Source organism: Hevea brasiliensis, chromosome 11 (assembly GCF_030052815.1).
Source record: "Hevea brasiliensis isolate MT/VB/25A 57/8 chromosome 11, ASM3005281v1, whole genome shotgun sequence".
Taxonomy (NCBI): Eukaryota; Viridiplantae; Streptophyta; class Magnoliopsida; order Malpighiales; family Euphorbiaceae; genus Hevea; species Hevea brasiliensis.
In genome coordinates, this window is record NC_079503.1 from 8,310,630 (window position 1) to 8,382,718 (window position 72,089).

General features: G+C 33.5%; 2 protein-coding genes across 3 annotated transcripts; both read right to left on the reverse strand.

Moving 5' to 3' along the window:
* Nucleotides 1-31,840: 31,840 nt before the first annotated feature.
* Nucleotides 31,841-35,527, reverse strand: LOC110636552 (probable flavin-containing monooxygenase 1). Its single transcript, XM_021786306.2, has 5 exons — nt 35,066-35,527; nt 34,556-34,796; nt 33,062-33,240; nt 32,621-32,970; nt 31,841-32,328 (listed from the first exon to the last, which is right to left on the reverse strand). Exons 1-5 carry the CDS (start codon nt 35,519-35,521, stop codon nt 31,980-31,982), a joined length of 1,575 nt encoding a protein of 524 aa, XP_021641998.2. The 5' UTR covers nt 35,522-35,527; the 3' UTR covers nt 31,841-31,979.
* Nucleotides 35,528-44,392: 8,865 nt separating this feature from the next.
* LOC110636555 (3-ketoacyl-CoA synthase 10) lies at nt 44,393-48,998 on the reverse strand. 2 transcript variants are annotated; one of them, XM_021786311.2, is made up of 4 exons: nt 48,549-48,998; nt 46,534-47,159; nt 45,563-46,128; nt 44,393-44,727 (listed from the first exon to the last, which is right to left on the reverse strand). In XM_021786311.2, exons 1-4 carry the CDS (start codon nt 48,957-48,959, stop codon nt 44,717-44,719), a joined length of 1,614 nt encoding a protein of 537 aa, XP_021642003.2. In that variant the 5' UTR covers nt 48,960-48,998; the 3' UTR covers nt 44,393-44,716. The 2 variants fall into 2 exon arrangements, with proteins under 2 accessions (XP_021642003.2, XP_021642002.2); XM_021786310.2 differs by lacking the exon at nt 44,393-44,727 and adding an exon at nt 45,144-45,378.
* Between the last annotated feature and the right edge of the window lie 23,091 nt (nt 48,999-72,089).

A 72,089-nucleotide genomic window follows, 5' to 3' on the forward strand; every position in this document is an offset into this window, starting at 1 on the left:
TCGGTCCGAGAGTATACCAAAATGTCATCTATGAATACGATGATAAAACGGTCCAAAAATGGCTTCAACACCCTGTTCATCAAGTCCATGAAGGCTGCTGGTACATTAGTGAGTCCAAAAGATATCACCAAGAACTCATAATGACCATATCTTGTCCTGAATGCCGTTTTGAACACATCCTCATTCCTGATTCTCAACTGATGGTATCCTGATCGCAGGTCTATCTTGGAAAAGAATCTAGCTCCTTGGAGCTGATCAAACAGATCATCGATCCGAGGAAGTGGATACTTATTCTTCACAGTCACCTTGTTCAGCTGTCTATAGTCAATACACAACCTCAATGACCCATCCTTCTTTCTCACAAATAGAACAGGAGCACCCCAGGGTGAAGTGCTCGGACGTATGAAACCCTTGTCCAAAAGCTCATGTAGTTGCTCCTTTAGCTCTTTCAATTCAGCTGGTGCCATCTTGTAAGGTGGCATTGATATGGGGTTTATACCTGGCACAACATCAATGCAAAACTCTATTTCCCTTCCTGGTAGCAACCTTGGAAGCTCCTTAGGGAAGACATCCATGAATTCTCTAACAACAGGAACATTTTCCATATTGACACCTTCTACAGATGTATCTCTTACCAATGCCAAATACCCTTGACATCCAGGCCTCAACATTTTTCTAACACTAATTGCTGACACCAAATTATATGGAGCCACGCTCCTGTCACCATCAAAGCTAAACTCTTCCACACCAGGTATGTGAAAATACACCTTTTTGTTCCTACAGTCTAAAGTGGCATAATGAGTTACCAACCAATCCATTCTCAAGATTACATCGAAATCCATTACTGGTAGAGGAACCAAGTCTGCTGGGAGGATCTTTCCATCCACTACTACTGGGCTACTTGGAAAAACCATATTTACATCTATGTTGTCACTAAGTAGCTACAGATAAAGGACATTCTAAAGTTGTAGGGTTCCTACCTAATCTCATGGCAAATACAGGGGAGAGAAATGAGTGCGTAGCACTCGGATCTATCAAAACACGAGCCTCATAGTAATAGACTAGAAGAATACCTGCCACAATTGCATTGGAAGCCTGAGCATCCTGGTGGGTCAGGGTGAAAACCCGAGCTTGACCCCTACCCTGAGTGGCAAACCTCCTGATCTGCCTCCAAATCCACGTCCCCTTGTCCTCGGCCCTGTTGGCCACTGAACTGATTGCCTGCCATGCTGGAAGTACCAGGATACAACTGACGAGGAACATTTGCAACAGAACCCTGTGACCCCATCTGTGACTCACTGAACACGGGGCATTCCCTAGCAAAGTGACCTGGTTGGCCACATTTGAAGCATACTCCTAAACCAATCATACAAGGTCCTGAATGTCCTCTTCCACACTGTGCATAAGGTGCCAAGGAAGATCCTGACCCAGACCCAGAACTGCTGTACCCCGAACTATGACCACTGCTGGATCTGTACCCTAGTCTGAACCCTCAAGATTTGTGTCTAAAACCACTCTTCTTATTCCTACTTCTTCCTCTGTAATTACTCTGGCCACCACTATCTGGAGTACCCATGTGGGGAACACCTGAAGAACCCTCTACTCTATTTTTCTTTGCCCTTCCACTGTCATCCACAGCATAGCTAATCTCAATCTGTCTGGCTTGATCAACCACCACATCAAAAGACTGATCAGACATCATGGCCAGGTTTGCATACCTCCTGTCAAGCCCCTTTAAGAACCTCTTCACCTTCATAGTTTCTGTAGCTACTGCTGTAGGGGCATACCTACTCAATTCCAGAAATTCTATAGCATATTCATCTACAGACCTGCCATTCTGTCTTAAGGCCTCAAAGGCCCACTACTTTTGATCTCTGAAACTTTCTGGTACAAAACGGTTGATGAACAGTTCCACAAACTGAGTCCACGATAAACCCTCCATCCGAGGTAATATGTAGTCATTCATCCATTGTCCAGGCATAGGCCCCATGACATGCTGTATACACTCTATAAGTCTTCTATCAGTCAACTGCAACTCTGTTCTTGCCTGTCTGCAGGAATCCAAAAACCGATATGCATCGTCTGACACATCATAAGTACTAGGCACCAACTTCTTGAAATTGATGATCTGTTTGTAAGGTTCCCCTCTTTGTGCGGTGGACTGCTGCTGCTGTGGAGGGTGAACCATATACTACGTCATCATATTGATGGTTCTCTGCAAACCAGCTAGAGTTGCTGCCATTGGGTCCATGGGACCCTGTGCCATAAAAGACTGATCCTGAACTGGTGGCAGCTGCTCTTCTACTTGAGCAGCTCTAGGCCTCTTACCCCGCCTCCTCGGGGCAGGGGCCTCATCTTGTGCTGACACCTCGTCAGGCACATCTGGTTCTGGTGCAGTGGCAGCTCTCCTGCTTCTACACATTTTCCTGAAATTCAGCAGCATTAGCCCACAAAATTCAAAACTGCACATTACACAGCTCTATAGACTCATATTTACACACAATATATGAAGCAGAGACTAGAAGCAAAGATGACAATACAAGACGAATGTGGACCCTATTTTCTGCATGTGACTCCTATTAAACTCTTCTCAACACTTTAGACAATTTTTCCCTATGAATCTGGAGCCTAAGCTCTAATACCACATTTGTCACGACTCAACCTATGGGCCGGACCGGCACTAGGACCTAGGCCAGCCTAAAGCCCCCGAGGCCCGTAGTAAGCCTAACTATTCCTCAACCCAACTCAAAGGCCCATTTGGGCCCAATTTCAAGAAATCAACCGGACAGAGTCCGGCCATAAAATGGACCTTTCAACGGGGAGTTTTTGACTCACCGGACCTGTAAACACAATAAATAATCAATTGGGGAGCTCAGCTCACCCTCCACATACTCAAATGTCATAAAAATAAATGGGAGCTCAGCTCCCTCATCCAACCCATCAAACATGCATATAATAATAAGTTTACAGGTCCAACATGATAATTATATTACAGACCCAAATCAAATAAATATTTCATGCGAACAAACATTAATAAACAACCTGCGAAGGAGAAAAGCAGGTTAACCACAACAAAAATCCTCCTGTAGCCTGAAAAATAATGAACAGGAGTGAGCGTTCGACTCAAAGAGTAAAATATCAATTTTAACCATAATCTCTATAACTATCTAAAGCTAATGCACCCTGTAGAGTGAAATGCAACATCAGCAATAATTTCACATCATAACAGCAAAAAGGTAATTTGGAGCACTCACACACCCAGTAATATCAATCATAATATATGGGAGCTGATCGCCTATACAGCTCTCTTAAATCCAACCTGTGCCAGCGAAGAACTCAAGCCCGACTTTCGCTTAATAAACCAAATCGGGGTCCCAGCGAAGAACTCAAGCCGTGTCTACCCCGAAGGACCGGGTCCCAGCCAAGATCTCAAGCCGTGTCTACCCGTCCTATCCATAGTCAACACCAAATTACACGCACGCCAACGCACGCACACTGCTCCAAATTACCACAACAACATTCATGGCACTTTAACAGTTATGAATGCAACATGAAACGTGCCTAGAGTTTAACTATATAGATACATACATATAAGTGATGCATGGGCATGCTTAAACATATAATAATATCGAAATTACAATTAAAATTAATATTTTACTCACAGACTTGATGGCGGTCACTGTGGCGGCTGGGCAGAGGAAGAAGGCTGTCCCGGCTCAACTGACAATTTTATTACAATCATTTAATAAATTTGACTCAATACAAGCTAAGAAAAACCCAAATACGTCCTAAGTCGTGCTGAAAACCCGGCAGAGTCTCCCCTATACCTAGGACCTACCCAACCTGCAAAAGGGCTCAAAACGCACTTCTATATTCACAAATCATACACTCACAACTCAATTACATCACACAGCCCCTCCTGGGCCCATCCAAACAATCCTCAATCGCAATATGTAAATTTACAGTTTAGTCCTTATAATTGATCATTTTTGCAAAAACTGCCCAAATAAGCTCTAAAAATTCTAAAACTTTGCCATGCAGTCCTTAGCAATATTACTAGGCTATTGCAAAAAGAATTATAATTTTATGAGCTACCACGAATATTTTATAGATTTTTAATCCCATTTAAGCACTAGAAAATTACGATAAAGTAAGGTTCGGGTTTACCTATGCCGATTCCGACTTCAGGGATGCGCTCGGGACATCTGACAATGGTTGGGTAGCCAAAATCTCGATCCAATTCGGAGACTTTTTCGATAGTCGGTCTGTCTGGCTGGAAATTCACAGACCCGGACAACTGTCGAATTTCCACGAATTGAAGATACCTACACGAAGCCCACAACACGGGGGTTAGTACATAAATTTTATGAAATTTTCTAAGCTCATTTAATGCTCGAAAAAATACTGCGAAGTTCCGTGAGACTCACCGAAAAACGGTGTTGAAAAATTTTGAAATTTATATTGCCGTGAAGCTCTCGACGAGTGAAGCGCTCTGGTACTCTTGGTTTTCTCGTGAGTTCACGGTTTGTGAGAAATCTAGCCCAAAAGTCAAAATGGGCTAAAACTTCCCGGACAAAAATTGGACAAACCGCTCGATGGATTTCGATGTTTTTGGTGTCTATGGAAAGCTCTCGACGAGTAGATGGGTTTAGACACAAGGCCCGCCCCAATCGGTGGCCGGATCGGCCGGATTTCTGTCGGGAAGACGAAGGGTCGCTCGTTGCGCATGGCGTCGCTCCGTGAGACGCTTGCCGGCGTTTCAGGCGGCGGCCGGCGAGCTGGGGAGGCTGGGGAGGTGTGCCGGCGAGCTGGGGTGGCTAGGGAGGCGGCTGGCCGGCAAGGGGAGGTGGGAGGAGAGAGAAAACGGGAGAGAGAGAGAGGAAGGAGAATGCGCGCGGGAGAGGAGAAGAAGAAGAAAAAAGGAGCCAGCCCGATTCGGTAGGTCCGATCCGGTCCGGTTCGATTCGATCGGTTTGATTCAGGATACAAAATTTTAAATTTTTTACTCTGCCTCGGGACTGAAAAAGAGGTCCAAAAATTTCGAAAAAATTCCAGAAAACTCAGAAAAATTCGTAGACTCCAAATATATTTTTAGTTTTTTCACATGGTCTTTAAATTAATTTTTAAAAATCATCAAAATTTATATTTTCGGAAAATCGAACCCAATTTCTAAAATCCGAAAAATTTCTAATAATTTTCTAAAATTCAAATAAAATAAAATATCAATATTTACCCAAAAATAATAAATTTAAAAATTAGGGGTGTTACAATTATTATATTGTCATGTGAAGTATCATAGCAACGCGCAAACATGGATTAATGTTATGATTTAAAAAACCCTGAATTGGTTGCTTATTTAGGTTAACTATAATTATAAATTTGTTGATTAATTAGATAAATTGAGAAAGCATAAGCAGGAGGAAATGGGGATTAAGCCTTTGAAGCGTATTATGATATTAATAGTTTACTAACCAAAGACTCATCAGGTGCGAAAGAATCCTTCCTGTTCAACCATCATCATTGCACTATGGTCAGAAACTAATCCATATCAGAAGTAGACGACCTTTCGAAGATCATGAATCCACCAATCATTGTCCATAGAAAGAAAATTATATATATATATGGATTACTTTTTTAATTTATTTCAAAGCAGCTCAAGTAATTAAGTTTTTTTATGTTGCTCACATTAATTTGAAATAAAGTATTTGTGTTATATATAAAATTTGGATAAATCACTACTTCTCGAACTAGTTTTGGGATGAAATTAAGCTCAATTCATGTTCTTTATGTAGTTTCAGAGCCTACTTTATTTTGATATTGGGTTACCTACATATGTGTTTGGGATGAAATTAAACTCAATTCATATTTTTTATATGGTATCAGAGCCTACTCTACTTTGGTATTGGGTTACTTACATATGTGTTTGCTCTAATGTTTGAGCAAATCTCTTGCATTAAATTAATTTTTAGAGTGAAATTAGATCCAATCCATTTTCTCTACATTTTCTCAAATTATCCAACATTTAAACGTCGGACCTTTTTTTTTTCCTTCAATTTCCAGCAGACTTTTTTTTTTTAATTTTACCAAGTTTCAATAAAATTCAAGTAATGTCGTTTTAGGAATCAATTTCTAGGGAGATAAAGTTTCGTTAATTAATTAATTAGATTTTTAATGCTGATTACTAATTTTATATGGGTTTTAATCAGTTTAATTTGGTTATTTTTCTAAAAAATATGTTAGCAAGAAATTCAATTTAAAATTTTTGCTCTAATGTTTGAGCAAATCTCTTGCATTAAATTAACTTTTAGAGTGAAATTAGATCCAATCCATTTTCTCTACACTTTCTCAAATTATCCAACATTTAGACGTCGGGCCTTTTTTTTTCCTTCAATTTCCAGCAGACTTTTTTTTTTTTAATTTTACTAAGTTTCAATAAAATTCAAATAAGGTCTTTTTAGGAATCAATTTCTAGGGAGATAAAGTTTCGTTAATTAATTAATTAGATTGTTAATGCTGATTAGTAATTTTATATGGGTTTTAATCAGTTTAATTTGGTTATTTTTCTAAAAAATATGTTAGCAAGAAATTCAATTTAAAATTTTTATTTCGTGAAGAAAATTTATGATGATAATTTTTTTTAGTAAATATTCATTTTGAATATATTTACATTTAGTTGGCTTCAATCAACTATTAAAATTAATATAAATATTAAAATTAATGAATAATTTAGTAAAATTATAATAATTTGCTAAAATTACAGGCGAAATGATTTAAATTATTTTTTAAATTGGAATTTTAGTTATTTTTAATAGAATTTATTATTAAAATCAAAATTAATGTGAAAATTTAAGAATTAAATTAATAAAATTATAAGTTTTAATTAAAACTTTAATAATTAGCACAAAACTTGGATTATTTATGCCACGACTCGATCCCACGGGCCGGACCGGCACTAGGACCTGAGCCGGTGTAAAGCCCTCGAGACCCGTAGTAAGCCTTACTAATATCAAATCCATAGTCAAGGCCTAAAATTGAGGCCTAACATGCAAATAAAATAAAATAAAATATTATATTTTTATCTTGGTCATCCTAATCTGATAACTATCAAATACTAAAGTTAGGAGAGCTCAGCTCAACCCTAATACCATTATTTATAAATTATTTAAATATCATAAAAATCTTGATTTATTAATATCAAGAACGTAAATTAACACAGTTCCTAACAAGGTCCATACTATTACTAGCACATGCAGAGTTCTAGATTATAAATTTATAAAATAATAATATAATAAATAACTGTGAATAAACCTGCGAGGAAGGAAGCAGATTATTTTGAAAAAGAACTCCTCCTGTAGCTTGGACAAATAGGGTGAACAGGAGTGAACGCTCGACTCATAGAGTAAGATATTGATTTTAAATACAATTTCTATAACTATCTAGTACTAATGCATCCCTAAGGATGAAATGCAACAAAGATCAATAATTTCACCAAAATCAAATAATATTCGCACAAAAATTAATTTGGAGCACTTACACACCCATGTATCACATCAGTATAAATATAATATAGGAGTTGATCCCCTATATAGCTCTCTTGATCTAAGGCCTGCCAGCGAGATAAACTTTAGCCGAACTTTCTCTTAATAATTCAAATACGGGGGGTCAGCGAGATCAACTCAAAGTCATACTCACCCCAACTTTCTCAAAAAGGATTGAGCCCTAAGCGAAACTAGCTCAAGCCAATTTACCCATCCTACCCATATCCATCACACCACACCACACCACACGCACGCCGACACACGCATACCGCTCTAAATTACCCTAAAGCAACATCCACATCCATTTTTCAAATGAGAAAATAAAACATAAAGTGTGCCTAGTATTTAACTACATACATATATTTATATGTGATGTATGAGCATGCCTTGAATATATAATAATATTGAAATTATAAATAAAATTAATATATACTCACTGATTATCAAAGATTAATGTGGCGGCTGAGTGGGAAGAATGGCTGACCCTAATCACCTAAATAATTATATTATAAATTTATTAGTACTATTTCAAAATAAGACTCAAAAGAGACAAAAGACAGCTTAATTTATGCCAAAAAATTGACAGAGTTTCTCTTATATCTAGGACCTACCCAGCCTGCAAAATGGTTCAAGTAACACTTCTAGAATCACATATCTCAACCCATATCTCATCAACATTATATGGCCCCTCCTGGACCCTCTAAATCAGGCAATAGTCACAAACTTGAAAAATTACATTTTAGCCCCTAAAATAGACATTCTGCAAAAATCACTCAAATAAGCTCTAAAAATTCTAAAATTTTGTCCCGCGATCCTTAACAATATTATAAAACTATTGCAAAAGGAATTATAATTTTCTAATAACCCCTGAATATTTTATGGATTTTTATTCAAGAATATTACTCAATTCCATAAGTTTCTGATCGCTAGCATATTCTTAATTCAACCCATAAGTTTCTGCGTGGAGCTTACATGGAGCTAAACGGGAGTAAGCTAGGGATATCATTGTCATATTAGAAGAGAATACCCTTTTTTAAGGGTAGTTTGCCCCAATGGCAACTGCAATTACTAACAAGTAAGTAATCCTAAATTCCTGGAATAACCATTGGCATAAAATTATAGTAATAATAGGATTTTTATTTGGTAAATTAAAATTAACTTTATTTTTAATTTAACTGATTTTTGCATGTTATTAATTTAAATAAACACTTTGTAAATTAAAACTAATCTTGTTTATAAATTAAACTAACCTTGGCATATAAAATAAATTTAATTTAATACTTGGTAATTATAAAATAAATTTGCATGTTAGAAATCTTTATTAGGTTGTGATTGTTTGGGCCTTATGTGATATTAGAATAAATTACACATGTACATAATTAATTTAGTTTTATTATCCTTAGGGTAACTTGGTAAAAAATTAATTAATTAGATTAAATAGAAACTTAGGGTTATTTGAAATTGAATTTGTTTGTAAATTAAATTCTCAATAATAAATTAATTTTAGTCATTTCATAAATATTATTTAAATAATTAGCAACCCCATAGATAAGAATTACTTGTGTATGAAAATTATTTGTAAACAATAATCCCTTTGTGAATTACTTGCGTGTGTAGGATTAAATTGCATTTTTAGGATAAAGTTTAATAAAGGAATAACAAACAAGACTTGTAGAAACATTAGTAGAAAACTGATACTCGAATTAACGAGGTTAGACCTGGCATAAGGGGTGCCTAACACCACCCCCTTATGTACCCACTATCCTGAACCTAGACATTGGACTATGGTAATAACGGTTGTAGAAACTCTGCAAGGAGTAAGTTGCCATCTATGACCCTCGAAAGAAACACTGAATATATCCTGGTTATTACCAGAGTGGCAACTCCTGTCTATCTATAACTTCGTGGCATAAATCCTTAGTACCGTAGTAGTGTTATGAGAAGACGGTACTTACTAGTGGTTTGATTCTATTAGGATTATATAAAGTGCAAGTTTAGAAAATGTTGTCTAAGGAGGTGGTACTTAAGTGAGACCATTATAACTCCACCATCTTTCCTAGGCATTATCTGGTGTATTTTATATAATTCTAGTAGATGATATTTCGCCTCCCCTCCCCCCCCAACCCTCCCTCCACCCACCTTCTACAATTTGACAACTCTACTGGGGACTAAATGGATAGTTACTCTAACATGTTTCTATTAGTCTAATATTATTCATTTGTTAAACTTTTTGCATTCCACTACACTATCACACGGATCACCCTTACCCTTTTTAGCCCCACTAGTACTAGCCAAGGAGACCATAGTTTCACTCGAGCTATGACGAATTGGTAAATGCTAGCACCCCATGCCCGTACCTTCGAGTATATAAAAGAGCCACAGCTCTGGCCGTTGTGCTTAATGGACAAGCTCTCGCATGGGTGACCCTTTCCCTGCCCAATGAAGCCCATGAGCCATAGATTTTAGCCCTAGGTACCTCATAGATTTTTGCTGTGCTAGATTTATAACCTTACTGTTCAAACCATAAGTTGTAGTGGTAGTTGAGATGAACCTACGCCTATGCATAAACCCAATGTGTGTATATGCCCAAGTCCATTTCAAAACCCATGTTAAGCAAGAGGATGCTTACTTATGGTTAAACTTTAAGGATATAAATCCTTTATTTATGAGGGAAGGATCGTTCTTGACCACCCCCTGTTGGTGTGTCCAATGTACTGTAGCCAAGGATAGAATTTTTTCCTACCCTGCACATGAGAGTTGAAGGTATAAGGGGGCGAAGATTTAGTTCTAGAGATGTTCTTTTTGGTTTTGATTTAGTCTTTGATCCGATTTTAGTTTAGTTTATATGCTTTGGTTTTGGTTCAGTTTTGGTTCTATTGGTATGGTTCGGTTTTGATTTTATAATAGTAAAGGCAAAAAAAAAAAAAAAGAGAAAAATAGTCCATTCATGCATTGTATTCATGTATATAGCATACTTAGGTTAACCCTTAAATCCTATTTTTTAGAGCAAACATAATCTCGAAACACACCAAAGAGACTTTCGATTAGGTCACTTGGGTTAGGGAAGGGAAGAGACTAGTAAGGATTTCACCTGCACTACTTAAGATGAAAGAAACTATGGCCATGCTTAATGAAACCTTGAATGCCAAGATGTTTGAGTTGGAAGAGAAAATTATAGTCAACTTTGGGAAGAGGCCTTGAGGTAGGTCAATTGAGTGGCATTAAAGTTATTGAGGTTCAAATTGTGTCTTGCACCTTAAGGAGATTTTCCTAATTCAACCAAACCTTATCCACAGTTTTTGAGTGTCTCAAAGCTCAAGACCTCCTGCAGCTCTTAGCACCCAAACCACCACCAAATCCACTCCCACCTAGCTATAATATCAACCAATATTGCAGTTCCACCAAACCCATGGTCATGACATCGACTGATGCTTCCAACTTAAGCATGATATCTAAGACCTAATTGATGCTAAAAGATAACCGACCCAGAAAATTGAACAAATACCCACACCAGCCCTATGCCTGACCAAAATTTTCACTTCCATCAGGTCTCTACATGATCTCTACTACCCTAAATAACCCTGACAGAATTATTGACTTTATCCATCCAAAAGCCCAATGAACCTCAGTCTATAATAGCTATTGACATTCGTGATAATTCTAGCTATGATGAGGGTCCTTTGGATGTCTGGACTGATTCTGATGAAGAGGTAGTTGTATTACAACTAGATGGTTTAGTTCCACTAGTGTTTGGTTTTCAAGTTGCTGGGATCTATGAAAACTAGATGGATCCAAAAGTGGCCACTATAAAGAAAGGAATGAAGTTTTTTCTGGCATGGGCATAGGAAAACATGTAGATGGCCTGGTAACTTTTCCTGAGATCAAAAGGCAGATCACGAGGTATGGCTTGGGCTATGAGCCAACTGAAGAGGAAGAGGAGCCAAAGCCTCCTAAGTTTTTGAAAGAGAGGGCAATTACCTTAACATATGATTAAGGGTTATCACATATGAAAGAGCTAGAGCAGAAAATTAGCACCATTAATCTAAAGACTGCATGGAAACCAAGCACCTAAAGCTACACTCCTAAGTTTGAATTTGTCTTTTATAATGCTCATAGTAGTGATACTGATATTTCCATTTCTAACATACTTGATGCCAATTTTGAGGTGAAGATCAGTAATATAACCAGTCCTTTTACTTACTTGTTTGGTGTTGATTCTAATGGGCATATGCATGGCATTCATAATCAATACAATCTATTTTTGTTAATGAATTAAAATCGATCTCAATTAATTTGGGTACACCAGATAATCCTAAAGACATTAAGTTGGCTAATGACTTAACCAAAGAAGAAAGAGATAAATTTATAGCCTTATTGACAAAGTACCAAAAAGTATTTGCCTGGTCTTATAAAGATATGTTAGGAATTGACTGAGATATAGTACAATACAAGATCCCTACAGATCTAAATATGAGGCTTGCATCTGTGGCCTAGAAATATTGATAGTTGTTAGGGCAAAGAAAGAAGAGATAATTAGAGATTCGATGCTAGTGGTCTTTTATATTAAAGTTGAATGGGAATTGCAGGAAGGAAAATTGAGGCTATACTTGGAATATATAAAGAAACTATTAGCTAGTTTTTGATAAGGTAACCATGATGAATATGCCTTAAGCTTAGAATCAAATGGCCAATTCCCAAGCCACACTGGTGTCCCTATAGGAAAAGGGTGATCAAAAGTTGACTTAGCTAGTTATCCTAATGGGGGATAAAATTTCGTGCTATGAAGGATTAGTAGTAGCACATGTGGACCTAGGAGGAGAAGGAAAATGGTATGAAAACATAAGGAGGTCTTTGGAAGTGAGAGAATACTCACAATCAGCCAACAAAAGAGATAGAGCAATAATTCATAGATTAGCCACTCAACTTATTTTAATTGGGGGCCAATTCTACAAACTTTTATGTATGATAGAAAAATAGGCTGAGCAAATAATGAAAGAAGTACATGTAGAAATGTGCGGTCTTTATATAAATGGAAAGGTTCTAGTTGGAAAAAAAATGTTGGAAACATATAAGGATTGACTTGAAAAACTCTCTTATGTTCTATAAGGTTATCATAGTACTGCAAGGACATCCACAGGGGCAACCCTATTCTCTTTAGTATATGGGACTAAAGCAGTGCTATCCATTAAACAAAAGGTCAAATCCTTAAGAGTGATGCTAAAAGTTAAGATCCTAGAAAATGAGTGGGCTTAGAAGAGATATGAAGAACTAGTTTTGATTGATGAAAAGAGGATGTGAGCCTTGTATCATATGCAGGCTTATCAGAGGAAGATAGCTAAGGCCTTTAATAAGAAGGTGAAGCTAAGAAAGATCAAAGAGGGAGACATGGTTTTGAAATAAGCCAAGCCCATCCCTTTTGATCCAAGAGGAAAGTTTAACCTAAACTAGGATGGTCCATACATAGTCAAAAAGATCTTGCCATGAGATGTTGTAAGAATATCAGACCTGGATGGGAATGAATTTCACGAACCAATCAATTTAGACAAGCTCAAATGGTACTTTGTGTGAGATAGACCCGCTAGGCTGAAAACCTACAAAAGGAGGTCTAGGCAAAAGTAAGGGTCAAAAAAAAAAAAAGGAAAAAAATGCTAAATTGAAAACCTGCAAAAGGTGGTCTGGGCAAAAGGAGAGATGAGAAAAGATCTAGATGGAAAACCTGAAAAGGCCATTTGGCAGGTTATAAACCTTATTTCTAACTTTGAAAGGTTAGAAATTTGGTAAAACTAAATGTAAGATGGAGTAATAGTGCACCTGTGTCACACCTTACCCCTCTGTAAGGCATAACATGATCCTGTAGAATAACTAATGAACTACCGAACTTCACCTACCTATAACTCATTAAGTATCCTACAAGGAATTTTAAAACAATTTTCTTACTTTTTGGAAGTGGTGAGCATTTTCTTACATTTAATATAAGTTTAAAAACTAGTTTAAATTTTTGTCCATTTTATTTTCATGCAAATTTTTAAAAAAATTTCAGCAGAGCGCCTTCTGTATTTTAAGAAAATAGTTCTTCAAAAACCTATAAAAACACTTCCAATATCTCATTTCATCAAATCAAACACTACCACCACAAAATCAACATCAATTTTTCCCAACTCCAAAATTCAAAATAATTCTCATTTCAATTGTCTTCAAAATATAACACTAAATAACTTCATTCATTTTTCATTAAAGTAAAATCAAATCACATTCATTATCCAAAATATACATGAGAAAATCCAAACTAATATTATTATAAAATCTATATAACTGCTCATGACCAGTTTATATATGTACATACATTTACATACACCAAAATAAATATTACAATCATGGTATAAAATATACCCGAGAAAATTTCAGGGATGTGGCTCTAAGATCCTCAGCAGCTCACTCTGCTGCTCCTCTAGTCTCTATATCTGCGACAGCAATAACAACCATCGCTGAGTACTGTGACTCAGTGGTACATAACATACTAAATAATATTTATGTATAATTCAAATCACATTTATTCAAATACAGTACTGAAAATGAAAGACAAATACAAACATGATTTATAAACTTTTAATCCAAACAATTTCATTTAGGAAATCTCAAAATGAATTTCATAAAAACACACAGTTATATCATGCCATTCAGAATAATATTCATCTCAATAGCCGAAGGCTTATGAGAAATCACAAGGCTAGCTAGCTCAAACTATGGGTACCCATTCAAATTTCTTCCTCTACTGGCACACACCTCAATACTTCAGCAGAGAGGGAATCAAAATTCAAAACTAATTCCTCCCACTAGTCATGCTAGTGAGGCATTCAAATATATGGTCATGACACTATGGTTTCAAAACTATCTTAACAATTTATCAAACATTTACTGACAATTAAATCACATATCATCAAATTTCCAACAATTTAGATCAAAAGCATAGTGTACATTTCAATCATCATTTTGCAATATAAGTAAACCACAAATCATTTCATGCACTTTGCAAAGAAATTTTAAAGGATGTTTATATTGTGCACAAACCTTATGCGAGTTGCCTCTTGGCCTTGACTCGATACTTCAGGTTCTTTCTCGATATTCTTTTCAACTGAAACACACAGTTTCATAGTGTTTCAGTATCATAATTCTAAAAATAAATTCAAATCTATTTATATCTAACTTTATTATGCTTAACTTAACATTCTTTATAATTTGTATTTCGGGGTTACTATTCACGATACTATTCAAGTCAATTTATTGACTTTCTAATGCCTAATAGATATAGGGATTTCAATTTCATCTACATACCACATTTTAGTCACCTAATTTGTTGATTTTGGTTGTTTTCTCAAACTTTAAGTCTCCTAGGTGAAATTTCCAAATTTTAGATTTAGTATCCTGTTTTGCACTATTCTATTGGTCATGTTGCTGTGGTAATTTGGCTCAGTTTTCTTCATAGAAGTTGTTCCTTATTGTCTTAACTTTATTTTCCTTTTTGAATCACTCCATTTGGAGTTTTGTAGCCCTAGTTATGGCCATTTGAACATGACTGGCCGGATTTGGTGTTACCCAGAATTCTGAGCATTTTCTGGATTTTGGCTATTTTTGTGTGTTGACTGCAGGTAAGTTTCTGGATAGCTTATGGTCAAATTTTGAGTTTGTTTTCTTCATGAAAGTTGTAGTGCTGTGTCTCAGCTTTCTATCAGTATAAAATTGAGGTCATCCTAGACCAAGTTATAGTCATTTACATAACTACTGTTCATTTGGTCATTTTTATACAGGTCAGTGTGTCCAATTCCGGATTTGGCCTAATTGTTCACTAAGTTATGATCACTTTCTGGGCATGATTCCAGAATGAAAAATGTGTTATTTTGTGTCTAGTTTCATTCTCAATTGGCCTCATACCAATTGGGTTAGTAAATTTTTATTTTTGGTCCCTGAAAGGGACCTAGGTCAAGCTGCCTGTAGATTGACCCTAACCTATCCGAATTGAAACTTGTTTTCAATAATTTATACACACCACAAATGGTCACAATTGACCATTTCTCAACTCAAATAAGGTCAACTATATCAATTGACCAATTCTCAAATTTATTTCTAATTTTTCACATGCTCAAAACCCTAAATTACATAAAGTTCAATCTAATGCATTCCAAAGTGTACATTCATGATCTATACACCTCATTCACCTCAAATAACTATTCAAACACTTCAAACTCATTCATTTCAAACCCTAACTCTAGCTGGCCAAAATTTCTATTTGATCCCTCAACAATTTTTTTTGTTTAATTTTACACAATTTCTAAGTCAAGTGAGCTACAAACACAACAAATAAACTAAGATTTTCAAATTCAATTACTTACCTCCACTTGAACTTCAATTTTTCAATTTCTTCCCTTTTCCTCTTTTCCTTTCTTCTTCAATCACTTTCTCAAATCAGGTTATCAAGTTCTAATGGAGAATTTTGGGGGCAAGGGAAGGTTTAATGGGTGGAATCAAGCTTTGTCCAAGCTTTAATGGAGGTTTCTTCAATGGTGAAGTGAGGGAGAGGAGCCGGCTGGTTTGAGGAAGATGAGAGTGAATTCTTTTTTTTATGTTATTTTTGTCTTTAATTATCTATTTGACTTAGTCCAAATTTGTAGGAAAACTAAATCAATTTTTGACATCATCCATGATGTCATCCAAGTGATGTAATAACACTTTTTCCTTTTTTTTTTCTATTAGTTCTTTAATTTAATTCTTGATCCCGAAATTTTTTTTCTCTAATTTTATTAGACAGTTAGGTCAGGAGTTAGCTCTAGGGGTGAATTGACCAAATTGCCCCTCGCTGGTTCAATTCGATTTGCAAGTTATTCGATATTTCTTTCGGATCCCTAACATAATTATTTGACCTACTTAACAATTCTTTTTTATGATTTTCTCTTGTCCAATGTGTTTACAATAGTCCTAAGGACCACAGTGTCATATTTTACGGTTTGAAATTTGAGTTTAGACTGACCTCGCAGTCATTCCCGAGAAGGTCACCCATCGCTGTGACTCCCGACTCATTTAACTTCTTGTGTTCTATTTTTTTTATTTATACTTAACTATTTGGCAATTACTAATTATTTGCATTCAGGGCTTATCTAAGTGTCTCAGATGTGGTTCTAATTCTCTTAATTGTCCAGACCGACACTGGTCACTGGAACAGTAAAATATACCAGGCTATACCAATAGGGGTGTTACAATTCTCCCCTCCCCCCCCCCCCCCTTAAAATAAATTTTGTCTCTAAATTTTACCTGGTATCAGTCTCTGAACAGTTGTGGATGCTGTCTTCTCATGTTCTCCTCTCGTTCCCAAGTAGCCTCCTAGCCTAAATGATGGTTCACAACACTTTTACCTATGGTATCTGCTTGTTCCGTAGCTGCTTCACCTCATAAGCCAGAATCTCTATGAGTTCTTCCTTATATGTGAGGTCTGGATTCACTTCAATTTCTTCCACTGATAGTACATGAGATGGGTCTAATTGATACCTCCTCAACATGGACACATGAAAGACATTATGTATCTTCTCCAACTCTGGAGGTAGTGCCAAATGGTATGCCAAAGGACCCACTCTCTCCAGAACCTCATATGGCCCAATGAAACGAGGACTAAGTTTTCCCTTTCTGTCGAATCTCATAATTTTCTTCCAAAGGGAAACCTTGAAGAATACTTTGTCACCCACTGCATACTCAATATCCCTTTTCTTCATATCAATATAGGACTTATGATGGTCTGATGCAGCCTTGAGTTGGTCTCTAACCAATATGATTTTCTCTTCTGTCTACTGAACAATTTCTGGCTCAATCATCTTCCCTTCACCTACCTCATCCCAACACAATGGGGTTCTACATTTTCTGCCATACAAAGCTTCATATGGAGGCATCCCAATGCTTGATTGGTAGCTGTTATTATAAGTAAACTCAATCAAAGGCAAGTGTGTATCCCAATTGCCCTCAAACTCAATCACACAAGCCCGTAGCATGTCCTCTAAGATCTGAATTGCCCTCTTAGATTGGCCATCTGTCTGTGGGTGGAATGTCGTGCTAAAGTTCAATCTAATTCCTAGGGCTCTCTGAAGACTACCCTAGAATCTACAAGTGAACCTAGGATCTCTATCTGATACGATAGATACTAGCACTCCGTGCAGTCTTACTATCTTATCAATGTACAACTTGGCCAATCTTTCTAAACTATAGTCCATCCGGACAGGCCGAAAATGAGCAAACTTAGTCAGTTTGTCAACTATAACCGATACTGCATCATGACTCTTCTGTGTCCTCGGAAGTCCTATCACAAAATCTATAGTTATTCTCTCCCATTTTCATTTCGGTACTAGTAATGGATGTAACAAACCAGCTGGTACTTGATGCTCTGCCTTTACTTGTTGTCAAGTTAGGTATTTGGAAATAAATTTTGCTATATCTCTTTTCATACCCATCCACCAGTAGTGCTCTTTTAGCCCTCTATACATTTTTGTGCCATCAGGGTGCATAGCAAAGGAGACTCATGTGCTTCCTTCAAAATGATCTGTCACAAGTCAACATCATTAGGAACGCACATTCTGCCCTGGTGTAGTAATGGACTGTCATCTCTCATTGAGAACTCGGGTTTCTTGTCCTGTCTGACTTCTTCTAACAACTTCTAATACTTCTTATCATTCTGAGTAGCCATTCTGATCTGATTAATCAATACTGGCTGTACATGCCATGCAACTGTTGTTTGCCCCTCATCATTAATCTTTAAGCTAGTATTCAATACTCTCAACTCATGTACCATAGATAAAGGAGTAACCTGTAGACTTGCCATAGTCTTGCGACTTAAAGCGTCAGCCACCACATTAGCTTTCCCTGGCTGATAGTCTATCAGACAATCATAGTCTTTTATCAACTCTAACCATCTCCTCTGTCTCAAATTCAACTCCTTCTGAGTGTTCAGATACTTTAAACTCTTATGATCTGTATAGATGTAGCACTTCTCCCCATACAAATAGTGTCTCCAGATCTTAAGAGCAAACACAATAGCTGCAAGCTCCAAGTCATGTGTCAGATAGTTCCTCTCATGCGGTTTTAGCTGGCGTGATGCATAGGCAATGATATTCCGTTCTTGCATCAGTACACAGCCTAACCCATTGTGAGAAGCATCACTATAAACTGTATATTCTTTACCCGGGGTAGGTAAAGTCAGGACTGGAGCTTCAGTCAAACACCTCTTTAACTCATCAAAGTTCTGTTGACATCGATCCGTCCACTAAAATTTCACATCTTTCCTAAGCAGCTTGGTCAGTGGAGAAGCCAACATATAAAACCCCTTCACAAATCGACGATAGTATCTAGCTAAACTCAGAAAACTGCGAATTTCAGTGATATTTCTAGGTGGCCTCCAATTAAGGACAGCTTCTATCTTACTTGGATCTACCTTGATGCCCTCTACTGATACTACATGCCCCAAGAAGGATATTTCCTTCAGCCAAAACTCACATTTCGATAATTTGGCGTATAATTGTTTCTCTCTCAAAGTCTGCAGTATAATCCGCATATGTCTATCATGCTCCTCTGCACTCCTCGAATAAACCAATATATCATCTATGAATACCACAACAAACTGGTCGAGGTATGGTCTGAAGATAGTGTTCATCAGATCCATAAAAGCAGCCGAAGCATTAGTTAACCCGAATGGCATGACCAAGAATTCATAATGGCCATCGCGGGTTCTAAAGGTAGTTTTAGGAATACTCTACTCTTGTACTTTCAGCTGATAATAGCCTAATCTAAAGTCAATTTTGGAGAACACAGCTGTACCCCTCAACTGATCAAACAAGTCATCAATACGGGCAATGGATATCTATTCTTTATTGTCACCTTATTCAACTGCCGGTAGTTAATACATAAGCGGAGAGTGCCATCTTTCTTCTTAACAAACAACACTGGTGCTCCCAAAAGTGACACACTAGGGCAGATAAAGCCCTTGTCTAGTAGCTCTTGCAACTGCACTTTCAATTCTTTCAATTCTGCTGGTGCCATTCTATATGGCGTTACGGAGATTGGATTCACACCAGGCATAACATCAATTTCAAACTGCACTTCTCTTTTCAGAGGTAATCCTGGCAACTCATTAGGGAACACATCTGGAAAGTCACATACTGTAGGGATGTCCCTTAGTGCTGGACTCCCTACTTGGGTTTCTATCACATATGCCAAGTATGCTTCACACCCCTTTCTGATCATCCTTCTGGCTAGTATAGCCGAAATGATGTTTGATGGCAGTAACTGCCTATCCCCATGCATTACTACATCACCGTATAGAGGGAGACTAAAAGTGACTGTCTTCAGTTGACAGTCAATCATGGCGTGATGTCTGGCTAACCAATCCATGCCCAAGATGATATCATAATCTCTGAAGGGTATTTCAATCAAATCTGACAGAAAAACATGTCCTTGGATCACCAAAGGACAATCTCTATGCATTCTATTGACCCGGACCTCTTGTCCTAACAGACTAGTTACTAGCACTTCAAAATCCATTTTGGCACATGGAACCGCAAGAGAACTAACTATGCTAGAACTAACATACGAGTGGGTAAAACCCGAATCAAACAATACAATTACATCTTGATCAGAGATAGAGAATGTACCGGCTATAACATCGAAAGTCTCAGCCTCTTCCCGCTGTCTCATCATGTAGACCCTGGCTGGAGCACTCCCTTGTGCTGACTGGCTAACAGTACCCTGACTACCATAAGCATTGCCTCTACCTTTGCCTCTTCCTCTGATAACCGGTTCTGAACCTTTGGTAGCAGGACTCTAAATGGATCCTTCTACAGTAGTAGGAGCTGGAACAAATCTAAGGGCACTAGTGCAGTCCTTAGCGAGATGGCCTTTGCCTCCACAGTTAAAGCAAGCTCCTGTTGCCCAATAGCATTCTTCCCCATGAGTCTTGCCACATGTCTCATAGGGGCGGGGAGGATATGAACCTCTGGTCGACTGCTGACCAGACCTAGGGGGTCTTTGTCCAGAGAATTTGCCCCTTCCAAACCTTCCTCATCTACCTCTGCTTGGTCTCCTAAATTTTTTCTTCTTTCCAAATGTACCACTGGGACTTTGCTCTACTAATTTTTCCCCTTTATCTTTCTCTGATTTCTCAGTCTTCTCTGATTTCTCTTTCACTAGTGTCGCTTCTAATTCAATCCTTTATAACTCAAGTGCCTGAGAGATGAGCTCAGAGAAGTTAGTGTGTCTGAATCCCACTACTTGCATCCTCAAACTAGGCTTCAAACCGGTCTCAAATCTCTTGCACCTTTCTTTGCTGGTAGACAGGAGACTCCTAGCATAGTGGCTTAAGCGGGAGAACTCCCTTTCATACTCTGCCACTGATTTATTCCCTTGCTTCAGACTTAAAAATTCTTGTAGTTTCTGATCCACATATGCATCTGGGATATATTTTTGTCTGAACTCTCTGATAAAGTTGTCCCAGCTCAATACTGGCAATTCTGCCAAGCTGTAAGGGATGGTCTTCTACTAGTCATACGCATCCCCTTGCAACAAAGACACTGAGTATTCAAACTTTAGTTCATCCGCATAGTGCAGTTTCTTGAACACTCGGTCCATCTTCTCTAACCACTGCTCTACCTCTAAAGGGTCTACTGTACCCTTAAATTCTATCGCCCCATATTTCAATAGCTTGTCATATTGTCTGACTGGAGCTTGAGGTTGCACCACAGGAGTCTGGGATAGAGCTTGAGCAGGCATACCCCCAGCCATCTGTTGAAACATTGCAGCCATCTGCTAGGCAAATTGTGTAGGAAACTGCAGCATTTGTGGGGCTGGTGCCACTGACCCAGTAACATTTTGGAGAGCTGGGGCTTCCCTTTGGGCCTCAGCCTCTACCGACTACTCAACAGAGCGATCCCCTTCTTCCATTTTAGTATGGAATTAGGATAACTCCTGAACAAGTAACACAAGGAGATTTCCCTCCATTAGTTCATATTTATGATGTAATGCACTGTATGTAACAAATAAGGACATTGAGCAGTTATACTTATCAAAGAAAAGACACAAATTTACAAATTAAAACATACTTCAAAAAATTTGCTCTGATACCACTAAAACATGTCACGCCTTACCCCTCTGTAAGGCATAACATGATCTCATAAAATATCTAATGAACTACCGAAGTTCACCTACCGATAACTCATTAAGTACCCTACAAAGGATTTTAAAACAATTACCCTACAAGGGACTTTAAAACAATTTTCTTACTTTTTAGAAGTGGTAAGCATTTTCTTACATTTAATAGAAGTTTAAAAACTAGTTGAAATTTTTGTCCATTTTATTTTTACGCAAATTTTTAAAAAAATTTCGGCAGAGCGCCGTCTGTATTTTAAGAAAACAGTTCTTCAAAAACCTGTAAAAACACTTGCAATATCTCATTTCATCAAATCAAACACTACCACCACAAAATCAACATCAATTTTTCCCAACTCCAAAATTCAAAATAATTCTCATTTCAATTGTTTTTAAAATATAACACTAAATAACTTCATTCATTTTTCATTAAAGTAAAATCAAATTACATTCATAATCCAAAATATACACGAGAAAATCCAAACTAATATTATTACAAAATCTATACAACTGCTCATATCCAGCTTATACATGTACTGTAATGGCTCGGCCCACTAGTGATATTGTCCGCTCTGGGCCGAAGCCCTCACGGTTTTAAAACGCTTCACTAGGGGTTACGAACCATCAACTATAAACTCAGCATCTCTCCCATGTTTTGTCGATGTGGGATTTGCCTAGGGTGTTACAATCCACCCCCCTTATGGGACTCAGCGTCCTCGCTGAGGTTTGCCCCACCATCGTTCAAGGTTGCACGCGGAGTGGCTCTGATACCACAAATGTAATGGCCCGGCCCACTAGTGATATTGTCCGCTCTGGGCCGAAGCCCTCACGGTTTTAAAACGCGTCACTAGGGGTTACGAACCATCAACTTATAAACCCAGCATCTCTCCCGTGTTTTGTCGATGTAGGATTTGCCTAGGGTGTTACATGTACATACATTTACATACACCAAAATAAATATTACAATCAGGGTATAAAATATACCCGATAAAATTTCAGGGATGTGGCTCCAAGATCCTCAGCAGCTCACTCTGCTGCTCCTCTAGTTTCTATATCTGCGATAGCAATAATAGCCATTGCTGAGTACTGTGACTCAATGGTGTACAACATACTAAATAACATTTATGTATAATTCAAATCATATTTATTCAAATACAGTACTGAAAATAAAAGACAGATACAAACATGATTTATAAACTTTTAATCCAAATAAATTTATTTAGAAAATCTCAAAACTAATTTCATTAAAACACACAGTTATATCATGCCATTCAGAACAATATTCATCTCAATAGTCGAAGGCTTATGAGAAATCACAAGGCTAGCTAGCTCAAACTATGGGTACCTATTTAAATTTCTTCCTCTACTGGCACACACCTCAACACTTCAGTCAGAGAGGGAATCAAAATTCAAAACTAATTCCTCCCACTAGTCATGCTAGTGAGGCATTTAAATATATGATCATGACACTGTGGTTTCAAAACTATCTTAACATTTTATCAAATATTTACTGACAATTAAATCACATATCATCAAATTTCCAACAATTTAGATCAAAAACATAGTGTACATTTCAATCATCATTTTGTAATATAAGTAAACCACAAATCATTTCATGCACTTTGCAAAGGAATTTTAAAGGATGTTTATATTGTGCACAAACCTTATGCGAGTCGCCTCTTGACCTTGACTCGATGCCTCGGGTTCTTTTCTAGTATTCTTTTCTACTGAAACACACAGTTTCACAGTGTTTCAGTATCATAGTTTCAAAAATAAATTTAAATCTGTTTATATCTAACTTTATTATGCTTAACTTGACATTCTTTACAATTTGTATTTCATGGTTACTATTCACAATACTATTCAAGTTAATTTGTTGACTTTCTAATGCCTAATAGGTATAGGGATTTTAATTTTACCCACATACCACATTTTAGTTACCTAATTTATTGGTTTTGGTTGTTTTCTCAAACTTTAAGTCTCTTAGGTTAAATTTCCAAATTTCAGATTTAGTGCCCTGTATTGTATTATTCCATTGGTCATGTTGCTGTGGTAATTTGGCTAAGTTTTCTTCATAGAAGTTGTTCCTTATTGTCTTAACTTTATTTCCCTTTTTGAATCACTCCATTTGGAGTTTTGTAACCCTAGTTATGGCCATTTGAACATGGCTGGCTGGATTTAGTGTTACCCAGAATTCTGGGCATTTTCTGGATTTTGGCCATTTTTGTGTGTTGACTGCATGTAAGTTTTTGGATAGCTTATGGTCAAATTTTGGGTTTGTTTTCTTCATTAAAGTTGTAGGGCTATGTCTCATCTTTCTATCGGTATAAAATTGAGGTCATTTAGACCTTCCTAGACCAAGTTATGGTCATTTACGTAACTACTGTTCATTTGGTTATTTTTGTACAGGTTAGTGTGCCTAATTCCGGATTTGGCCTAATTGTTTACTAAGTTATAGTCACTTTCTGAGCATGATTCCTGAATGAAAAATGTGTCATTTTGTGTCTAGTTTCATTTCCAATTGGCCTCACACTAATTGGGTTGGTAAATTTTCAGTTTTTGATCCCTAAAAGGGACCTAGGTCAAGCTGCTTGCAGATTGACCCTAACCTATCCGAATTGGAACTTGTTTCCAACAATTCATACACACCACAAATGGTCACAATTGATCATTTCTCAACTCAAATAAGGTCAACTACATTAATTGACCAATTCTCAAATTTATTTCCAATTTTTCACATGCTCAAAACCCTAAATTACATAAAGTTCAATCTAATGCATTCCAAAGTGTATATTCATGATCTATACACCTCATTCACCTCAAATAACCATTCAAACACCTCAAAATCATTCATTTCAAACCCTAACCCTAGCTGGCCAAAATTTTTATTTGGTCCCTCAATAATTATTTTTGTTTGATTTTACACAATTTCTAAGTTAAGTGAGCTACATACACAACAAATAAACTAAGATTTTCAAATTCAATTACTTACCTCCACTTGAACTTCAATTTTTCAATTTCTTCCCTTTTTCTCTTTTCTTTTATTCTTCAATCACCTTCTCAAATGAGGTTATCAAGTTCTAATGGAGAATTTTGGGGGCAAGGGAAGGTTTAATGGGTGGAATCAAGCTTTGTCCAAGCTTTAATGGAGGTTTCTTTAATGGTGAAGTGAGGGAGAGGAGCCGGTTGGTTTGAGGAAGATGAGAGTGACTTCTTTTTTTTTATGTTATTTTTGTCTTTAATTATCTATTTGACTTAGTCCAAATTTGTAGGAAAATTAAATTAATTTTTGACATCATCCATGATGTCATCCAAGTGATGTAATAACACTTTTTTCTTCTTTTTTTTTTTCCATTAGTTCTTTAATTTAATTCTTGATCCCGAAATTTTCTTTTCTCCAATTTTATTGGACAGTTAGGTCAGGAGTCAGCTCTATAGGTGAATTGAACAAATTGTCCCTCACTGGTTCAATCCGGTTTGCAAGTTATTCGATATTTTTTCTGGATCCCTGACCTAATTATTTGATTTACTTAACAATTATTTTTCATAATTTTCTCTTTTTCACTGTGTTCACAATAGTCCTAAGGACCGCGACGTCACATTTTACAGTTCGAAATTTGAGTTTAGACTGACCTCGCAGTCATTCTCGAAAAGGTCACCCATCATTGTGACTCCCGGCTCATTTAACTTTTTTGTGTTCTGTTTTTCTTATTTATACTTAACTATTTGACAATTACTAATTATTTGTGTTCAGGGCTTATCTAGGTATCTTAGATGTGGTTCTAATTCTCTTAATTGTCCGAACCGACACCGGTCACCGAAACAGTAAAATGTACCAGGCTATGCCAATAGGGGTGTTACAACCTGAATAAATAAAGAAGTTTTTATTGCATTAGCTAGGATAGGTTTTATTTAATTATGATTGTGAATGTTTGTGTCTTAAGGGATACATCAAATGATTAAGTAATTGAACTACATTATTTTGATTTACCCTATGTCTTATGAGCATGACAGAATAGGTGCTTGATCTGAATGCCCTGGAGATTATCTAATTTCAAAAAAAAAAAAAAAAAGAGAGCTCGCTAAGTGAAAAACCTAAAAGGGCCACTTAGACAAAAGTTAAAGTAAGCCCGCTGAAATTAAATCTGAAAGGGCATTTCAGGCAAAAGTTAGGGCACAAAGAATTGAGTTAATGGAAGAGAAATGAGTCAAGGCAGAAAACATGGGGGGAGAGAAAAAAAAATCAGAGAGAAATTGTATTGTGACTTTAAGGAAGTCTTTTTAGTAAACAGTTTTCCTCGAAAATTTTGAGGCTAAAAGAAAGTTTTTGCAAAAGAGGTCCCTCAGAGGACTATGTTTTTTATAGAATCTTCAGTAAAATTTGCATGCCCATGATAGGAAGCACAAAAATCACAGAAAGAGTTTTGAGACCTAGTCATCCCAATTTTTTCAAATCATTAAATAGATTTTTTTTAGTTGTCCTTAGAAATTATTTAGGGCACATGACATAGTTGTGTAAGACGTAGAAGAACACGCATCAACATGTCACCTGTAGGTGTGTAAGGCTTAGAAGAACATATATTACCACAGTTTCAATTGTCAAACTACGAGGAGGTTTGATTCTTTCTCAGGATAACAAGGGGGATACATAGGTAGTTTAGGACTGCGGTCCTAAATACAAACCCATAACATTTCATGACAGATGTTTTTTGGTAAGTCCTTAGACATTGTTTAGGGCATATGACATAGTTATGTAAGGCATAGAAGAACACGCGTCAACATGTCACCTGTAGGTGTGTAAGGCGTAGAAGAATATGCATCACTACAGTTTCAAGCGTCAAACTACGAGGAAGTCTGATTCTTCCTCAAAATAGCGAGGGGGATGCGTAGGTCGTTTAGGACCATGGTCCTAAATACGAATCCACAACATTTAATAACAGATATTTTTTTATAAGTCCTTAGACGTTGTTTAGGGCATATGGCATAGTTGTGTAAGGCATAGAAGAACATGCTTCAACATGTCACCTACAGGTGTGTAAGGCGTAGAAGAACATACATCACCACAGTTTCAAGTGTTGAACTACGAGTGGGTCTGATTCTTCCTCAGGATAGCGAGGAGGATACGTACGTAGTTTAGGACCGCGGTCCTAAATACTAATCCACAACATTTCAAATCACACAGTTACCATTGTCATGAGACCATAGCTAGTCTCATGACGCAGAGTGTATCGACAGAGTAAGATGCATGTTCTTCACATGACACAATTATCACAGTTATGAGACCGTAGCTAGTCTCATAACATAGAGCATGTCGATCGAGCAAGATGTGCTCGATCCTTATAGCCAATGTTTCATAGTTATTAAAAGATTGAGTTTCACTTTGATGAAACTTAAGCAATGCTTTTACATTGATTTCAACTTTCGCCAAAGTGGGAGGTAAACTATAGACCCTTATTTTGTGATGAGTATGTACATTGAGATAGTGGGAAACCCAATGATGAAAAATTATATAACTGTAAGATGTAATTGGAGGTATAGAGCTGAATTATTAATTCTGTGGCATGATCTTAAAAAAAATAATAATAATATGTTTTTTTTTTGAGAAATTAATTTAATTAAATAAAATTTTGTTTTGTTTAAATTTAATATGGGTAGTACTTAAATGGACTTAATTAAGTTTAATTGGGCCCCTCGGACCTAAGAAAGCCTAGTTAGAAATTTTAAATAGAATCCATTTAATTTGTTTTCTGAAAATTAAAATAAGAAAATATCTTTTCTCTCTCCCTCTTCCATACAAACTCTCTCTCCCACTTGGCCCCACTCTTTTCCTCACTCCCTATTGGTGCCACCCCCTTTCCCTCTTTTCCTATTGATTGGAATACCACACCCATATCTCAGTCTCACCCAAATTCTGCAACCCCAGTTGTTTAAGTTATTTGAACCTTATCAACCTAGGACTCCAAACTCTATCAAACCTCTCTCCCAAAACCCTATAAATACCCTACTCGAGAAGAAAACAAAAAAAGATTCAGAAATATTTAGGGCTATTTAGAGATACCTTAGAGGTATAAAAAATTTAGAGATATTCAGAAACTCTTTTAGTTTTTTCTTATTTATTTTCTTTTGTTCAAGAAGATTTTCATGCAAGATTTCTTGAAGGTTGGTTTTTGTTATTTTCTTTTCAAGATCTATACCACATAATATTTAATTTTATACTCTTTGTCTTTTAATTTATCTTGCATGTTCATGTGGATCATGTAATCATGTTTAATTTGAGGGGATACACAACTCTGCACATATTTAGTTTTCTATCTCTCATGTTTTTATTATTTTTTTTATTTTTTGAATCTTTAAAAATTTTAGTAAAATTATATTTATATTTTTCACGAAATTTTATTAATTTTAGGCTCAAGAATCACTGAAAAAGCTTTTTTATTTTGTAAGTTATGGCTGTTTGAATTTAGGATTCATGCAAAACCTGATTTGCAAGATATCCGATTTTTGAAGCCCATATCTCTCTTGTTTGTTAATATTTTTGTGTGAATCTAATGTCTAAAATTAAGTTCAAAATCTTGTGAATATTTTCCAATTGGTTTTACATTCATATCTCTTGTGGTTGACGAGTTATGAATTTTACAAAAAAACTGGTGCGATTCTGTCACTGGAAAAAGTTACGATTTGTGTAGAGCATTTGGCTAAGATTTTATTTAGTTTATAAATTTTATGATCTTGTATGATGTTTTGGCTGTCTTATGTAATTTTTTTTATGATTTTAGGCATGCCTAGCTATTTTAAAAAAATAAGATTTCTTACTACTGTCAATCTGCCAAAATTTGAAAATTGTATATTTATGCAAGTTTTTGTGTGTTCTTGGGTTCTAATTGATATTTGATCTATTTTTTTGTGTTCTTTTAATTCAAGAGATGTTATGAAGTGTTTGGATCATGTTAGAAGACTTAGACCATTAGGTAGTTGTAACTGATTAAGAATTTTAACAACTTTAAGATATTAGAGTTAGAATTCAATGTGAATTGTTATTTGTATTTTCTTATTTTCTTTAGTTTCTTTATTTTTTTTATTACAAACAAAATTGGTAAGTAGTCCTAAGCTAAGTACCAAAGAGGGCATTTGCGTGGAACTTACATGGAGCTAAATGGGAGTAAGCTAAGGATATCATTACCATACTAAAAGAGAATGTCCTTTTTTAAGGATAGCTTACCTCAATGGCAACTGCAATTACTAAGAAATAAGTAATCCTAAATTCCTGGAATAACCATTGGCATAAAATTATAGTAATAATAGGATTTTTATTTGATAAATTAAAATTAACTTTATTTTTAATTTAACTGACTTTTACATGTAATTAATTTAAATAAATACTTTATAAATTAAAACTAATCTTGTTTATAAATTAAACTAATCTTGGCATATCAAATAAATTTAATTTAATACCTGGTAATTTTAAAATAAATTTACATGCTAGAAATCTTTATTAGGTTGTGATTGTTTGGGCCTTATGTGATATTAAAATAAATTACATATATACATAATTAATTTAGTTCAGTTATCCTTAGGGTAACTTAGTGAAAAATTAATTAATTAGGTTAAATAGAAACTTAGGGTTATTTGAAATTAAATTTGTTTGTAAATTAAATTCTCAATAATAAATTAATTTTAGTCATATGGTAAATATCATTTAAATAATTAGCAACCCCATAGATAGGAATTAATTGTGCATGAAAATTATTTGTAAACAATAACTCTTTTGTGAATTACGTGCGTGTGTAGGATTAGAATTGCATTTTTAGTATAAAGTTTAACAAATGAATAATAAACAAGACCTCTAGAAATATTAGTAGAGGACTGATACTCGAATTAACGAAGTTAAACCAGGCATAAGGGGTGCCTAACACCTTCTCCTTACATATCCACTATCCCGAGCCTAGACATTGGGCTATGGTAATAACGGTTGTACTCTGCAAGGAGTAAGTTGTCATCCATAACCTTCGGAAGAAATACTGAATATGTCGTGGTTATTATTTGGGTGGTGACTCATGTCTATTTATGCCTTCGTGGCATAAATCCTTAGTACCGTAGTAGTGTTATGGGAAGACGGTACTTACCAGTAGTTTGATTATATTAGGATTATATGAAGTGCATATCTAGGAAATGTTGTCTAAGGAGGTGGTATTTAAGTGAGACCATTGTGACTCCACCATCTTTCCTAGGCATTATCTAGTGTATTTTATATAATTCTAGTGGACGATATTTCGCCTCCCCCCCCCCCCTCCCCCAACCTTCTACAATCTTATATACCCATATGCTAAAAATCTAACTAAAACCCATATATATATATATATATATATATATATATATATATATATATATATATATATATATATATATATATATATATATATATATATATATATTTCAAAAATATTCCACAATCACTCAAAAATTCAACAAGCACCATAGAATATCTCCAAATCATTTTACTTTCATCATACATTTTTCTTAGAATTTTTCTCCAATTTTTTTTGTCCAAGAAACACTGTATTTAAGTACCACAAACTTAGAAATAAGAAAAATAATCTTACCCAAAGCTTATCTGTGTCTCAAAAATTTCAAAAATTTATGAGAAAGCCTCTGAAAGTTGAATCATCATCAAAGCTCACTAGAGCCACTGCCGGAACCACCGCGCACGGTGGCTGACTGCCACTCGCCGGTGACATATGCCGGATCTGATCATACCAAAATGTTTCTCTTCTCCTTCTGAGTCTATAGGTGGTCTCAGATCGCTAATCCAACGGTCGAATTGCCAGAAATTTCGTCGGAAAGTTGAAAAATGCCGATGGAAATGGCCACAAAATCTGGCGAGGTTGGTCTCATCTGAAAGAGCTCTCTACTAAGAGTCCATAGCCACAAGATCGAACGTTGGGATCATCGGATATGAACATTCAAAGTTTAGGACCCGTTTTTCTCTCTCTTCGTGTGGGTGGCAAGATTCTTCGTTGCCAGCTGCCATTTTCCGGCCTCTGAGGGTCACTTGGGGTGGTTGCCGGCCATGGGCCACCAGTAAAACTAGAGAAGGAGGGAGAGAGAGAGAGAGAGAGAGGAGAGAGGAAAGGTGGTGGTGGGAAAGGGGGGGGGGGTGGAGGGGGGCTCCCTCCCCTTTTTTTTTTTTTTGTGCTGACAGTGGGTGTAGTCCACTGCTGCACGCCACTGTCACTTCACCTTTCTCTCTCTTTTTTTTCTTTTTTCTTTCCATATATATATATATATTAAATTATAATATAAAAACAATATTTTTAACATTTAAACACATAATATTTATTAAACATCCTTGTTATGTTCTAATCAAAATATAATTAAAATATTTCTAGTATTTATAATAAACTCTTACTCAATAAATTAAATTAATAAGGAAAAATAAAATAATTAGTATTAATAATAATGATAATAATGATAATAGTCAACTTTTTAACAACTAATAAATCAAATATTTAAAACTAAAGTTAACATTAATGCAATAATATATTTTATCAATTAATTTAATATTAATATTTAGAACTATTCATTTACATAAAAATTGGATTATGAAACAATTTTGCAAGATATGTTTAGAAACAACATTAAAAATATATATATAAATGAAAGTATTACAAAAATCATAATTTAGTTAGATAATGTTAAAATAATATTTGAATACTGTATAAAAATATAAAATTTATATTCAAGTCATTACAATTTGGCTATAAAAATATGATAACATTTTATTTAAAATAATTGTCCATAAATTTATCTTTAAAATTGGATAAAATTTTATTGCATTTTTCATGAAATCACTTCATATTAATTAAAATAATTTTTTATATTGCCAAATTTGATAGCCAAATAATTAAATGATGTTAATATTAAAAACATAAATTACTTAAATAATAGAGAACGTAAATTTTTAAAAAAGAAAGGCATGGTTTTTATTTATAGTAATAAAAAAAAAAGAGAAAATATAGTAAAGAAGAAGCGAGGATCAGGAACATTGTTCCATTTTAGCAGATATAATAATTTCCTTTATTTCATATTTTATTAATAATACATATTCTATTACAAATATATACTTATAGATCCAGGTAGTAATATAAGATTTATTTTTAAAATTTTCTAGCTACAGAAATATTCATAAGGTGATATAAAATAAAGTCTATTATATATCTATGGAAATGCCGTCCACTCCACACATAGACCAAAAAACAAAGTTTTTATCCGTTGTTATGCATCATTCTGTTTTTGGTAGTCTTGGCTTTTGTAAGGACTGAAAGCTTCCAAGAACCAATTCTTCTTCCTCCAAGGATTCCATCCCATCTCCTCACATATCTCATCACTATGATTGATACTATAGGTAGAAATGCAATGCCTCTTGTAAAATCTAGTAGTTCTCTTCATCACTTGTATTTCTTCACTTGTTTGTTCAATCATCTTTCCAATACTTGGAAGCTTGAATCTGTCATCAGCCAATCTAGCAAGCCATATGCACCTCAACTCTGCTGTGTGTAGATTGGACACACTTTCTATGTACCCCACAAAACCCATGTTGGGAATCAATGGATGAATTGTACCCCTGCCAGATAATACTCATTTTTTTCAGTTCTTGCATCATTTCTTTAATAACCCATTTAAAAATATGTAATGATTTGTCCATTTATGCATGTTAGCAGATTGATCAATTGAACTTATATTCAATTTGTCTAGGGAATACGTATGCCTTGAAATTTTTAACTAATTAAGGAGTCAAGCATGTGCAATTATGTGTATCAGTGTATGGATAGATTTTTATACCACTTTTTATTTAAAATAATAATTAAGTTAATTATTGGGTTACTAGCACAGTGATTTGAGCATATCTAGATTACCTATAGAGGGGCATGATCCCAGAGGAGTCTGTTATCAGATTAGAAAAAGGGTGAGGCAACAAATCTTGGAGCTTCTTTTTCCCATCATAACCAGTAGCAAGAAGCACAACATCAGCTTCCAATTTGGTGTGGTCCTCAAATTCAATACCCCCACTCCAAAACCACCATTTGGAAGCCCTTTTGAACAAAATATTTCCTTTGTCTGCCTCTGGAAAGAAATCCTCTGGCAAGATAGCCATTTGGCAAGATGCATAGTCCTCCACGAATGGATGGTCAGGTTCCAGTCCATACTTCACTAGGGGAAGTTTCCACAACAAATAAGACTCTATGAACTTGGAAATTGCCTTTCTCTGCATGCCCAAAAAAAATTATAAAAATTAAAGATATGATGATACGTATGATTTTGATTAGAAATAATGACGATGACTAAATGTATAATACCATTGGTGATGATAGAAGGCATAGTAGGGTCTTGAAGAAGCTTTGATTTGGCCTTTCATGTAGAAATTGAGAAGACCTTGTTGAAAAAAACAAGAAAAATGGCAAGCCCCATATCCAGTATGATGGAACAGTCCAATGTAAAGTCCGTATCACCATTGTGCACGGTTGACCTTCTGGTCCTTTTAACCATTTTCCAGCAGCAAACCAAACATTTATTGTCAGGATATATAAAAAATTCCAGATAGTAGAAAAACAATACAGCCAAAGAAACTCACCAAGACCTCTCATCTGACATTCAATTTCTGCTATGGACAAACTATATTTACCTAATTTTGTCAATAAAATACATGTTTTAATTAAATAGTCTTCCCATTTTTCCAATATCCTCTCGAAGATTTCTTAGTCCTGCACCTTTCAATGAAATTTCTAGCACTTCTTCGCTTTCCTTTTCCTTTTCTTTTTTAAATTATTTTTTCAGTTTTTATCTTTAGAATATTTTAATAAATGAGAAATTCTAAAATAGACTCAATCAAATATATAAATATGTGAGACTCGTGTATTCAATAGATAAATCTCATCATATTTTTGTCTTAAGTCTATAATTAACTGAATTTATACAAGAAAAATTCTCCATAAATATTGTATATGATGCACATAGCAAAGTCTAAAATATTTACAAAGCGATTTAAACCCGCAAAGTTTAGCGTGTTGGAGCAACAATTTAAATAGAAATTCAAAAACAAAAATAAAATAAATAAACACAACTTGTATAATGAAGCTTAAAAATAGCAGTTTTGTCCTTTGAATGTCTACTCATATTCCAACATATAAGTATAAATATAGCTTATTCTTATCATTATCTTTTTTTGGCAGAATAAATATAATATCTTTTCTTTAAATTATAATATATAGTTTTCATAAAAATATGGTATTTATATTTTTTTAATAAAATTTGACTCTGTCAATTGTATAATGGGTTTTTAATTATAGAATAAGTCAGATTAAATTATGATATTTATATTTTTAAATTAAAAAAAAAATTAATCGAATAACATCTATATAGATCGCACACCCTTCGTCAAGATTTTGATTAATATTGAAAATATACAGGCTTGGGGTCAACTCTAAGACCAATTGACGCAGTATTGTGCCTCCTAATCATGCATGCAACCGAGTAATATGTTTATTTATTCGATTTAAAAAAATTGGTAATTTTGAATTAGAATCTCATTTAAACTAAATAAATTTTAGAAAAATTATTGTGCAACATATATATAATTAATAATTATATATTAACAAATGTTATAAATCATTAATTTAGTAATTAAAAATATTTGTCTCGAAATAATATAATAAGGATTAAAAATTTAAATTTTAATACTTTATATTATTTTCAGAATTAATAAAAAAATTAATATATTAAATGTTACTAGAATCACGTGAGATTAGAAATTCGGAATCTAGTGAAAGAGCTAGAGAGGGCAGTATGCATACCTTGGTTTGCCTTGGCGCATTCTACAGCTAAATCAATAGCTGATTTCTTGTAGCCAACAATGGCAACTTTCTTTCCTTTGAGTAGCTGGAGAGCAGCATCTTTGTCGAGTTTAGAGTAATCCATAGTATGCAACACCTTCCCATGAAATACATCTTCACCTTTACCAAGTGGAAACACTGGCATTCTTGCTACATCTCCATACTTCCCAATGCATACCACAAGAAGCTCAAAAGCATACCACTGCACACCCATCATTAATTAGATCAAGTTAGCAATCCAAATCAACAACAAAACAAACCTTTAGAAAATCCATCAAAAATTTCACAAAATTATCACAAATATAATAAAAGAGGTGTCTCAGATTTTACAAAATTAAATAATGGTGTCTCAGTGCATAAAACTTCCAGTAACTTGATCGGAATGGAGAGTTGCACCAAGGCTAACCCTAGCCTCTAGCCATATTAAGAACAAAGTGCAAAATGATAACATGCGTTAGTATTAGTAATAACCTGAAGATTTGGAGACTGGTTTGTCTCAACAGCGACCTCCCAAATGGGATAGCCCCTCAAGAGAGTCCCATACTCTCCTGGTTTCACGTCAAGGTGGGTGGTTTCACGGTCACCGACGTACCGAATCTCCACCACCTTTGAGTTAAACTTGACATATTTCAACACATCAAAATGTGTAGCATAGTTATGCAAGTATTCCAATATCTCTTGGTAAGAAGGAAAAGTTGAATTATCCCTTTCAGGCCAAGGATAATCCGAGAACTCAAAATCACAACGAGGGGTCTGGAGCCTAGTAGAAGTGAAAGAACAATGCTTCCAGACTCCCCCAATTGAGCCAGTAGCCTCAAAAACCAATGGACTGTAATGGGAGAGCTGTTTAGCAGCTGCGATGCCACTAATACCAGCCCCAATAATCCCTACTTTGTGAGATTGAAGGTGGTTTTGCTCACTAGCCATACTGGTTTTTCGATGATGCTAGCTACCTTAGTTTTGAGTCTTTGTGTGCAGGAAGCAAAGGGTTTGTGACCATTTTTATAGCTGTCGAGGGGAGACTATTTAATTATCTCGATATATATGACATAATAATTTAAGGGAACTTGTTAGGTTATTGATCAGTAGTCCACACTTTGTTTTCATTAAGTGATTGATGTGATAGCTACGTAAAACAAAGCTCGTAAATTTCAGTTCTATCTTCGTTTCCTTGTTCTGATCAAATGTATAAATTTCTTCTTTCTTTTCAAGGATTTAAATCGAAAAATTTTAATAAAAATTACATCTCTAAATTAATTTTCATATATCGTATACTATTAATTTCATTTTCTTATGATATATTATTTGTAATTTTCTATAAATATATATACGTAATTATATAAAAATTGAATCATAATATCACTTCACCAAAATATTTAATACTCACCTAATGCTAAAATAATTAATTATCGAAGAAATGAAGTGAATTAATGGCTGTGACGACCCCCCCCAAGTTGGGATTAGTATTAAAGATTTTGCTAGGCATAAAAAATAAACAACTGGGGAAGTAAACTCATTGTTTATACAGGTTAGTTAACATAAGACTGGCTTGAATTCAAGCGTTCCCATGGTACCATTATATTTATGATCTTTTATAACATGTTTTCGTGTTTCTCCAGAGAAGAGGTCAACCCATGATTTCAGATAATATAATGCCCTTTTTTTCCTTTATTTAATTCAAAAATTAAAATAATTTGTTCTTACTTAGAGGATGATGTTACAATGCGTAGCTATACAGCTATTCATATATATATATATATATATATATATATATATATATATATATATATATATATATATATATATATATATATATATATATATATATATATATATATATATATCCATTGACTTAAGCAGTCCAGTGTCTATCTTTATTTTATTTTTATTTAAAAAATTTGATAATTCATTAATAAATATATATAGTATAATTTTTTCATAACAGAAAAAAAAAATTATTTTATTATATTGCAAAATCTATATATGGCCACTGTATAAAATTTGATTAAAATTGAAAAAATTAATTAAATTCATTTAATTTATAAATTTATTTTTTTTTAATAATTTAATCCAGTTCAATTTGTTATTTTAAGAAATTTAATTTATTATTAGATTTTTATTTTTTAGAAAAATTGATAAGGCTGAATTAAACAATTTGTTGTTTTTAATTAATTATTATTAGATCTCAAATTAAAGTTAAAAATAAAAAATATAATTGAAATTAGTATGGAATAGTCCAAAATAAAGAAGAAAAAAAACAAGATAATGTACAAATCGATAAATCATACAAAATCGAATCAAATCAAATCAAATTGAATTGAATTTATTCGATTTGTTTTTTTTTCTCTAATTTAATTCAATTTGGTTTGATCTACCAAAAAATTTGATTTATTTCTTTTGGTCCCTATCCAGTTTGATTTGATTTGACCTGTTAAAAAGTTTGGTTTATTTATTTTTCAAATTTTTAGACCAAATTAAGGAAAACAGACCGGTGCTTACCCCTAATGCTCACATGCCATTGTTTGGTATAATAGAAATTCTTAAATAGAGTTAATCTACCTTATTATTCTTAAATTAAAGCAATAAAATCATTTTATAATAATATAATCATGAAAAAGTATGTGATTTAATTTTGAATTTCCTTTTTATATTTATAAAATTATAGATAAACATGAATGATGTGCAATAATTTAATTGATTTAGTGTACATATGACATATGTCGTGATAGACTGAATTTACTAAATTCTCTTTTGGTATAATTATCTTGCTCTAGCCCAAGGGAAAAAAATTCCATTTATTGAAGTTTCTTCATTTGTTCACATACACAAGCCGTTGTTGGCTGTTGTAACCTCTCTCTCTCTCTCTCTCTCTCTCTCTCTCTCTCTCTCTCTCTCTCTCTCTATATATATATATATATATATATATATATATATATATATATATATAAAAGGTCTAATTCAATGAAATTAAGTATTTAAAATTATAAAATTTTAATTGAAATTAAATCAATTGAAAATATATAATTGAAATTAATTAGGGCAAACTTTTCAATTTGGGGGAGTTCGGATTTGTTTTGTACTAACTACTGAGAGTACCAAAAAACTATTTTGCATATATTTATCTTATTCATTGTGAAAACTAAGGCTGAATGTAATTAATTTCATGAATATAAACAAATTGTTGAAAGTATTATTATTATTATTATTTGCAATTATTTTATGATTACAATCACAAGTTATACAATATAACCGAAAAATTTATCTAAATTTGATTTATTATAAATTTAAAATATAAATATTTGAGTTTTATTTATTTTATACGTAAATTTCTATCATACATAGTATGTATTGTATTTACCATATATCAAATATAAAAAAAAAAATCCAACTAGGAAAACTCGACTAAATAGGTAGGAAAACTCAATATTCTCATTATAAATGTTGTTGCTCAATATTAGTTTGAAATAAAGTATTTATTCTATAGATAAGATTTAAACAAATCCCCTTTCTTTAAGTTAACTTTTGAGGTTGAGCTAGACACGGTCTATTTTTTTATATATGGTATCAAAGTAGCTAGGACTTAGGTAAACCTCCTCTTTTTTTTTAAATAAAAAAATAAATCTCCTTCCTTTAAGTTAATTTTTGGATGGAATTAAGTCTAATTTATTTTCTGTATAAATAATAATGTATGAAAATATAAATTATATAAAATATTGAAAAGTATAGATTGTGGATTGGGTCACTCTAAATCTAGAAATTAACAAGAAATTTAAGTATTGCAAATTCATTGCAGGTGATATATCCTTTAATTTTTATAGAAAGAGTTGTACGATAGAGCTCGTAACAGCTACATATAAGGTATATACCCCTAACTGGGATTTCTACGAAAGTAAAGAGACGTGTTAGAAAAGAGAGATTTGATCTGTAATTATATCGTCTTCAATATTATAAAATTTCGAGATCAAAATTAAAATAATAATAAAAAAAAGAAGAATTTAAAATTTTAAACACATGCATGAATCTGTCACTCAAAAGTTGTCATGTTGCCCAGCTGCTATATATTTGTCACAGTTCAATCAATTCGATCATTTCGCTACCTTTGATTGAGGGCAAGCGATCTTCAAGTTTATTGTCTCACAGCCACCAGGCTAGTTCCTTGATACTTTTTGGGAATTGACTAAGTATATTACCCACATGCTTGCTTTTTCAATTAAATGGAATTTTTTTTTTTTTTAATTAGCTCTCCACCGTTGAAGAAAGAAAATAGTATTCTCCTAATTCTTCGATTCCCGCAGCCCTCATTGATTGATTTTCCAATCCCTTAATTATTGCAATTTATTTGCAGAAAAATATAATATATTATAAAATATTAAAAAATAATACTCTTTATTGATATATAATTACTTATGCGTCCTATATTACATACAATAATCTCCATTTCTTTACGATTAAAAAAAGACAGCACATCAATTTGCACACGGAAGAAACTCCTCTTATTTCTAAGAAATTCATATATATGAATGTGCAAGAAACAATAAATTGAAATTCTCAATCTTTTTAAATGTATATTTATTCAAATAATTTTATAAAAAATAAATTGAAAACTTAAATATACAGCTATATTTATAGAAAATGAATTAGATAATTATTTTTTAGTAGGGAAGATTTGAACTTAACTCTATTTTTTAGTCTGTTTGATATTATTATTGGAGGAAAATATTTTTTTAAATATGTTAGAATTAAATTTGATAAATTTTAATTATTAAAATAATAAAATTATTTTTTTAACATCTTAGATAATATTTTTTAAAAAAAGTAATTTAATATTCACATTACAACACTAAACAATAATAAATAATATATTTTCAATCATGAAATCAATATGCATGAATTAAATGCTTGAAATTTCAAAAAAAGGAACAAATTTTATCTCTCATTTTCTGAAAATAAAAGTGCCCAAGTAAAGAGCTACGTGGATATATATGCTTGAATGAAGATTTGGAAAATTGAGAAAAGCTTTTGACATATTCGTGCTTTCCACCGAGTTGTCTTTGTCTTATTAATTTCTCTGGCAATGGAGTGAAAATTCTTTCTAAGGCTTCATATATCACCGCAGACATGTTTTTGGAATTATTAAAGAAAATATATATATATTATTTTTACTTAAACAAAAAAAAAAAGAAAGATATTTTTCAACCCAATCAAATTTTTGTCTATATCCAACCCAGAATACTCGAGAGTTTTTTTTTTTCCTTCAATTTTCTTGCCCTAATATATAAATTTATTTATAAACTAATTAAAATTTTAAAAAAATTTTATATATATAATTTTTTTATTTCAATTTCTTAGATTCATATGTGTTATATATATATATATATATATATATATATATATATATATATATATATATATATATATATATATATATATATATATATATAACATTAACATACTTTTTCCAAAAACACATATCTATAAAATATGTCTATAAATTAAATACATTATAAAGTAGATTCATGATGAATTAATGAATATAAAAAGAAAATTTTGATACTATTTTTTATTAATAAAACTAGCTACATGTCCGCACTTTTGCAAGTTATTATTAATATTTAAATTGTTAATATATTTATATTTATAATTAATATTAATCAATTATAATATAATAAATATAAATTTAATATTATGTAAATTATTAAAAGACATATCTTTAAAATGCATTAAAAATATATAAAATGTTAAAAGAAATAATTATTAGTATAAACTTACATTAATTATCCCAAATAATTAAAAAAATTATAAATAAAAAGTAAAATAAAACATAAAAAATATACTTCCATTAAAAAAATTGTAATCGATTCATTTTAAATATAATATCATCAATTAATGCATTTTTATTATTTTTTAATTTGTAATATTTAAAGTTGATTGTAAAAAATTTTGAGAGTTGAATATGCAACTAAATAATATTTTTAGAGTGCAATAATATGAGATTATTTGAATAATATTATGTAAATTATATATTAATTATATGTAAATAGGTTTAATATATGAGATATTTAAGGAGATAATATTGTAATAATGACACAAAATTCTCTCTAAAAGTGAAGGCAGGTTTGAAATAAAGTTTACATTTATTATTTAATCAAAATGAAATAAATTATAATAATTTATTTTTTATAAAAAGGAAGATATTTCATTAATTAAAAATAAAATAAAAATGTAAAGTATAAATTAATATATAATATTTTTACATAAATAAATTAAAATTTATAAAAAAAGCAATATAAAAAAGTTTTAATAATGTATTTAATCGTAAAGGCCTTAGTTTTAAAAATTAATTTTAACAAAAATAATAATTTAAATCATAAAAAATTAAAATAATAATATCAATAATAATAATGATAATTAAATTAAAAATAAAAAATAAATAATTAATATAAAAGAGAGCCATATACTCAATTTTTGTGGAAGATGACACGTGGTAAATAATATTTTTATATAAATAAATTTATAAAAAAATTAATATAAATAATTTTTAAATGATGTATTTAACCACAAAGCCATTGATTTTTAAAAATTAAATTTTAAAGAAAATAATAATTTAAATTATAAAAATTAATAATGTCAATGACAATACTCATTAAAAAAAAATCAAATAATTAGTATAAAATGAGTTATATATTTATTTTTATGGTTCGCAATAACATGTGATAAATAATATTTTTATATAAATAAATTTATAAAAAATATAATATAAAAAATTTTAAAAAAATGCATTTAAACACAAAAGCCTTAATTTTTAGAAATGAAACTTTAAAGTATACTAATTATAAGAAAAATTTTAAAAAAATCAAATAATTAGTATAAAGAAAATTATACACTTATTTTTTTATGGATGATAACATGTGACAAATAATATTTTATATAAATGAATTTATAAAAAAATAATATAAAAAAATTTTAAATGATACGTTTAATTACAAAAGGCTTTAATTTTTAGAAATAAAATTTTAAAGAAAATAATAATTTAAATTATAAAAATTAAGTTAACAATGTTAACAATAATGATAATTAAAAGAAAAATTGAAAAAAAAAATAATTAGTATAAAAAAATTATATACTTATTTAGAGAGGGTGATATGTAATAAACTCTTTAATAATTAAAAAAATGAAAAAATAAATAATTAGATTAAAAGTAAATTATACACTTATTTATTAAGGGTGACATATATAAATTTTTTAAAGAAAAATGCTACGTGACTACACAATAAAAATATGTGTTTGCTTCATATATATATATATATATATATATATATATATATATATATATATATATATATATATATATATATATATATATATTAATTTCACTATTATTGCTTTATTCTAGACGTTGAAGTTGATATACTTATATTTTTTAAATAAAATTATGAATGAATTAAGTAAATTCTTATGAGAAAATATCATTATTTTATGGTTTACCTAAATTTTTTTAACTTTTTAAAAGATTCTGCTTTTTTTAAAAAAATAAATAAAAAGAAATTGACTTTATTTTTATTTGTCAATAAGAAGAATGTGAACATAATTATTGACTTTATTTAAAAATAAAAAAAGAAGAATGGACTTTGTACAGCATATACTAAACTGTCCAACCAACTACCCTCTCCCTCTCAATAGATTTTTTTTTTTAAAAAGATTTTGGGTTTGAGTCTCTTAATTTATTTATTATTTATTCTAAAAAATAGTTAATTGAGTTTCTATTAAATTGAAAAAAAAAAGCTTTTTACATTTTTAAAAGTTTACTTTATTTTATATAAGATTAAATCACAATCTTTTGATATTAATATTTTTTATTATTATTATTATAAATGATGCGTAGTTATTGTATTAATTGAAAGATATTTTTTTTATAAAATAAAATGCATGACTATGGAGACGTGTGAAAAAATAAATAAAAAGAAAATCTTATTTCCTATTAAAAATTCTTCCTTTCACTGGAGGACCAACGACGACGTTGATTACATTGCTTTGAATTAGATTACTTATTAAATTATTAAAGCTGCAAATTAACGAAAATTAGGTCATTATCATTCGAAAAGCTATTAGAAATACGTATATTAGCAGCAGAATTAAAGTTTGCAAAGCATTCGAGTATTTTCCATGTGATAGAAAATATACATTGACTTACCAATGAGCTAGTTTTACGAGGTATTTGGTTTAACTTATAAATCGATCAAATCTACTTATGAGTAGAAAGTTGTAAATAGATTGATGTTTGATTTTTGCTTATAAATTTAAAAAATTACTTAAAATAAATTAGAAATCATAAGTAAAAATATTTTATTTATGATTTATATATTTATTTTAAAATTATTATTTAATCAAATAAAATATTATATTATTTTAATAATTTTTAAAAATATCAATATTATTCTATCGTAACAACTATAATACTTAATTATATATCATTTTTGGTAATTTCAATAAATTAAATTACTTTTAATTAAACACTTTAAATCATTAGTTATTTTAAAGTAATTTTATTAAATAATTAATTATTTATTTTTAATTTGACTCATAAATTAAAAAATATATTTTAAGTCAAAAATTAAAAGTAAATAGTCAAATTTAATACTCTCTTAATTTAGTGATATTAGAGCCATCTTTTAAAATTATGAGATTTTACGTTTAAATATCATTAAAAAAAAACACATTGACTTGGGCAAGTAAAATAAAATATCTGAATACAAATAAATTTATAAGAATACAATTTTATTGATTAATAGGGAGAGAAACTGCTAGAGAAAATTCAAGGAAAAATTAGAAAACAAACATTATTAATTTAATGTTAAAATTGATTGGAGTAAAGGGTCTACTTCAAGAACTGGAATAAATGAAGCTCCAAACGAGAAAACTAAATCCTTGGCTATAATTACTAATTAGTCTAATAGCCAACTACTAGGAAATTCCCCTGAACAGGAATAAACAATATCTATCAATTTATATCTTTAGACAAGGAAAAACACTGTTATTTTTCTTTTTTTATAAGCAAACATTTTATTCATATAATATTAAAAAAAAAAATTTATTATGTTTTATCTAACTAAGATCCAATAATTTCAGACCTTTCTGAAATACTCAATTTAAAGCAAAATATGCTAAATACGATATAAAGCAAAATGATCCTTAAAACAAAAAAAAGCAACCAGTACAAAATAAAACCAAGGGACAATAAGGCAAAATGATCCCAGAATATATTTATTTTTTTTTAAGTGATTAATTAATATACAGATTAAAATTCCATAAGTTTTGTTTCTCACTTTTAACTTTTTCCCTTAAAATTCCATAAGTATTTTTCCCCTTTTATCTTTTTCCCTCAGAGACTGAGAAAAGGAATAGATTGGACTATGAATGATGGACAAGGATTTCGAGGTCCAGTTTTGTGGAAATCATCAAAATCTTCATTTTCTTACTTATTCTTCTGCATATATATATATATATATACACACATGTATGTTCAAGGAAATTTTGTGGAAATGAACTTTTGTGCCAGGAATTCAAAATCTCTGTCTTTTGCTTTGAAAATAAAAATGCTAATAATGGGTACTTTTAGCTGATGTTAGTAGTTCTAAATAGTGAATCAAAAGGAATTTAGGATTCAATGGAATTTTAATTTAATGGTATTGAAGTTATTTTTAAAATTGTGAGGTTTTGAATTTAAATTCTAAATTTACGTAAAAATTTCTCCAACCTTGTAGCAGCAGCACTACCTATTCATCAAGTTCCAGGCAAGAATCCCACATCACTTATCAAAAGTGCTGTAACTATCAATTTCCAACGGCATCACCATTCGCCACTATTACAATATCAATACGATCCTTTGGAGCTAGGACCTGGCGAAAACCCTAGGCCAAGCCCTTCAACTAATTGATCGGCATCATCCTGACGAATGAAATTTGCCTTCAAATGCCTCACTCTGTTAAGAAGGCTCCAAATATCACTTAGGCAATCCGTCAAACCCACCTCGCATGCAGTTGGCAATCTCTTCAGAGTGTAGGTGTTTTTCTTGCAAACTTTCTTGTGTGCCGGATCTCTTTCATTCTTATATAGATCACATCTTTAATTGCATGCTAAGAGTGTGAAAAACGATAAGATCATGAGGAGATTATGGGGTGTGATTAATATCTGTTTCTTATAATATGGCAACAACTGGTAGAGGTTTGTGTATATTAGCTTGTTGGCAGCAATAACAGCTTGTATCTTGCATTTTTTGCATGATTATTCATTTTATTTTAATCAGTTGGTTAAGTAATTCCATCTTATTTGGTTTAGTTTTATTATTTAGTTTTTTTTTTTAATCTTAAACTATTAATCTATTTTTTATTTACCTTTTTTTATTATAATGGGCTCTCACTATAATTCGAACTTGAGATCTCATAACTCCAGTATCACAGAACTAAATTTATTAGTAATTTGTTACTTGTTTTGTTCTTTTTAAACTATATACCTAACTGGGTTTTATTGGTCAAACCATTGAATCTATCAATCCCACCAAACCAATAAATTCAATTTTAGAAGTATGTTGAATATTACAGGAACTTGACATTCAATATTTTTCCTTCTCTCACATTAAGATAAAGACAGGAACTTTTACACAAACCTAGATTCACCAGCAGCAACACCAACATTCAATCAGAATTCAGAAACACCCATTCTCTAAGCAGCCTGAGTATGTATAGTGAACATAATTCCTGGCGACACCTGATCTAATCACCCATTTCCTTCAAAGACACAAATATAAATATCTTTATCTTTCTTAAGAGAAATTCTGAATATAATATTTATCTGGAATTAATTACCTCCAAATGTATTAACTTTAATTCAAATGTATTAACTTTAATTCATCAACTTTGGAATATTAAGGAGAAAAAGGAAAAAGAAAACGAAAATCCATGGATTCCTAGCCTGTAAATGAAGTCACAGGATATCTGTCAATGCAGTCAAGCCACGGATTCCTGGAAGGCTTTTTCACTCGTCTCATGGACTTCCAAACCAGGCTGTTGCACTTGAAACCAGAACCAAAAGCAAGTTGCCAAACCCTGTCTCCTCTCTTCACTCTTTCCTTAGCTTCCAAATAAGCCAGCTCGTACCATATGCTGCTGCTAGAAGTGTTCCCAAACCTGTGCAGTGCCATTCTTGATGCCTCTATGTTCTTGTCACTCAGTCCAAGATTTCTCTGTATCTCATCAAGCACGATTTTGCTGGCTGCATGGACACAGAAGTGCTCAAATGCTAGCTTGTAGTCAGGGATGTAGGGCTTGGGTGGTAGTGATGGTAAAGATCCATTTTTCTTGCCAAATAAGTGCCTCCAAACCAGGGTCCCAAAGAAGAGAATCTGCTCTGAGAAGGGAAGGACTAGAGGTCCTAGCGTGGTGATGTTAGTTTTCAGTGCATCTCCTCCTATTTCCATGAGTTGTTTGCTTACTTTCAATCCCTTGAATTTTTGGTCATCCTCTTCCTGGTAAACGCACCTAATCATTGAATAACATCCACCAACAAATTTGATTTAGAATTAATTAAAAGATAATTAGCATCACTAAAATTATGATTTGGTTCCTTCTAATTTCTACATGGAAATTGAAGTTAGTCCACGATAGAAATGAAATTATTGGAAAATTCAAATGGTCCCCAAGTGATGGCTAATGGCTATTAAGCAGAAAAGCCAACGAAATATCCACTCACTTGTCTGTGGACCTCATGAAAGTAACATTTACTCAAATCATATCTACCTACACTAAGCAACCATTAATTAGAGATCACAAATTCATAATTTTCCTACTAATTTCATCAGTTTTATTAATGGATTCGAACTACAACATCAAATCAGATCAGAAATCTACTTCAAAATGGAGATAATTAGCACGAAACTAGCAAACCTGAAACTGCGATCATCAGCTCCTTTATGGGTCCTCACGATGTGTTCAAGCCGGTACTTGGCACGCGGATAGTCTAGCCGCCGGTTGGACAGTAGGACAGCGGAGCAGCCCATCCTAAAAAAGCAATTGGGCATAATCATGGACCGGTCCTGGCCCGGGTACCAGTTATAGCCCACCATCTCAGTGCTAACCACTACAGCATAATTGTTGGGATTGGCCTGCAACATGTCACGGGCCAGGTCCACAGCTATAATCCCAGCACTGCAGCCCATGCCACCAAGATTATAGCTGAGGATGTTACCTCTCATCTTGTAGTGATTTATGACCATGGCAGAAAGAGATGGGGTTGGGTTAAAGATGCTGCAGTTCACTACTAGGACCCCAACGTCCTTTGGACGGACTCTGGTCTTCTCAAAAAGCTCATCAAGTGCCCCAAAGATTACTGTTGAGGCCTCCAAACGACCTTCCTTCATGGTTGCACAATTCTCTTGCCGCATGACTGCTTTAGGGATGTAGGTTTCGTCTCCTAGTCCTGATGATTGTAAAATTTTCGTCTGGAATTCCAGGCTTGCCTCATCATACTTTCCTGTCTTTCTTGCCAGCTCGATGAACTCATCGTTGCTCACCTATAATATTCAAATTATTGAATACCTAGTTAGATAGCAATGTAATCTCTTATTACTTGCAATTATTATTTTTTAGTATTTATGTTGAATTATATATATATATATATATATATATATATATATATATATATATATATGATTAGGTGATATCATGAAAATATACATAATCTTTAAATTATTTTACCAAAATTATAGAGAGCGTTTAACTTAAAAAAATCAGCTTATAGTTTATAAGCTGATTTAACCTTAAAAGTATAATTATTAAACTCGGACTAAATCACAATGAATTAATTCTCAAATCAGTTTAGGTTTGTAATTGAATCAAATATCCGGTCAACCCACTGATTGAAACAGTTTACCAATGTGACTCGGTTGACCTAGAAGTTCAATTATTCAATAAAATTTCTTTTTTCTTATTTTTTTGATTTTTAATATAGAAAATTAAATTCAAAACCTCATAAAAAGTATTTAAAAATAAAATTAATTGAGTTAGCTCAGTAGTTATGTATTTTTCATTTCAATATATTTATTTTTTAATATATACTTAATATTTCATAAATATTAAAAAGAGAATTACTTCTATATAAAATTTAAGAACACTATTAAAATTTATTAAATATAACTTAATAAATGTTAAATTTTTATTTTAATTAATTATATTTATTTATATTATTTATATAAAATTTAATTAATTATATTATATTTAATTAATCTTAATTAATTTATATATTTAATTAATTTTTAATGACTGAGTGGTTGAACCATTGACTCACTGTCAACCTTTGAACCGGGTTTAATAGCACTACTTATAAGGAATTAAAATTTTAAACAGTTATATATTTGATTAAATTAAAATAATTATAAATAATTGATAAATAATTGATATATTTAATAAAAAATAATTTATAAACATACAATATATAAGTAAATAAATATATATATATATATATATATATATATATATATATTATAAATAAATAGATAAATTTAATTTTAGAGCTTTTAAATTGATTTCACTGGCTTATGAAATAAAATAAACACCTTCAGAATACTAATGTTCTCTTCATAACGCATTTCCTAGGCCATTCATGATTCATTGCGTCACGTCTTTCATGAAAGCAAAAACCATTAGTTTGGACCAATTAAACTATATTATTAAAAAAAAAAAAAAGCTTGAAAAAGTGAGAGAACAAAAGCACGAGCCATTTATCTTTTATAACAAAAATTTTAGAAAGACAAATTTTAAAATTTATTATTTTCATAATAATTTCTCAATATACAGCATATATCTTTGTTAACAAAAATAAAGCCCACCTTCTTTAAAAATTTTCAATATATATAAACAAAAATCCCACTACAAAGATGCAGTGAAGGGGAAAGAAAATTTACCTTGAGATCATCATGAGGGCGATAACATGCAAAACCCAGGAGATAAATAGACCTTGGGCGAGACGTGAAGTAAGCAGAAACAGTAAAGACGAAAACAGCAAAGAAAGAAACAACAGTAACAAGATCATAACGAGCATCTTCCCATAGCTTCCTCCAGAGCTCTTCCCTACTAAGACTCCCGACCTCAGCACTAAAAACCAGCACCAAAACTGGTATGGTGGCCAAGTATATGGCATGGTTGATAAGGTAACGGTAGCCCAACTTAACGTACTTGAGGTTTACCGATTGGAGAAAGTCCGGCAACCTTCTCCTTACCCTGACAGAGAATGTGAGAGATCCAGCATTGGGGCCTGAAGACTGTATCCCACGGTTGACAATCTCTGTGGACAAATGATCTCTTTCATTGGCCATGTTGAAGAAGATATGTAAGGGTAGGGTTTCACATCTGTGTGTAATCTATTTATACAAATAAATGTTTGTTCATGCCTAGCTTGTACGTAATGGAAGGTGGTGGGTGGAGATGGAATTTAATGTAGGCACCAACTTAAGCTGGTGCGCAGTTGAGGAGTTGTAGACTGCCTTAAATTCTTCATTCATTGAGCAGGTCTAAATTTATTAGACCCTCAGTCGCATAAATGTAGACTTTTAGTTTTATTTTCACGTGAAATAAAAAAATATAATTAATATAGTTAAAATAATAAATCCTATTTAATCTTTTTTAATATATCCTCTCCCATATAACTCCATTAAAAATTAAATAATTTATAATATTAAAATTTTAATTATTAAAATTAATAGATTTAATTTTTTAATACATATTATAAATATAGACATATTAGCAAGCTAATAAATAATTATTATTTCAGAAAAAAACCTTTTAATTAGGACAGACGAAAAAATAAAATAAACATATATTTATGAGACAAATAGAATATAATGTTTATCTATAAATTTAAATTTTTAAGTAATTTTTTGACATGATATACTTTAAATTTAATGAATATTTATGTATAAAATATATTAAAAATATAAAATTATTTTTATGATTCTTATATATAAGCTTGAGCTTCAAACTGTAGTACAAAAAGTTGTTAAGCATCTTTAACACCAGGCCAATTTGCTTGCTGATGATGGATAGCTAATAGCTACTAGCTATAGGCATCTTTCCTGATACCATTACCAAAATAGGAATTGAGCATGCTCATATCATACATAAAATTGCAGGTGAATCCATTTTTAGTATTTAGAGTTACCATCCTATTTCTATATAAATACACAATAATAATTGCATGCATATCTTCTAAATGAATCACATTATTTATAAATTAATAAATAAATTATTACAAATTTATTGATTAATTTATAGAAAAATTTAATTTTTTTGTATGATTTATTTTTTAATAAAAATATTTATAAATAAATTAGATTATTTAAATTAATTCAATGATAATTATTAATAAAATAAATTTTATTTTATGAAAAATAAAATTGTTACAAGGGTTTTGCGGTCGTCTGGACGAGTTCTCATTAAAGTGAAAAAAGTGAGGAGTCGCCACCTTAATTTTGAGAGAAATTAAAGAAAACCATTTTTTAAAATTAAAATCTACTTTGAAAACAGAGATTCTAGGTTCGATGTCCGTATACGGGTGGAGAAAGTGTTAGGCACCCCACCACGTCCCTCAATGAGGGTAAGCAGATTTAATATTGTGCTCTTTATAAATTAAAATTGGTGTTAGGGGGTAGAATGATGATGTTAATCCTTTGTGCGGATAAAAATGAATACTTGATATTTCACTATTTAGGGTTATCCAAGAATACGAGTACATGAGATGACCCTACAGTGAATAGGTGTTGTATAATGGGTTTTGTTGGGGGTTAATTCGAATATTGAAGTCGTGATATTTTAGTTTGGATTTATGCTAAGAGAATTCGGGTAGGAACACTCTCCCAATCTCTTAATGTATTCTGTTAAATTTTAGCGGATTTCGGGTAAGAACTCTCCTCCGATCTCCACATAACTTATTAAGATTTTGGCCAAGAATTTGGGTAAGAACTCTCCCCCGATCTGTTAGTGTATTAAGAACTCTCCCCCGATCTCCACATAACTTATTAAGATTTTGGCCAAGAATTTGGATAAGAACTCTCTCCCGATCTCTTAGTGTATTAAGAACTCTCCCCCGATCTCTTAGTGTTAAGAATTTTATTTGAGAACTCGGGTAAAAACTCTCCCCCAATTTCTTAGTGTATTAAGAATTTTATTTGAGAACTCGGGTAAGAACTCTCCCCCGATCTCTTAATGTTAAGAATTTTAATTGAGAACTCAGGTAAGAACTCTCCCCTGATCCTTAGTGTTAAGAATTTTAATTGAGAACTCGGGCAAGAACTCTCCCCCGATCTCTTTACGTTAAAAACTCAACTGAGTTCGGGTAAGAACTCTCCCCCGAACTCTTAATGTGTTTATTAGAATGGCGTTTTGTAAGAACTTGGAACTAAGGATTTTGGTAAATGGTCCTTTTTAACCCCTTTTTGTGGCAATGAAGTACCAAGGACACAAGAGACCCGTGTAAAGCTTTTCCTAGCCTACGGTAACTGATAACTAGATGATGGATGCAAGACCGAACTACTTGCCGATCTTCTACGTGATTGCCTTTATTAAAATTCTTTTAGTCCGATCTCTTTTGCCGCTCGCCCGGGATCCGAACTTATTTTAATTCCCGATCTATTGTCTTATCGGCTAGGTTCGTTTCGAGGCCCGATCTCATAACTTGTTTATTTGACCTATTCTTGTTTCTAATCTATTCAACCTTTTGTTACACCTATCTTTCTTTGTCATTTTTTTTTATTTGTTCCAACCCAAAACTCTCATGTTAAAATACCACTGTCTATATTCTTTAGAGTATGTACAAGTTGCCTATGACTTGAATGTATACTTTCGAAAGGAATGAAAACTAAGTGACGATAAATGGGATTTATGAATGAAATAAAAGAAGACGCAGGAAATAATTATTGGCCTAGATAATCTATTTTGAGAGCTAGTACTACTGGATGTAAAAGAAATTTTAAAAGAAAACTGGAGAAAATGAAATAAGGATATTCGACAAAATAACAGCTTAGACGTTTACCTGTGGAAAGTTGAGGAGACAGATGAACTGACTCCAGTATCCACAAATTTTGCAGAGGTGAAAACTGATGGTCGAGGGACTCGAACTTACCTGAAGCAATGGGAATAGGTTGGAACGAAGTTGAACTCTGGAGATAATACATAGATACTAGAGTGGTGGGAATGAGGCGGAGTGAAGATGGTTGCAGAGGGTGGTGCACAGGCGCTAAAAATGAAAATCTCGGGGTTCAGAGCTCCTTTTAGTGAAACACTTCAAAAAACTGGTTTCTAAAGTTTCTCAATACTTCGAAAGCTCAAAATGGCAAGATTGAATCAAAATCCAGATTCTTTCTACGATAATTACCACCTTTTTTTTTTGTCTGTCCCTTCTACAGTGTTGCATGCAGGTATTTATAGGGAACGGGCGCCCAAAATAAAGGGTCAGGATCTCACCAGGGGAGACAGAGGGTTTAGATTCAAAAGGACATAATATGATATCTGAGAATTAAAAAGAATCAAAATGGAGGGTCGGGATTCCGTTCAGAATATCCGTCCTTTCTTCTCTTAATCCAATGGCTTAGGGTCTTGCCTTACTTCCAAAGGCTGTGAATAAAAAGCCCCAAACTTGTTGTCTGCTTTTTGATCCGAGGGCTCCGGATCCACCCTTACGATTATGATCAACGGTGGAGATTGAGATGTACAGGACTACTTTAACTGTTTTGGCGTTTGGCGGTTAGGTGGGCGTCCTTGCAAATGAGATGTGTGGTGAAGATCTGATCACGCCTGCAATGCTTTAACTAACTCGGATTTTATGATTAAAAGATTTAATTGAAAGTTCTGACCGGAAGTTATTTAACCCTTCTGCGCTTTCTGATCTCTATAGGTCGTCTCCTGTCTTTTCCGATCTTCCCATTATGACCATCCCCTTTTGGGGTCGTTATCCTGATCTCTATCTCTTACATTGAGTCCCCTCTTATTTCCTGATATCTCTCATTCTAGATCTTTCCTTTCTATCTAACTTGTATTGGTCAACGCAATAAATTCTTCAGTTACCGATGCGTTCACTTCGAGTTCTGTATGCAATAAATGCCAAGGCCCTATATATATGCAACAATAGGAAGTCACCTTCACACTTCACTTTTCCTTTTTCAATGCACCACTTCCCCAATTCTAGCTTTTCCGGTGATAGTTCTAATTATGATGGCCCTTTTGATCTTTTTCCGACTGTTTCCTTCACCCCTCGCCTAAAAATTTATGACCCCGGTGATTAGAGAGCTATAAGAACATCATCTAATGACAGTGAGGGAATTTGACTAATTTAACAATCAAGATCGAAAGTGACGGCCATGCTGATCTCAAATTGGTCTATCGATACAATCGACAGACCGATCTCGAACAAGAAGACTACTAATTTCAATCTTGATGTCGGTGACCGCCTCTTGAAGTTCATTTGGGTTCCAATCATATCGGGCGTCCTGACTGCAGCTCAGTTCTAATCAATGACATCTTTGATGACTCCGCTCAATATCATGAGAGTCATAGTCACCCTATCTGAGCTGCCCATCTATCCAATACTTGTAGCTGGCTTTCTGATCAAACACATCTTTCGATTCAGCCACAAGACTAGGCTTTGACGTAGGCCAGTATTCTGGGCTTCGGAGTAGTCTTAAGCTAGGTAGAATGTAGTGCTGATCTTGAGAAATCGCCCAAATGATGTAATCTGATCTTTTGAGATTGCCCCAATGATGTAATCCGATCTTTTGAGATCGCTCAAATGATGTAATCCGATCTTTTGGGATCGCCCAAATGATGTAATCCGATATTTTGGAAATAAAATAAAATTTTTATTTAAATATTTTTATTGTGTTATCGCATTAGCTATTTTTTCGATCTCTGATAAGTGTATCCGATCTGATCCCTAGACGAATCGTCATTCGGTGATCCGTGGGTTTGGAAATTTATTCAATTTGATGACCTTAGCTAACCGATCTCATTTATCTAATTTTTTATTATGTTTCTAGAACCTTCTTGCGCCGTGTCAAGGAAGCAGCCCAATTCCGCTAGCTGATGCGTCACTTGGGACTTCATGAGCATTTAATTCTCAGACGGGTATAAATAGGGGGAAAGGTGAGTCATTTGTTTCCTTATGTCATTTTCATACCTCCCCCCCAATAATCTCAGCATTTCCTCTCGTTTTCTAAAGTTTTTAGGCACCGATTTATACGCTGGTAAGGGTTTCAATCTTTTCTCTGTTAATTTCTTTTTATTTTCTGAAAATGAGCGGTACCGATGGTCAGAGAGCTGCTAGTCCTCCCTCCATTCATATCTCGTGGACGTCGGATGAAGTTGAGGTGGTCAGGCTGAGTGGGCGACCTGAACCTTCTGCCTCAGCCCATGGTCGGGCGGCCCAATCAAAACAGGCATCTTCTTCAGGGAAAGAAAATCTTCCCGTGGATGAGTTACCGTTGGTTCTCTAGGAAACCGATATGTAGTCCATCAGTCAAGAGTACAACCTTCAGACTGACTCCTTCGAGCTTATTAGATGTCATGCCGATCTTCGAGCTGATCATTTCTTTGACGAAAATAACGTGATCATGGTGTATGAAGAACAATTGAAAGCCGGGCTTCGCTTTCCCCTGAACGACTTCTTTAAGGCCGTACTGAAGTTCCACCATGTATGTGTAGCCCAAGTGCACCCGAACTCATGGAGGATTCTGATGGCTTTCAGAGGCTTATGCCGAGTCAAAAAGCTCTAGCCTACAGCAAAGGTTTTTACTGAGTTGCATAAGCTCACTCATAGAAAGGACGACGAGTACTGGTTCTTCCAAGCCAAGCCGCACTGTGGGCTTTTTACCGATCTCCCTTCTTCATTGAAGAATTGGAAGAACCGGTTCTTTATATCGAGGAGCAAGATTCTAAACGGCTTCGAGGGTATCCCACGGAGTTGGCAATACCTAGTCCCTTCAGTTCCAAAGAAGGTCGCCCTAAATAGAGACGAGGATGCCATGGTTGTCAGACCTTACCCCTCTGTAAGGTATAACATGATCCCGTAGAATACCTAATGAACTACCGAACTTCACCTACCGATAACTCATTAAGTACCCTACAAGGGATTTTAAAACAATTTTCTTACTTTTATAAGTGGTGAGCATTTTCTAATAGGTATTAAAATCATTTATTCGAATATTTAAAACTAGTAAAAATTTTTGTCCCATTTTATTTTTTCACAAATTTTATAAAAATTTCGACAGAATGCCGTCTGTATTTTGAGAAAACAGTTTTTTAAATACCTGTAAAAAGCACTTCCAAAGATTTATCTCAACAACTTCATCAATTTCACAACCATCCCAACCAATTTCAATATCATTTCTCAATTTTCAAAATTCAACAATCATCAAAATACTACTAATTAATTTCATTCAAATTAAAACAAAATATTTCCATTCATATTTCATTAAAGATAAAACAATTTATATGCAACATTCCAAAAATTTACATTAAGAGAAATCAAAACCAAAATTTATCACAAGCTTTATACAACTTTATACAACTTTATACCACTTTATACAACTACTCATAACTAATTTTACATGTCCATACAGTTACATACATTTACCTACATCAAAATAATTTTTACAATCAGGGTATAAAATATATCCGATAGACTTCAAGGCAGGTAGCTCTGCGACAGCAATAACAACCATCGTTGAGTACTAGGACTCAGTGGTGCACAACATACTAAAATAATATTTATGCGGAATTTAAATCATATCTATTCAAAAATTAAACTGAACATGAAATATAAATTCAAAACATGATTTATAAGATTTTAATCCAAATAATTTCATTACAAAAGTCTCAAAACAAATTTCATAAAAACACACAGTTATATCATGCCATTCGAAACAAATATAATCTCAATAGCCAGAAGCTAAGGAGAAGTAACAACACAAGGCTAGCTAGCTCAAATATATGGGAACCCATTCTTTTTCTTCTTTTACTGGCAGACATCTCAACACTGCCAGAGAAGGAATCAAAATTTAAAACTGATTTCCCCTACTGGTCATGCTAGCGAGGTGTTCAAATATATAGTCATGACACTGTGTTTTCAAAACTTATCTTAATAATTTACTAAACATTTATTGCCATTTCAAACATACACAAATAAACTTTCAACAATTCAAAGCAAAAGCGTAATACACATTTCATGCACTTTGTAAATAAATTTTAAAGCATATTGATGTTGTGCACAAACCTTAAGCGAGTCACCTCTTGGCCTTGACTCGATCCCTCGGATTCTTTCCCAATATTCTTTTCCACTAAAACACACAGTTTCACAGTGTTTCAGTATCATAACTCATTATAAATCTAAAAATAAATTCAAATTCACTTATACCTAGCTTTAATATGCTAAACTTGACGTTCTTTAAAATTTGTATTTCGGGGTTACTATTTACGATACTATTCAAGTCAATTTGTTGAATTTCTTAGGCTTAATAGGTATGGGAATTCCAATTCCACCCACATACCACATTTTGGTTACTAAATTTGTTGGTTTTGGTTGTTTACTCAAATTTTAAGTCTTTTAGGCAAATTTGCAAATTTTCAGTTTTGGTGTCTTATGTTGCACTGTCCCATTAGCCATTTTGCTGTTAGAATTTGGCTAAGTTTTCTCATAGAAATTGTTCCTCATTGTCTTAACTTTATTCTCCTTTTTGAATCACTCCATTTGGAGTTTTGTAGGTCAAGTTATAGCCATTTGAATCATGGCTACTGGATTAGACTTACCCAGATTTCTGGGCAAATTTCTGGGTTCTGGCAGTTTTAGGTCACCAATTTTAGGTGGCTAAATGACTTAGTTAAGGGCATAATTTGGGTTTGTGTTCTTCACATAAGTTTTAGGTCTATATCTTAACTTTCTACTAGTAAAATTTCAGGTCATTTAGACTTGCCTAGTCTAAGTTATGGCCAAATGAACAAACACTGTTCATTTGGTCATTTTTGTACAGGGCAGAACACTCACATCCAGATTTGGCCAATTTGTTCACTATGCTATGGTCACTTTTTGAGCATGATTCCTAAATGAAAAATGTGTCATTTTGTGTCTAGTTTCATTCCCAATTGGTCTCACACCAATTGAGTTGGTAAATTTTCAGTTTTAGTCCCTGGAAGTGACCTTGGTCCTACTACCTGCATACTACCCACATCCAATCCGAATCTCCACTCAATTCCAACACTCCCAACACACCCTAATTGGTCACAAATGACCATTTTTCACCTTAAACAAGGTTAAACACACCAATTGACCACTTCTCCAAATTTTTTTCTTCCAAACCCTAGGTGCTAAAACCCTAACTACACTAATTATTACATTTAACTAATTCAAAGCATACCAACATCACTTCCACACTCATACAAGCTTACCTACACTTTTAATTCAATCAAATTCATGCATTACCATATAAAACCCTAGCTGACAGAAATTTACATCTAGTCCTCGAACAATTATTTTTGTTTCATTTTAAACATATTTCTAAGTTCTTTATGCTATAAATACATTGATTAAACTAAAAGGTTGAAGTTTGTTTGCTAACCTTAGTGCAGAAAATTTCTTTCCCTTCAAACCTCTTCCTTTCTTTTTTCTTTCTTCCTCAATCTTCTTTTCTACTTGAGTTAGCAAGGTTTCTTTAGGTTTAGGGTTTAACTTATGGAGCAAAACTAAGTTTTTCAAGCTCAAATAATGAGCTTTAATGGAGTTTGGTGAGGGAGAGGGAGGAGAGAGAGAGGTCATGGCTAAGGGATAAAGATGAGTCTTTTTTTTTTCTTTTCTTTTCTTTTATGAATTTATCCTTTAGGAAGACCATAAATTAAATTAATTATAATATTTATTGCATCATGCATGATGTCATCACTTTTCACTTTTCCTTTTTTCTTTTTTTTTCCATTAGTTCTTTAATTTAATTCCCGATTTTGAAATTTTCTTTTCTCCAATTTTATTTGACAGTCAGGTCAGGAGTCAACTCTAGGGGTCAATTGACCAAATTGCCCATCGTCGGTTTGACCCGGTTTGCAAATAATTGAATATTTCTTCCGGATCTCTGACCTAATTATTTGACTGGTTTAACATTTATTTTTTGTGATTTTCTCTTTTCCACTGTGTTCACAATAGTCCTAAGGACCGCGACATCATATTTTACGGTTCAAAATTTGAGTTTAAATCGACCTCGCAGTCCTTCCCGAGAAGGTCACCCATCGCAATGACTCTCTGCTCATTTAACTTCCTATATTCTATTTTTCTTATTTATACTTAACTAATTGACAATTACTAATTATTTGTGTTCAGGGCTTATCTAGTTGTCTTAGGCGTGGTTCTAATTCCCTTAATTATCTAAACCGACACCGATCACCGGAATAGTGAAATATATCAGGCTATGCAAATAGGGGTGTTACAATGGTAAAGGAATTAAAGGATCAAGTGGCCACTCACAAGTATTCATGTCTGGATGCCGTTATGGCCGAACTGAAGTGGTGGCTAATGCAGATGATCGCCAATGAAGATTATAAACTGCAGCTCTCTGATTTCGAACCCCGGATCGGTATAACCTAAATCTTTAGCCTCTTGACTTAAGTGATCTCACTAACTTGTTTTCCGTGCAGGTATGGCTGGAGGCGAGGGCGCAAAGGAGAGCTGCAAGAGAAAAAGAGAGGTCACCCGGAAGGTGCGGGAAATGAAGATTGTTGTGGTATCCCAGACACCAGGGCGAGACTCGGCAGAAGTGCCGGACTCTTCATCTTGACCTTCGAGACAGCCGATCCCAGAGGTAGAGATCGCTCCTTCCCCTCCTCGATAAGATGAACCATCACCTCCACCAGTTTCTTCAAGTACAGAGGGAGGGTCTTCCCAACCTGCTGTGAGGACCCTTTCTCACGATGCCCAGGTCCTCATTCACTTATTAGAGAAAAACCGCTCAATTCGGAGGAATCCTAGCCTAGCCAAAGTTTTGGATGCCACCATCTGCTTCCAAGACGACTAGAATAGGCTAACCCCAAATAGCATTGATGATCTCCTGGCTTAGACGATGAGCTTGAGCATAGAGAGCCTTGTGAATCAACACATAATCAGAGAAAAGGCTCATCTCTTGAGACAAGAAATTCTGAAGGCGGTCCAGGATGCGACTTCCGCTAGATCCCAACTTTCGTCTACTCAGGACTACATCGCGGAGATTGAGGGTCGGATGAAATCTTATGAGGACAGGATAGCCGAACTGGAGCATGAACTCGAAGAAGCTCGGGCCTGCGGAACTGTTGATGTCACTCGCCTTACTGAGGAGATCAGAGTGAAAGAAGAAGAAGCCGTGATGAGGGAAGCTGGTGCTTATGTGAATGCACATGGCGATCTGCTGGCCGAGCTTATAAGGCACTATCCTGAGGAAGACTTCTCCTGGATGGTGGATCTAGTCCTTAGGGGTGAGGAGGAGAGTGAGGAGGAGCCTGAGAGAGAGAGAGAGAGGATGAGAGAAATGACAATGTACTTGGGGAGCAGATTAGGGGAGACCCTCCTGCTGAATGACTTGTATATTTTTGTTTTGAAATGAATTGAAGTCCTTTTTTTTGTTTAATTTCTTGATGAGATTGGAAAGCATCCATGTCACACCTTACCCCTCTGTAAGGCATAACATGATCCCGTAGAATACTTAATGAACTACCGAACTTCACCTACCGATAACTCATTAAGCACCTTACAAGGGATTTTAAAACAATTTCTTACTTTTGGTAAGTGGTGATCATTTCTAATAAGTATTTAAAACATGTACTTAAGTGAAAAGCTAGTTGGAAATTTTGGCCCATTTTATGTTTCCACAAATTTTATAAAAATTTTGACAGAGTTTCCTATGTATTTTGAGAAAACTGTTCTTCAAATACCTGTAAAAAGCACTTCTAAAAATTTTTCTCAACCACAACTTCAATTTCACAATCAAACTCTATCAATTTCAACAATTCCACAATCATTTCATTTGAGATAAAACAATTTATATACATTCTTACAAAATTTACATCAAAAGAAATACAAACTAAATTTTATTACAAACTTCATACAAATTTTGTACAAGCTGCTCAAGACCCATTTACATGTCCATACCTTTATATGCAATACATACATCAAAATAAATATTTACAGGCAGGGTATAAATTATACCCGAAGACTTCAAGATGATAGCTCCTCACACCTCAGCAGCTCAGTCTACTGCTCTTCTAGTCTCTGTATCTGCGACAGCAATAGAAGCTATTGCTGAATACTAGGACTCAGTGGTACACAACATACTAAAATAATCTTTATGCAAAAATAAAATCACATTTATTCAAAAATTTGACTAAACATAAGCATTAAACACAAAACATGAATTATGAGATTTTAATGCAAACCAAATTCATTTCAAAGTATCAAAACACATTTCATAAAACCCACAGTTAGATCATGCCATTCGAAACAAATAGAATCTCAATAGCCAGAGGCTAAAGAGAAATCATATCACAAGGCTAGCTAGCTCAAATATATGGATATCCATTCACATCCTCTTCTACTGGCACACCTCAACACTTCTCCAGAGAAGGAATCAAAATTCGAAACTAATTACCTCCACTAGTCATGCTAGTGAGGTGTTCAAATATATGGTCATGATACTGTGGTTTCAAAACTTATCTTAATAATTTGCTAAACATTGTCATTTCAAATATACATAATAACTTTCAACAATTTAGATCAAACATAATAAGAACGCCATAATCCAATATTTCACATTATTCAAAACAGTATGCAAAAGATGATTATAAAAAGTATACGTTGTGCACAAACCTCAAGCGAGTCGCCTCTTGGCCTTGACTCGGTTCCTCGGGTTTTTTCCCGGTATTCTTTTCAACTGAAACACACAATTTTATAATGTTTCAGTACTAGAACTTAACATAAATCCAAAATAAATTTAGCTTCATATTTACCTAGTTCTAACGTGTTAAATTCGATGTTCTTGAAATTTTTGTGTTTCGGGTTACTATTCACTACACTATTCAAGTCAAATAGTTGACTTTCTAAGGCTTAATAGGTATGGGAACTCCAACTTCACCCACATACCACATTTTGGTCACTAAACTTGTTGGTTTTGGTTGTTTACTCAAATCCTAAGTCTTTTAGGCAAATTTGGTAAATTTCAGTTTTGGAGTCCTAAGTTGCACTGTTCCATTGGTCACTTTATTGTTGGAATTTGGCAAAACTTTCTTCGTAGAAAATGTTCCCCATTGTCTTAAGTTTATTCTCCTTTTTGAATCACCCCAATTGGAGTTTTGTAGCTCAAGTTATAGCCAAAATACAGTTACTGTTCACGTGCACTGTTCATGCTGCAATTTTTGGTTTTGGCAGATTTTTTATCCAACTTCGTTCACTAATTTGATCAAGTTAAGTCCATAATTTGGTCTAATTTCCTTCATACAAAATGTTCTACTATGTCTTAGGTTTCCATCGGTTCAAGATTCACCTAAATCGGAGTTTTCTAGAGAGAGTTATAGCCATTGAAACTTTACTGTTCAAATGGCAATTCTGCAGTTTTGCAGGTTCAGTAACTCAACTTTGCTCAATAATTTGATTAGGTTAATGGCATAATTTGGGTTGGTGTTATTCATGAAAGTTTTAGATCTATATCTTATCTAATTACTGGTAAAATTTCAGGTCATTTTGACCTTCCTAGCTCGAGTTATGACCAAATGAATAATTACTGTTCATTTGGTTAGTTTGTGCAGTGGCAGATTGCTCTTAATCAACTTTGGTCAATTGGTTCACTAGGTTTTGGTCAGTTTTTGGGCATGGTTCCTTAATGAAAATTGTGTCATTTTATGTCTATTTTCATCCCCAATTAGTGGCATATCAATTGGACTTGTAAAATTTCTCTTTAGGATACTTAAGCTACAGTCCCATCTGGAACACTATTTTTTAGGTCACTATCACTAATAGTAATCTTCTGTCTTTCCTGAAAGCATAAGATCATACCCTACATCATAACTGACTGCAACAGGGGGTACTGCATCTACCACCTTGCCAAAACCATATCAGATCATTTACTCTCTTATCATCCTACAACTCTTTAAATTATCATTTCATAGGCTATGAATTTCATTCCTAGTCTCTGATATTTTTTAGGTAATAAGGTTGTACTTGCCATCTTGCAGACATATGAGGAATATACTATTCTTTCTAAGCTTTAGGCAAAATATTTCTTGTAATGCCAAAACTGTTCAAGACCCCATATCAAAGACCAGATGATCCCACTAAGTAGGTGTCATCATTAAACTGTAACTATACTAAAAACCTCTAGTCTTGTGCCACTTATGCTATAACTCTACGCTCAAGTTAAGATAACCAAGTCATTGACTCTAGTTATCACTCAACTGCAACCTTTGATATTCTATCTCTAGGGTCTTAAACTGCTAACTAGGAGTTCCAAACTCTTCTACAGATATAGAAATCTATTCTGGCATAACTATACCAAAACAGAGGCTGTCTGTAACTACCCTTATCATGGTGCACCATGGGGAAGCACACAGCTTTAAACAATAATTCCATGTCGGTACTGTAATCTGCAGCTTATAGCACAAACATCGACAATATTACATAATTACTATGGTACGTCTCAATAGACTAGGTTTTCCAATCTCTTATCTCTCTTGAATCCACTGATATTATAAACTTACTCTGAATGGGCTGTCCACTAAAGACTATCAGTAGTGGTATTCTCACCCCTATCTAGGGCAACTATACTGTCATGAGTCATTTTTTTGTACTCATTCCTTATGCTAGATAAGCATGCCACCTAAACCCATACTGACTTAAACATAGCATTTCTTGGAGTATGCATTCCTATGGCAGAACTCAACATGTTTGTTAGCTTTAATTCACATCACCAAAATACTAAACTGGAGTACTCTTACACTACCCAAAGAAAAATGCAGAATCTAAAAATAAGGAATTACAAAAGAAGATGAAACAAGATTCTATACTCCCCATGTGACCTCCTAATAAGACTTTTCTTAAAGCCTTAGACATGCACTTCCCATGAATCTGGAGCCTAAGCTCTGATACCAACTTTGTCACAACCCGATCTCACGGGCTGGACCGACACTAGGACCTGGGCAGGCATAAAGCCCTCGAGACTTGCAATAAGCCTTAATATTCCTAAATCCATAACTAAGGCCAAAAACTAAGGCTCAATATGTGAATAAAATAAAATAAAATATTATATTTTTATTTGAGTCAACCTAACCCGATAACCATAAAAACTAAAGTCAGGGGAGCCCAGCTCAACCCTGATACCACTATTTATAAATATTTTAAATATTATAAAAATTTTGCACTTATTAAAACACCAAAACTTAAATTTACATAGTACTTGACAAGATTATTGCTAGTGCTAACACATGTGGAGTTCTAGATTACAATTTTAGAAAATAATAATACAAACAAATAACTGTTAATAAGCCTAAGAGGAAGGAAGCAGGTTATTGTGAAAAAGAACTCCTCCTATAGCCTGAAAAAATATGGTGAACAGGAGTGAGCGTTCGACTCATAGAGTAAGATATTGATTCTATATATAATTTCTATATCTATCTAAGTCTAGTGTATCCCTAAGAATGAAATGCAACATATTTACACAATTCAAACAAGTCAAGTCATAATCACACCAAAGGCAATCTGGAGCACTCACACACCCATGTGTCAGATCCATACTCACACATATATATATATATATATGGGAGCTGATCCTTTATACAGCTCTTTTAGTTCCAACCTTTGCTAGTGAGATCAACCCAAAGCTAGACTTTCTCTTAATATCCAAATGCAGGGGCCAACGAGATCAACTCAAGCCATGCCTACCCCTAATTATCCATAATAAGGATCAGGTCCCAGTGAGCCAAGCACCAGCCGCGTCTACCCGTCCTACCTATATCCATATACACACCACACACACCAAACTCACGGACACAGCTCCAAATTGCCATAAAGCAATATATACAATAAGTCATCAATTACATATGCAACACAGGGCGTGCTTAATAATTAACTATGTACATAGATTTATAAGTGATGCATGTGTTAGTAGTATGTCCTAGAGCATATCATTTAGTATGTATCTTGTACATATTTTATTAATAAATGGCATTTTCACTTTTCTGTTTATATAATATATTTATGTGTAATAGAAAAGGTCCATTGATATTTTGTTAGAAATATTATTCTTAAGTTGTTAAGAATATGAGTGACAATATTTCTAGCACAAAGTATCATAAATAGGTTCACAATCGAGGATACTTCATAATAAGGACATGACTTATCCAGAAAGATTGTATTCATGTTTGTTCCCAAGTTATTTATATGAGATATAAATAAGATGGAATGGTGAGTCTCATGCCATATAACAAACATGATAGGCACTTATAAATGATAAGTAGGCCGAACCAGTGACACTTATGACAAGCACATGGAGTTTACTCTTGTCAATGTTTTGTCATAAATCATATCAGTGCATATAATCTTTAGACCTGAGATAGCACAGTTATCTTGTATATAGGTAGTTTGAGTTTGATACTGCTTTCATACTTGTATTGTGTATGGGTATATGGGCATGTGTTGGCTCCTACTAGTTATATATGGAGGTAGGTGTTGATCAAGATGGAATCTGTTCCTCTAAGTAAATAGAGATAAAATCCTATGTTCATTTAATTGTTCTTGATGTTTCAAGTTCTGGCCAGACAGATAGATTTATTGAGAAAGAGTTTACGATGAGAAAATCTTTTAATCAAGAACTGGAATTAAAAGAGAACATAATATTCATAGCAAATGGAGTTTGACATAAACCATGACTCGGCTTGAGTTGGGATTTTGTAATGAGAGATTCCAGTGCATGGTAACATATGATTATAGGTTCATTTAAGGTAAACCTTATTACTAATTGGGTGGCTATGGCATGCTATGCTAGATGTTAACCATGGTCTATGAGGTTCATAAAATGATTTAGAGAAATCATTTATGGTAAGAAAGAGTTCTGATGATATTAAGAGTTGATATCATGTCTCATTGCCAATTAGTGATGAGCCTAGTAAGTCACACACATACACAAATTATCACCTAATTAAATATGATTTAATTAATTAATTAAAGAGTTTAAATTGATTAATTAAATAGGTTTGGTTTGCAATTAGATTGCAAAGTCCCTAGCATGACTTGAAACCAAATCTAGATTATTGGATGTATAATATAAGTTAAATTTATATTTAAAGTGTTTAAATATGAATTTAATTAATGAGAAATTAATTAATAGAGATTAATTAATTAATTTATATTTGATATAAATTAATTAGAAGAAGAAAATAATTATTTTGGGTTAAGAACTCAAAATTAAGACACAGGGGCATTTTGGTCATTTTGCAGTGTGACACGTGGCACCATGAGATGGTGACACATGGCATAACACATAAGCTTGCCAAATGTTTTTTTAATCATGTAAGATGATTGAAATCAAGATTAAATATAGGTTTGACACTTGGCACAATGTGATTGGGTCACTTAAACCTAGAGCTAATCAAAGGGTGACATGTGGCAAGGGTTTAATGTGTTAACCTAGCTATTTAAGTGTTGTTATGAGAAAATAAAACACAACCAGCAGCCACACTCCTTTGTCACGCCACTTTGAGGGTTTTTATCTCTTCTTCTTCATCTCTTATCAATTCAAAGAGATTAGCCATCAATCTCTTGAATTAAGAACACTAGGAATTGTTTCTAGTGTCCTGTTTACATCTCTAATCTCTTAAAAGGCAGCACTTGAATTTCTAATTAATAGAAAAGGCTTTAGAAGCTGTTCAAGGGCTGTCATAGGTGTTCTTGGTGTGGACAAGCTAGAGGGACAACATCTGGTGTCCTGAAGACGAATCTCAAAGGCGCAGACACGCCAAAGTGCATCAAGAGGTTAGTGTAATCGTTCTTGATTTAATCTAGGGTTCTAAAATTAATCTGATTAATTTTAAAATCTTAAATGGCAAATACATATCCAAAAACATATTAAAAGAGTTTTAATATGTTGTTTATCATTGAAATCAAATAGATAAAAGTAAATCTTGCATGATGCATGTGACCCTAGGTGAAAATTTTTGAATTCAATGGTATAAACTTGTGTTTTTCACGCTTCCGTTCCTTCAATTGGTATCAGAGCCACTATATTTGCCATTTAGATTGTTGATTATATGATTTAATTGTGTGTTTGATCATGAGATCAAAAGTTCATTGCTGGTTGCAAAGCAAGTTGGCGGCATACTTGAAAAAACACCATCAATGGTGCGCATGGTTTGGCTTCCATGGGTGGTTTAAGGTTTGGCTTTTAATTCTGCAATTGTTGTATGATCTAAGGCCTATTCTTTGACTAATTAAAGTGTTTAATTAGTAGTTTTTATCACACAATTAAATTATGATTCAAATTAGAATTTTAAAAATTGTTAGAATGTGATTCAAATCTGAATTTTAAAAGTTGTTTGAATATGATTCAAATCTGAATTTTTAAAGTTGTTTGAATCATATTTAAATCTGATTTTTTAAAATTGATTGAATAAGATTCAAATCTGATTTTTTTAAAAAATGTTTGAATGTGATTCAAATCTGAATTTTTGAAGTTGTTTGAATGTGATTCAAATCTGAATTTTTAAATTTGTTTGAATGAGATTCAAATCTGAATTTTTAAATTTATTTGAATCATATTCAAATCTGGATTTTTAAGTTGAATATGAGATATTCAATTTAATTTAAGTATGTATGTTTCATTTAATTGTTAAATAGTGATATGCATGATGGATGATCATGGACTATAAAAGACCAATGTGATTGGATTTATTTCTTTTATGTTTCTTTGGGATTGTAAATTAATTAATTTATTTTAATTTATTTTGGGCATGTATTATTAAGTTTGTAATAATTTTTGGGTTGTAATTTCATTTATTTAAGTTCTTGTAAATTCGCCTTGGTATGCCAAGGATTACTATGTAATATTGGATTGCAAGAAGTTCAAGGAGGTCAAGAGCATTGGTGGGACCAGTGGGAGGAATTCAAGATCAAGTGTTGATTATGTACTCCTTCAGCAACTCTTGTAAAATGAATGAATGAAATGCACCTAGGAATTCCCTGATTCAATTCTTGGTGGCTCAGAATTGAATCCCTTAGAAAGTCCATGATCATACCATATTTACTGCTTATCCATGAATGCATGAGATGTATGGGAATGTATGCAATTATATGATATATGCATGCTAAATGGATAATGTGCAAAGTGAGACCTTAATAGTAAATAGAATGACCATAAAATCTTCCAAACAAATGATTAAGTTGGAAATGCAATAATTAAAGTAATTATAACATAGGCCCTCCATTGGGGCAATTATTTTAAGAAATTTTAAATAGTTGCATAAGATGCAATTTATTTAAGAGATTTTCTCAAGAATAATTGTTAAGCATGAGATGTTGTAAATATGTAAATGGTTTAGTGGCCAATATTGGATGTACCTGAGGACATTAAAATTATTTGCATAATTACTGGCTCAATGGGATCAACTTAACTAATGCAAGATAAGTCAATAATGGATGTACCTGAGATTTTGAGCATTAGGGGCTAGGTAAAGGATTAAACCTCACATGAAATGTGATGGGCAAAGAGTTGCTCACTTATAGTTTATTGTAATTCCAATAATGGATGTACCTGAGGATGATCAATAGAATTATAAGAATTCAATCACCCACTAGAAATCCATCCAACTAGGATTTCCGTTTTCTACTTTGGAAGTGTAAGATTCGCTAAGTTAGTGGGAGGACCAATTTGATTAAAAGACCATAATCATTTTGGTTAATTACATGATACATTTACTAATTAATCTGGTTATTTTCTGCAGTTAATTTTCTGATAAAAATGAGCACAAAATAACCACCACCATCCAATATCCTTGCAAGCATACTTGATCACAATAGGTTGACAGGACCTAATCTGTCTGATTGGCTAAGAAATTTGAAACTTGTCCTGAACCTTGAACATATAGGATATGTTCTAGATTCAAATGTTCCTGGTCCCTTACCTCCAGAGGGCACACAAGAGGAATATGAAACTTTGGACAAGTGGAAGGAGCATGATATGAGAGCTAAGTGTTACATGCTTGTTTCCATGAGTAATGAGTTACAGAAGCAACATGAGAACATGCAGAGTGCGAGTGAGATCCTCCTTCACCTACAAGAGTTGTATGGTGAGCACAGCAGGAATGCTAGGTATGAGATATCTAGACAGCTATTCTGTATGAGGAAGTCTGAGGGACAGAATGTTGGGGATCATGTCCACAAGATGATTCGATGATAGAAAGTCTACCTCTGGATATGTGTTCATTTGTAATGGAGGTGCAGTCAGTTGGAAGAGTTCCAAACAGAGCACGACTGCAGATTCTACTACAGAGGCTGAGTATATTGCTGCATCAGATGCTGCAAAGGAAGCTGTTTGGATTAAAAAGTTCGTGATAGAACTTACAGTAGTTCCTTCCATTGAGTCAGTAGTTCCATTACACTGTGACAACAATGGAGTAGTCATACAGGCTAAGGAACTAAGGTCTCACCCAAAATCCAAACACATAGAAAGGCACTACCACATTATCAGAGATATAGTTGGGCAAGGCGATTTAGCCATGCAGAAAATAGCATCAGCTGAAAATCCAGCTGATCCATTCACTAAGCCTATGTCACAGACTCAGTTAGACCGACATCTTGAGAAGATAGGTCTAAGATATTGTAATGAATGGCTCTAGTGCTAGTGGGAGATTGTTAGTAGTATGCCCTAGAGCATATCATTTAGTATGTATCTTGTACATATTTTATTAATAAATGGTATTTCCACTTTTCTGTTTATATAATATATTTATGTGTAATAGAAAAGGTCCATTGATATTTTGTTAGAAATATTATTCTTAAGTTGTTAAGAATATGAGTGACAATATTTCTAGCACAAAGTATCATAAATAGGTTCACAATCGAGGATACTTCATAATAAGGACATGACTTATCCAGAAAGATTGTATTCATGTTTGTTCCCAAGTTATTTATATGAGATATAAATAAGATGGAATGGTGAGTCTCATGCCATATAACAAACATGATAGGCACTTATAAATGATAAGTAGGCCGAACCAGTGACACTTATGACAAGCACATGGAGTTTACTCTTGTCAATGTTTTGTCATAAATCATATCAGTGCATATAATCTTTAGACCTGAGATAGCACAGTTATCTTGTATATAGGTAGTTTGAGTTTGATACTGCTTTCATACTTGTACTGTGTATGGGTATATGGGCATGTGTTGACTCCTACTAGTTATATATGGAGGTAGGTGTTGATCAAGATGGAATCTGTTCCTCTAAGTAAATAGAGATAAAATCCTATGTTCATTTAATTGTTCTTGATGTTTCAAGTTCCTGGCCAGACAGATAGATTTATTGAGAAAGAGTTTCGATGAGAAAATCTTTTAATCAAGAACTGGAATTAAAAGAGAACATAATATTCATAGCAAATGGAGTTTGACATAAACCATGACTCGGCTTGAGTTGGGATTTTGTATGAGAGATTCCAGTGCATGGTAACATATGATTATAGGTTCATTTAAGGTAAACCTTATTACTAATTGGGTGGCTATGGCATGCTATGCTAGATGTTAACCATGGTCTATGAGGTTCATAAAATGATTTAGAGAAATCATTTATGGTAAGAAAGAGTTCTGATGATATTAAGAGTTGATATCATGTCTCATTGCCAATTAGTGATGAGCCTAGTAAGTCACACACATACACAAGTTATCACCTAATTAAATATGATTTAATTAATTAATTAAAGAGTTTAAATTGATTAATTAAATAGGTTTGGTTTGCAATTAGATTGCAAAGTCCCTAGCATGACTTGAAACCAAATCTAGATTATTGGATGTATAATATAAGTTAAATTTATATTTAAAGTGTTTAAATATGAATTTAATTAATGAGAAATTAATTAATAGAGATTAATTAATTAATTTATATTTGATATAAATTAATTAGAAGAAGAAAATAATTATTTTGGGTTAAGAACTCAAAATTAAGACACAGGGGCATTTTGGTTATTTTGCAGTGTGACACGTGGCACCATGAGATGGTGACACATGGCATAACACATAAGCTTGCCAAATGTTTTTTTAATCATGTAAGATGATTGAAATCAAGATTAAATATAGGTTTGACACTTGGCATAATGTGATTGGGTCACTTAAACCTAGAGCTAATCAAAGGGTGACATGTGGCAAGGGTTTAATGTGTTAACCTAGCTATTTAAGTGTTGTTATGAGAAAATAAAACACAACCAGCAGCCACACTCCTTTGTCACGCCACTTTGAGGGTTTTTATCTCTTCTTCTTCATCTCTTATCAATTCAAAGAGATTAGCCATCAATCTCTTGAATTAAGAACACTAGGAATTGTTTCTAGTGTCCTGTTTACATCTCTAATCTCTTAAAAGGCAGAACTTGAATTTCTAATTAATAGAAAAGGCTTTAGAAGCTGTTCAAGGGCTGCCATAGGTGTTCTTGGTGTGGACAAGCTAGAGGGACAACATCTGGTGTCCTGAAGACGAATCTCAAAGGCGCAGACATTTGCGATGCATCAAGAGGTTAGTGTAATCGTTCTTGATTTAATCTAGGGTTCTAAAATTAATCTGATTAATTTTAAAATCTTAAATGGCAAATACAGATCCAAAAACATATTAAAAGAGTTTTAATATGTTGTTTATCATTGAAATCAAATAGATAAAAATAAATCTTGCATGATGCATGTGACCCTAGGTGAAAATTTTTGAATTCAATGGTATAAACTTGTGTTTTTCACGCTTCCGTTCCTTCAGCATGAGCATGCCTTGAATATATAATAATATTGAAATTATAAATAAAATCAATATCTACTCACAGATTAGTCATTGGATTGCAGCTGATCCAGTTGGAAGGAGAAGACGGCAGACACCGACCACCTAAACATACACACTGACCTTTATCAAAAGACTAACAAAATCAAATAATTGATTTAAACCATAAAATCAAAATAATTCCTAAGATCTTACTGAAATTTCGGCAGAGTTTTCCCTGTACCTAACACCTACCCAACCTGTAAGATAGTTCAAATAATACTACTAAATCATACATCCCATCTCTATATCTCATCAATATCACACGGCCCCTCCTGGGCCCTCCAAACTAGACCAAACTCACATAATCAGACAATTTGATTGTAAGGCTTAAAACTGATATTTTCTAAAAACCATCTAAACTAGCTTTAAAAATTCTATAAACTCGACTGCGGTCCTTAACAATATTATAAGACTATTGCAAAAGGAGTCACAATTTTCTGATCACCCACGAATATTTTATGAATTTTATTCTAAATCTGATATTAGACAAAAATTGAGCAACTTGGAGTTCAAATTTACTTATGCCAAATCTGACACTTGGAATGTATTCGAAACATCTGAAAACTCTAGAATCGACTATAATATTAGCCAATTTTTTGAGACGGGTCGTCGAACAGGCGGATTTGACCAAAAGCTCGGTCCCAGGCGTTGGTGAGCTATCATCGATTCGATCACACCTAAATTAAGCCCAAAAATTATTAATAATTATCATAAAATTATTTTTAATTTTTGAAAATTAAAAAAGTCTAAAATTTCACCAAGCGATTAGGACCGTTTGATGATCGCCTTTTTTAAACAGTGTTCGATCGAAGCTGTCCTGGTCTTATCTCAAAGGTTTCATCGCCTTTAATCCATCAGTGGTCTCGGATTTTCGATCCGATAGTCGAATTGTCGGAAAGGTACTACCACCCATTTTCTCTTTCCTCTCTCTCTCTTGCCATATCTCTCTCTTGCCAGATCTCTCTCTTCTGATGTCGGCTCCAGGGGCTGCTGGTCGGAAATGGAAGCTAGTTGTGTGAGAAAGTCGTTGCCACCCGTGGCCAGTAGTATGGCCTCCAGAAACGGTCGAAATCGGCTGGCAAAGTGGGCGCATCACTTGTCCACTTCTCTCTCTCTCTCTCTCTCTCTCTCTCTCTCTCTCTCTCTCTCCTTTCTTCCACCACTCTAGCCATCGATCGCTGCTGCTAGCTAGTGCCTAGGGGTCATCTGCAGATGCGGGAGCTGGGCGGCACTGGTGCTGGCGGGCTAGAGGAAGAACAAGAGGGAGGAAGTGAGGGGAGAGAGTGACGCAGGGAAAGGGAATGTGGGGGGCCGGGGGGGTGGTGTGCAGTTTTGAAACTTCTTTTTTTTTTTTAATTACACTATTGGTCCTCGACTCTTCGGGTTTATCCACTGAAGTCCAAA

Excerpts from the sequence above, each read along its gene's own strand:
- LOC110636552 (XM_021786306.2), bottom strand. The coding sequence starts at position 35,521 with ATGGCTAGTGAGCAAAACCACCTTCAATCTCACAAAGTAGGGATTATT. Across the intron at positions 33,241-34,555 it reads ATGCGCCAAGGCAAACCAAG|GACCAGAAGGTCAACCGTGC; the intron begins GTATGCATACTG and ends AATGGTTAAAAG. Across the intron at positions 32,329-32,620 it reads GGGATCATGCCCCTCTATAG|GGGTACAATTCATCCATTGA; the intron begins GTAATCTAGATA and ends ATTATCTGGCAG.
- LOC110636555 (XM_021786311.2), bottom strand. The coding sequence starts at position 48,959 with ATGGCCAATGAAAGAGATCATTTGTCCACAGAGATTGTCAACCGTGGG. Across the intron at positions 47,160-48,548 it reads GCCCTCATGATGATCTCAAG|GTGAGCAACGATGAGTTCAT; the intron begins GTAAATTTTCTT and ends TGAATATTATAG. Across the intron at positions 46,129-46,533 it reads GCTGATGATCGCAGTTTCAG|GTGCGTTTACCAGGAAGAGG; the intron begins GTTTGCTAGTTT and ends TTCAATGATTAG.